Source organism: Uloborus diversus, chromosome 8 (genome assembly GCF_026930045.1).
Source record: "Uloborus diversus isolate 005 chromosome 8, Udiv.v.3.1, whole genome shotgun sequence".
Taxonomy (NCBI): Eukaryota; Metazoa; Arthropoda; class Arachnida; order Araneae; family Uloboridae; genus Uloborus; species Uloborus diversus.
Genome location: NC_072738.1, coordinates 122,043,243 through 122,115,331, shown reverse-complemented (window position 1 = coordinate 122,115,331; position 72,089 = coordinate 122,043,243). Strand labels below are relative to the sequence as shown.

The 72,089-nt window shown below is 32.1% G+C and overlaps 2 protein-coding genes across 2 annotated transcripts; one reads left to right on the top strand and one right to left on the bottom strand.

Moving 5' to 3' along the window:
- Nucleotides 1-19,852: 19,852 nt before the first annotated feature.
- LOC129228569 (growth hormone-regulated TBC protein 1-like) lies at nt 19,853-45,241 on the bottom strand. Its single transcript, XM_054863251.1, has 9 exons — nt 45,127-45,241; nt 44,596-44,747; nt 41,682-41,728; nt 41,479-41,590; nt 39,332-39,456; nt 37,736-37,896; nt 35,370-35,478; nt 23,379-23,564; nt 19,853-20,404 (listed from the first exon to the last, which is right to left on the bottom strand). The coding sequence occupies exons 1-9, from the start codon at nt 45,147-45,149 to the stop codon at nt 19,853-19,855; spliced, it is 1,467 nt and encodes a 488-aa protein (XP_054719226.1). The 5' UTR covers nt 45,150-45,241.
- A 5,532-nt stretch (nt 45,242-50,773) lies between these two features.
- Nucleotides 50,774-71,488, top strand: LOC129227708 (mitochondrial fission 1 protein-like; the record flags this gene model as incomplete). The annotated part of the gene is given in 4 exon segments (XM_054862310.1): nt 50,774-50,925; nt 51,319-51,451; nt 70,891-70,967; nt 71,383-71,488. Coding segments are annotated over 4 exon segments (361 nt in total), but the record flags the coding sequence as incomplete, so codon positions are not given.
- Between the last annotated feature and the right edge of the window lie 601 nt (nt 71,489-72,089).

The window sequence follows — 72,089 nt, the reverse complement described above, 5'->3', positions numbered from 1 at the left end:
TAACCTGGCAGCATTGTGAAAGTTACGCAGGTCTAATTCTTAATTATAGCATTGCGACGCTGTCAGGTTAGGTTTGCCCCAACTACAGTTTATAAAATTTTTGCCTTTAATGAGTAAATCAATCTTTATGAAGTAGAAATTGTAAAATATATTACAAACAAATGGCACCAGTGTAGTTTAAAAAACTTGATTTTCTTATAATATTAAAGGAAGGCAGTTCGGGTAACTTTGTTCGAATGTTTCCTGAAATTTAAGTCTTAAAAAGGCGATTCTTAAGTCCATATTTTGTAACATTAGGGCCAGTAATTTTTTGAGGGTCATTTAATAAGTCATCAATGAAGCCCTTTTATTTTCGTTCCTTTATTTATTTATTTATTTTTTGACTTCAGTTGGATGATGAATTTCTTTCGTAGTACGTTTACACAGAATGAAAAAAATATAAAATAAACATCAGAATTTCCGAGTATCCAGATTTTTTGACAGTATTTTCCTGGAATTTAATATTGGAAACTATACTTTTGAAGGAGTCACCCAGTTTAAATACTTGGGTACGCTTATTACCAGTAATAATGAGTTTAAAGTAGAAATTGGAAATCGAATTTTGATGGCAAATAGACGCTACTATGGCTTAAAGAGCCAATTAAATTCTAAGCTCCTTTCCATTAATACAAAAATAAACCTATACCCTCATAAGACCGATCATTTTATACGGTAGTGAGACATGGGCAATTAATAAAACAGAGGAAAACAGACTTCCCATTTTTGAAAGAAAGATCCTTCGGTCAATTTTTGGAGCAGTAAAAGAAAATGATGCTTGGAGAAGTTTATATAACTTTGAAGTATACCATAAATACAGACAATCCAACTTCTTAAGAGTAATTAAAGCCAACAGAATCAGATTGCTGAGGCACGTATTAAGGCGTGCAGATCTGGACCCGGTTAAAAGGCTAACTTTTTCGAAGATTGAGGGTACAAGGAGAAGGGGAAGACCAGCAACAAGGTGGCTGGATAGTGTTGAGAAGGACTTAGAAATTTTGGCAGTGGAACAGGTGGAGAAACCTGCCATTGTGTCGTACCGCCTGGAGGAAGCAGACGGAGAAAGCCTTGGCCTGCACCAGGCTGTTGTGCTGATGAAGAAGAAGATTTTCTTGGAATTATTTATTTTCTTCTGAAATTCAAAATTCGAAAATCCTTATTCTGCAGAAGTTTTCAAGTAAACCTTAAAGCCTATGTTTTTTTTTAAATTTTTTTTTTAAATCATTACCATTATTTTTTTTTCGAAGCATTAGATTAAAACACGCTCTTTACCTGTGTAGAATATGGCATATGTACACTCCTGAAAATAAAACTGAAACACTTCTATAGTTGGGGAAAACCTAACCTGGCAGCATTGTGAAAGTTACGCAGGTCTAATTCTTAATTATTGCATTACGACGCTGTCAGGCTAGGTTTGCCCCAACTACAGTTTATATATAAAACTTTTGTCTTTAATGAGTAAATCAATCTTTATGAAGTAGAAATTGTAGAACACTTGAAAGAAGGAGAACACTCAAAATCAACTACTTTCGCAGCAGAGGCATTTAAAATTTTTATAGTAATTTTATAAAGCGTTTTTTCAATGAATTAACAGATGTTCCTTTTCTCTGTAATGGAAATATAACTTAAAGAAGAATGAACAGTATATTTTCCCCCCCCCATTTAACACCATGATAGCAGCATAATTCTAAAAATTAAAGTTGTTAAAACATATTATTAAACTTATCTCAAAAAGAATGGTCTTGTCGTTGATTGAAGACAGAGCAAAAGCACGTTCACGACCACGAGTGAATCAAAACAGCGAATGACGAACGTTCTTCGTTCTTCCTCAAAAAAAGAAAAAGAAAAAATTCCCGCCGTTTCCAAATTACTTGTTTAACTAAATACGTCATAAAGCTATCTTGTTACGGGTTGGTTACTGGTGGGAAAGCGGGAAACTTTGCAAAAAGTAAAGAAAGAAAACACAGCTGTGCCATTGTGCCAATGGCTTCGATCTGGACCCCCACAGATCTGTCTGCTCCCTTAGGCTCCCTTCTAGATAAGGAAGGGCAATATAATTGTTCGTCAAGAAAAGTGACCATTCGAAGAGGTCGAGTTACATCCGGTTTAGTAAAAGGCATAATCTCACAAATGACGACTGGGATATTTTGAGGACTGATATAATGCAGCGACAAATGACGACTGGTTATCGTTTGTTTGGGGGGGGGGGGGTCTAACCCCCTCTAGACACGTCCTTGGCCAGGCCCTGATCCATAAATTTTGCCCCCCCCCCCATGCATCAAAATCTGTAGGGCCCTTCTCTAGAGGTCAGCAGTGTATATTTGTAATGTTAATAAGCCTTAGTGCTAGTTTTTTTTAAATTTTTCCTTCAATTTCATGGGCCGTTGGGCCCCCCTTACGGAGGTGCCCCCCCCCCCCGCACTGCGGGATCTGCGGGGCAGATCCGGGCCTGTCCTTGACTATTCCAATTAAAGCAAATATCTTCGTGATCAATAGTTTTTTTTTTTTTTTTTTAAACAAGATGAATATTCTTTATTCAGCCGAGTAGTAAGTGACTGAGTGAACGGAGTACTCGGCCAAAAAACTGCTTGGAACGGTAAAAATGATTCTAGCAAGACTAACTGCATTTTATCGGAAAGTACTAAATAGTTTTGTGGAGTATTTAAAAACATACTATTTTGTACTAAAATTCTGGGAAGAATGAGGAAAATCCAAACTCCTGGGGAAATCTAAACAAAGGCACCTGAAGCCTGGGGCCCCTTAAGACTCAGGGGGCCCTATCTCTATTGGGAGCAATGAGCAATTATCCCGCGCCTAAAATCCATGATTATCAATCAATTTCCATGAGTTTTGAGGATTTATCATGGAAAACCATAATTTTGAGGATGTGACACTTGGCGGCTCCGAGGCCCCCTGCTTTGCGGGAGGCCCCAGCTATCGCCTCATGCGCCTATGCGGTGATCCGCCACTGCTTCTTTTATGAGATTTTAAAAATATAAATTAAATATCTGGTTTCTTTTCAATAATCAAATTGCCATAATTAGTAAATAATCCAATGAAACTAACTAAAATTTATCCAAGTATGTTTAAAAAAAAGATTTAAAATCCGACTCGATTTCAAGCAAGATCTCCTTTTTTTTTTCCTTCTGAAGACATACTGTTTTGTTGTAAGAAAATAATGTGGAAGGGTTGACCACAAAACACTAAAACCTTCTGACCATTCTTTGAATGGAACTAACTTGCTCGGATGTTTGCAAAGAGGGTCCTTGGAGAATACAGACCTCCCAGTCGGTCTAGTTATTCCTCTCTCAGCTGGGGGCTTTTAGTTGCATGCACAAAAGTATCCTTTAGGGAAATAGGGGATTAGCCGCAAGTTTTGATCTTTTGTAATCATTTATCTTTAAAATACTTCCCACGCTTGAGCAACTGATATCTGGGCATTCAGAAGGGATTTAAAAGTCACCTGAATTACGATAAAAGTCGACCATAGTCCTGCCATCAAAGGGATGTCTCTGTGTTTATTGGTCGTTTTGAAGTGTCACAATATATCAGAAGGCACCGAAGAATACTTTTTATCCTCTTAGAATATCATTCCCACACTTAAAGCGCTTTTGTCCATTCAATTCGCTTGGTCACAGGTTGGATCGATCAGTCAATTATTTGAAGAATGTTTTGTTGAGGCCTTTTGAAAGATAGATCATCTTACATTTAATAGTAAAAGAAAAAAAAAAGATATACTGGGACAAAAGCAAAAAGAAAAATAAATGAATAAAATAATTAGTGTTATGAAAATAATTTCTTTTCGTCCAATCCTCTATTGTTTCTTATTTTCCTGTTATATACTGCGTAAATGTATGAATATTTCAGCACATATTAGCAACCTTGTATTTTATTGCACTATTTAATTCAGTGCTTAAAAACAACTAAAGCGAAGCGATGTTCGAATGCAAGCTGAACAGCAAAAACAACATTAAAACACCGATAGCAAAATGGGGAGAAAAGTGTTATTACGACGTAGCAAAAAGCAACTCCGTTTCGTTATCTACGGCATGCGCGTTAAGGGTTTTCGGGCTGGTCATGGAATGGGTTAAAGGAACATTACTGCATTTGAAAGGAAATCTGGGATTTCAATACCAAACACTTAATAGTTACCAAACTAATCACAGTTAAAATTGCCTCTTAAGGCAAAAAAGAATTAAAAAACAATTTAAAACTGCAAAAAAAATCTTACTAATTCTGACATCAAGCTTTAGAAAAGCTTCTTTCTGGCTTTAACACAGGCAAATGTGTCGATCAAATAATCGAAATCTATGTTTGATGTCACAGAATTTTTAGTGGTCAATAAGGAAAATGCCTGTAAATTATCCTGAGAAACGCAGCTTCTCAAATGATTTTTTATTCTTTTCAAAAATGAAAAGGAACGTTCACTGGAACAGCTGCTGATAGGCAAGGTAAAAAGAAGCTGCAAGGGGTGAATCCACATTCGAAAATGTATGTGTAATGTTAAGTGATCTTATCCTTTTAAAACATTCTCCAGCAGAAGGGTTACCTTTTGCAAAAATTTGAAAGTGTGTTAATTCTTCTGGAAAATGTTCATCTATGTCATCCGAGTAATTATTTTGAAATTCCAGAGCTAAGGGACAACGACTTCTTTACGCGAATTGTTTTTAACTTTATGAGGTTTTGAGCTGATTTTTAAAAAAATTTGAGCCTCCTCTCCCTTAAAGTTGAGAAAAAGTAAAATGGCGATAAAAAAAAAAAAAAAAAAAAAAAAGGAAGTAAGTAAGTGAATTTAGGCTAGGTTATTTTGGTGCCCCTAAATTTGTGGTGCCCAGGTCCGTGGACCCGCCGGACCGTGCGTTAATCAGGCCCTGCTTCTGAAAAGTGTAAATAAAGAGCTTCAAATAATTTCAACTGTTCGAGAGTCTTCAATCTTATCAAGAAAATAAAGTATGAATTGTCCAAATGGCCAGAATATTACTCTTCCGTTCTTATTTTCTGAATGTCTACACCATTTCTTTTAAACTATTTTGTACAATTTTTATACTGTAGGGCATTTAATGAAAAAAAAAAGGGGTAGGGGGAGTGATCAAAAACAAACTTCACTAAAAAGCCGATATGGAGCAGATGACGAAGTGCTGCTCTTTTCTCCTCTCTCGTTTTTCCTCTCTGTCCATTTGGGTTTATCAATAGATTTATTTCAAACAAATCTAAAGAAGTTCTTCTGCCCTTATATAGAAGTTTGGTAAGACCCCATTTGGAGTATGCTGTTCAGTTTTGGTCTCCTTATCTTAAGAAAGACATTAATGTATTAAGGGTTCAAAGGCGGGCTACAAGGCTAATAAATTTACTTCCCCACTTAGATTATGATTCCAGGCTTAGAAGGCTAAAAATGTAGTCTTGAGCAAAGAAGAGACCGAGGGGACATGATTCAGTTGTTTAAATTTATTAAAATGAAAGATGTTATGGGGCTGAAGTTTAGCACTGAAAACAGGACAAGGGGTCATTGTTTTAAGCTACTTAAATCTCAGGCTAACATTGATATTAGGAAAAATTATTATTTTAGCAGGGTAGTGTAACCTTGGAACAGCTTACCGGAAGAGGTGGTAAATGAGCAAGGGAGTAGATAGTTTTAAGAGGGCCATTGATCTTCACTGGGGATTGTAAATTGACTGGGACCAGTCTAGCTGGTCCCAGAGCCTGTTGCTGGTCGTCACTTTTGTATTTGTATTAGTTCCATGATTTGTCGAGTAAGCAGTTTTTATTTTGTTTGGTCTTGATTTGCAAAAGAATGAATAACTTTTAAAAGACTTTGTTTGTCTATTTTTTTTTTTTTTTCATATTTTTGTAGTCACAATTACCTAATATAAGACTTCAAAATACAGCTTTTTTTTCCGAAAATTTCTCGGGGGAAAACCCCCGACCCCCTGAAATTATGGATGTTCTACATCCGACTCAAAGGGACACTCTCCTGTTATCCTTACCACTACAAGGTGAATAAGAAAAATAATAAGAAATTAAAATAACAACAGTCCAAACAGTGGAATCATTAAAAATCGAAACAAAAAATCTTCTATGTTAACATTTTTATGCGTTTGGTGTGTCTATATATACTATATGTGTGTGTTAGGGCAATGTGCTAATCCGGGCCCCTCCCGAAAAAAATTTCTGGATACGGCCTTGGTAATAACCAAAGTTAATGAAGCAACAAGGCAAGGTAAATTGGTTAGAGTTATACACAAATCAAAGTCTTTGTCCGAAATTTAAAGTTCATGGGCAAAAACCCTTAACGTGCATCCATAAGAAAAGAAAACTCTATATAAGAAGGTGGTGAATTTATGGAGAGCTTTTGATGAATGTGTTCAGTTATTTAATCTCAGTAAAACCAACTGCAGTGAAGCCACATCACGCGTTTTCATCAAGCCCATTATTTTTTGTGCGAAAAATATATTCCCATCCCATACGAGTGATGCTTTGTTAAGACGCATTGGACTTCTTTAAAGCACACTTTTGGGTACCAAATAATAATAGCTAATTGAGATGCGACTTTGTAGTCCTCCAAGATTGGTGTTACGGTTCCGCTTCACCTACTGCAGATAATGGAATTTAATTAAAGAACTTATTATAATTAGAACAATATTAAAATCTGCTCCCACCTTAAGAAAAAACGAGCTGATGTGTGCATCACATGACTTCCTTTTACTCCAATTTAATGTCATTTTCTCATTATTGGCAGTTTTAATATGATTCAATACTTTACTCACTAAATATCACCAACAGTGGCCAAATTGAGACCAGATTTAAATTAAAAAAAAGAAAAAAAAACTGTCAAGTTGGCAACAAAACTTGGTGACCAAAAGACTGGCGATATATCGCCAAGTGTCCGCCAAATTATAACACCACTTGAGTTTACATCGAAATTAACAATGATTTCCCCCCAAAAAGGGGCAAAAGAGCATCCGAATGCAACTAAAATGGAAGGTGCACAACTAGACCCCTCTAGGAGTCTACGTACCAAATTTCAACTTTCTAGGACATTCCGTTCTTGAGTTATGCGACATACACACACACATACACACGTACATACAGACGTCACGAGGAAACTCGTTGTAATTAACTCGGGGATCGTCAAAATGGAAATTTCGGATGTCTATACGTTCCTAGGCACATATCCACGTGTGGTCGGGTTGAAAACAAAACTCAACATTCATTCGGGGGGTGGCAAAATGGAAATTAAGGCCGATTTTTGGTTGAAATTTTTTTCGCGAATACAATACTTCCTTTTTTTGTAAAAGGAAGTAAAAAGTTGTTGGAAATACACTTTACCAAGTTATTTAAAAAAAAAAAAAGTTGAAGAACTCTTCCCCTGGGATTCAAACTAACTTGAACTAAATTTCACAGCTTAATGTGGTATAAGTGGCTCTTAAGCATGACATAAAGCAGTTTTTTAGGTGAGAATACCCCCATGAGTCTACAAATGTTCACACTTTTGATGTCTCTAGCCCCTCAGAAGAATGTTAGTGGTTAAATTGAAAGAAAGGGAGGGCCTACCCAAAAGGTGGAAAGTGATAGGGGACTGGTCATATATGGATTCAGGGGATCATTTTACAGCAATTACGAAGTTATTAGTAAGGATGGGGGCAGAAACATTTTAAAGTTTTTTTTTTTTTTTTTTGAGAGTGTAATTTATTTTTTTATTGAGTAGTAGAAATTTCTCTTAAATGTGATCATAAAATACAGATTAAATAAGAAACAAAATTCTCAACTTCCCAGATTCAGCTGACCCATTGATTATTTATTACTTTTTACTTATTTTTTTCTGTCTCAACCCATCTCTATTTTTTTTTAAAGACAGAAATGCCTCAAAATGAAAACTCTCTCCCCTGGACACAATTTCGATTTCTTTGTCGTTAGCCATGACTTTTTCATGTTTTAAATAGTTGTGTGTATGTATGCGTTTGAAGGGGTCAAAATAATTTTATCTGATTTTGTAAATGCATAATTTAAAACAAGCACTGCTGTTGAAGAAAAAAATAATAAAGTCCAATTAAAAACTTATAACTTTTATTTATATTTCCTGCATAGATACAGGTAAACAGTAATAAGTAGTTAAAGGTATCTACGTGTGTTTAGGAAAAAATTTAACAACCAAGTAAAGAAAATAGATTTTTTTTAAATACCTTAAACACACATCTTTGGTTGCAGTTTTGATTGCACATGTTAACGATTTGGTGATATGACACATTTTTACAAGACAGAAGGAGACAACTTGTGTTTAATGAATAGAATAAGTAGTTGAGCTGCAAGGATACACAAGTATTCAATCTAAATAATTTTGGATGGCAAATGTTTTGGAAATATTTACACAAAAATGTTCAACAAAGTTAAAAATGGAATGTGGAACATGATTTCTATGTTGTAATAATGTAATGTAAATAAAGTTCAATTGATCTATTTAGACACAAAGTTATGAAAGAAATTAAATTTAAAAATGAAAATGACTGAAGTATATTTATTAATGCATTATTTTTAGACCATAAAGTTAATATTAAATTAAAATGAATAGTGTGTATAAGAGGAAAGATAACGTTAAAAAAAAATTTAAATGTTGGGTTATACAATATATTAATTTGGTTTTAAGAGAAAGAATGAAAGAAAGAAACAGAAATAAGCACAAATTAATTTTATTAATTTCCTTTTATTAATATGAGTTTAAGATGTTTTCTCATAACAATTTTCAAGAGACTGAAAAACATTATGATGTTAGACATTTAAATTATTAAAAAACTACTCTGAATTGAGTTATTAGAAAATATAAATGAAAAAAATAATAATTTTAAAGTTTCTTTTACTAGTTAAAAAGTATGAAATAATGCTGGAAACCTTAAGAATTCTTAAAAAAATTATTTCTTGAATACCCTTGTGATCTGAGCTCAAGCATTCTTAAAAATGTAAATTTTAAACATTTTTCAAGAAAAACAGCATAACACTAACAACAAGTTATATTTACAAATTTTAATTGCATAGTTTATTTGGTAGTAAAAAACACAACACATTGATACATTCAACATATGATTGAAATAATACAATGATGATTATTGACAAGATATTTACTAGAGTACAGCCAAAAAATTAAAGGACATTAACAACTACCAAGATAAATTAAATAAATATAATTCAGAAGAATTTTCATCTCCTTTTTTTTCTCACTTCATGCAAACAATAAAACTACTATCTCCAGGAACAGTTAACACAAAAATACATTTGTATCAATAGTAAATATAGGAGTAAATGACTAATGTTCCATTCGCAGAAAACAACAATAAATTAAACATAAGTTTCATTGACTTTTATGTTGACAGGAATACTGATGTACTAAAATAGTTTGCAGTAAATACCAATGATTTGTAAGGTACAATGATATGAATCACAGGAAGATTTCACGAAAAATATTTCCTACCGAACTTGATATAAACACATATACATCAAAATTGCAATGTTTTTCTAAAATAATTACATAAAAATTAAGACTTCCACAAAGCATTTATAAAATCACATGCAGATTCAAAGAAGATTATGTATTTAAAGCTACTTACAGCACAACTAATAGACGTAAAATTTAATTAAACACTAAAATCCTAAAAAAACCACTGGAAGAACTATGAAGTTTAAAAAATTTGTATTAAAACCAGTTTAAAACAAACTCGACTCATAAAATATTAATTTAAATTTTTGTAGAATAATTAATAAATATTTTTATTAAGAGCTTAACACTCACTTAAAGAATTTCCTGTAAAAGTGGTTTTATAACCTAAACATCATTTTTTCAAAACCATTAACTATGAAATGTGCTTTAAACAAAACTGAACAGCTCTAAAAGCAATTGTAAATGAATCATCAAATTTGAAAAAAATATAAAAAATATACTTCAAAAAATATTACAATTATGAAAATAGTTGACTTTTTATGAAAACGTTTTTACTTTTGTATCAACCTTTACCTAAGGATTGTTGCTAAGGATTGTTGAAGTCAACTTAGACTGCATTGCAAACTCAAAAATTGTAATTTCGTAATGGATTGAGGATGTGTAACAAAAAACTAGTCGATTCTTATTTGCCTAAATCTCAAGTTTTTTTCAGTTCAAAATTATGATCTTAGTTAAAAAGTTATTTTTAATGTCAGAATGAACGAATTTTGCGCCCTATCCTGCAACCATCATTTGGAATAACATGAACAACACTTAGCAGCTTCAGATATCCCACAGAATACTGCTGCTCTACAGACCTAAGCTGCATCAAAAGGGAGGACGTATCAAAAACTTAGGTAGGAGCAAAAACATGAAAATGTTTCTTTTCAAATAAAATACTACTAATTTTCATATTTGCAGTACTTTTTGAAAAACTCATTTCAAACCTGACAATCAACGTCAACAAATTATTCCTGCTAACTGACACATAGTGTTGCTCTGAGACAAAGTAAGATATCTAAGCGTCAGAACAACAGTAAGATATCTTACTGTTTACCCTGAAGCAACACTTATGCTGGATACTCTTATTACAGAGAAACCATAAAATCACGATTATTTTAAATGAAAAAATTGCTCTAAAAACCTATGCCCTAATTAACAGCGATAATTTTGTAACAGCACTCATTTACAATTGCAAACAGTTATAAATAAGAAATGCTTTTATTTTTTTATTTTGAAAAATATCTAATAATGAAATATGATAGCATTTAAAATTGAGCAGTTCCATTTTTAAAACATTTAACGCTGGAAAACATATTTAATCTAAAAAATACTACTGATGTGGGCAGGTAAAAGACAGTAACTGCAAGTTTTTCTTTTTGTCATCTATTGTACCTTATTTTTATTGTATACAAGCCTACTTATTGGTTTCTGCTGGAAAAAAAAGCAACAAAAACGTCCAACTCCAACATTTCCCTATTGTTAGCACATTGAATGCAAATCATGTTTCTACAAATGTCTCAAACAAATAAATAAATAAATAAAATAAAAAATATTTTCTGCAGATATTGCTCTTTACCTGCCAAGGGCAAAACAGGAATTAGTAATTCTTTTTAAAGAAACTTGGTGTGTACTGAAATGTAAATGAAGAAGCTATGTATTTTGATAAAACTATGCAGGTAATTTAAAAACATTCTTTTTCTTTCTATATTTTTAGTGCTCGTACATTTTGTGCAGAGAGTATGGGATAAAATACGATTTAACGTGATTGACAACAGCAAATTTCACAACACAACAGTGACATAAAATGCAAAACATTTTAATGGATCTTTTAGCAACCAATAAAATACAATGTCAATTAGGAAAATAAAACATATTTCTGTGAATTTTAAAAATGTTTTGCCATTTTATTACAGATCAATCTAAAACATTTATAAATTTCTAACTAAACCAAAGGATCATAAAAAATAAAATACCTAAACAAATAAAAATAAATAATAGTAATGATGATCAAAACTGCATATTTTAGAGCTTTACAGTAAAAGAATGTCATGTATGAAGATTTCATCAAAGTATAAAATTTAGTTTCTTGTTTTCTGAGTTTTTTTAATGCATATAAAAAAGTTCATAAAATATGTCTTATAAATTTCATAATTTAATTCTTAAGAATTGATATGTTAATCATGATATTAACCCATTTTATCCCAATTTAATTTTTCTTAAACTTGAGAAGAATGTTATTTTTTAAGATTGATTAAACCTTCAGTTGTCCTTTGGATAGAATAGTGGGATAAAATGGGTTAAATGTAAAGTTAAGCATTTTTTAAAATTTTAAGCCACATTACATTTTTAGTTATAAATAACATGAAAGAATTTTGATGTTTTCAAACTTATTCATAGGTTTGGTTAAAATGTAAATGTTTAAATCTCAATCTCATTAGTATAAAATATTATCACAAAAAACTTTGAAAAGTTATACAACATAATGCAAATTTTATTACAGTCCACACAAAAATAATTCAAAAGAGAATAGAGTGATTTTTAAAATACCCAAAACAAAATTAAAATTCCACTCTATTCTAACAAGTACAACAACAACAAAAAAAAAAGTAGTTTGTAGAAAAAAAAAAAAATTATTCCTAAAATGAAAAAAATTAACAAAATCAATAATCAATGGATTGTATTAATTTGGCTGTGAACTATTTTTGAAAGACTTCTGATTGCAGCATAACTCTAAAATTTATTTTTAGATGTTGATATACTGGCTCTAAAACATGTCAAAGTAAAGATTACAAGTATAATTTTAAGCTTAATCAATGAACAATGATTTCATAAAAATTACTTCTGTGATGGCAAGATTGTTTTTACTAAAAGTAAGGTCAACAGATAAATATGCACTTTTCTCTTTAAATTAAAATGCAGCAATTAAGTTACTTCTATGTAAAGTTAGTACAGTTATTTAGAGATAGTAGATTACATTTAAAAAAAAAATTCTAAAATCTTGCAAATTTTAAATGGATAAGAAGAAAATTATTTAGGTAAGTGTTAATGAGCTTTATACAGATTTTGAAATTGCTATGTTTACAATAAATGAAATGACATTGATCAAACTTATGTTATTATATATCCTACCCTTATATTAATATTTTATAGCTTATTCTTTTTCTTCACAGGGGCCTGCACAGGGGAATGGGGAGAAAGGACACCTATTGGCCCGAGCCAGAGATTTTTAAAATCAAGGTGAAGTATATGTAAGGACGTAGGGGTAAACAGTATGGAGGGTCGCCCGTAAAAGTCATTTGTGACGGGCCCCAAAATTTCTGTGAACGCCCGATTCTATGACACTACTTTGTCGAGAATTTAAATTACCAAATATCTTTGAATATCCGTTCAAAGCATATCTCTAATGCAAAAATTTTCCCCAAAAGAAATCTCAGTTTTTCAAAAATCAATCTGATATTACAAAACAATAAAAGAAACTTCTTAAAAATTAGTTTGCAAATATATTTAAAAAGTTAACATCCATTACAAATTTTGTAACTATATCAACTCATGTGCATAATTTATGAGACTTTATATATTTTAAACCCAAAAGAAACTTATCCTTTCATTACTTTACTTATAAAAATGTGGAAACCCTTATTTTGCAGCTAAAGAATCAGTTTTGTTTTTAACCAGTTTGCTTTGCAATTAAAAAACATTTACAACAGCCACACTAAACAATAATATTCTTAAAAACCATTGTAATAGGGTACTGTCTATAAAGGATGTCACTTTTTCATATTTGTTTCCCTCCCCCATTAGTCACAAAGTGCTGCATTTCACCTTACCCCCTATCCTCCCTTTGTCACATTTCACACATTACATTACATGAGCATATTGTTACAAAAACTACACAATGTCACATTTCTTGTTATCCTTGTCACAAATGGTCACAATTTCCTGAATCCCCTTTTCATAGAGTGACAACATTTGTGGACAGCCCCTATCTACGTAGCTAGTAAAGCTGCCCTCTGTTCTATCACTTTATTTATTTTGTTTTTATTTAACATCATGAATCCTTTAAATAATTCTACAAAGTTTAATGTTACATAAAAACAAAATGACTATCTTTTTCTTTTGTAGATGCAGTGCGAAATAGTTGGCCATTTTGCATGACAAAAGCATATTTCAAGACACAGTACATAACTCATATTTGGCAAACACACACAAACATTTTTGCCAAAACAAACAGACAATTCTATTCACAAACAAATGAATAACGACTAGTTAAAACATACAAAAAAGTAATTGATGATACAGATAACATTTAAAGACAATACAGAAATTATAATACACAAGAATATGGCAGTATGATTATTTTATATACATTAAATCACAAATCACATACATACAGCCTTGAAAGAAGCTATGATGACAAATAGCCTTTGGCACTATCATAACTTCTATTTGATTAGCTAATTATTGCTTTAAAGTTTATGATAATTTTATTAGAATATAGACTCCATAACTTCAGATTTCAATAGTATTTATTCTCAAATAAAACTAAAACATTCAATAAACTCTCCTGGTGTATTGTAAAAATACGAGTTCAAGGAGTAAGAAATTAATTGAAGAACTATATTGTGAATAATACATTTATAAATTAAAACTATAAAATGCTTTGGTCTTTATGTTCTAAAAAATAATTTTAAACTTACACAGTAGTGGAAAAAATATATCAAAAATTTCGTAAAAAGTTAACTCAAGTCAAGTCTGAGATGAGTTTAAGATTGTAAGCATGATTGTAAGATATGCTAGCATGCTTTGAAAAGTGTTTAATATATGCGTATAGTTTGTTGTACATTACTTTAGTTCATAAAACATGTACTTTGTACATCACAAACATCCAGAAAAGAACTTAAAGGTACATTTTATTTTAGAAGATTTTTAAATAGGTTTAAAATTTTTGGTACATTTTACATAAATATACCAATTTGTCCCATTCATAAGTTATAAAAAAGGGAATAATAACAAAAATAAATAAAATAAAATAAGCGATGATTTTGGGAAAATGTGAAACAAAACTATTTTTATAAATATATGCACTAAATAAAAAAAAAGACAGAAATGAAAATATGTTTAAATCATTTTATAGTCCTTTCCTTTTCTAGGATATGTATGATTTTTAGAAACATTTTAGAGATGCTTTTTGTGTAAAAATTTACCAAAAAACATCAATCCCGTTGATTAAGAAGAGCAGTAAAATGTCATTTAAAATATAAGTATTAAATATTTGCTATGCATCTTGCATAGCCACAGAAGTTTCAGTATTTTGTATAAATATTTGTCTTTGAATTTTTCAGTTTTCCACAGTTGTGATTCTTTGCCTCAAACGTGGGGGAAAAAATCATTTCAGAAATGCTATAACTATTCACAAATTAGCTTTTAACCATCTTAACTTTTAATCTTAACATCTTAAAACCATCATAACTTTTAATTCATCAAAACTGATGATTTTTGTCTTTTCCATGTAACGGTAGTACAACTGCTGTGCTAAGAAATTTTACTTTTCTACTGTTACATTTCTATTATTAGTAACAATGCTTCCTCTGCTACTATTGCTATAAAAGCATAAATTTTGTGTTATAGAATATGGTAAAGGGTAAGAGTCTGCACACTGACATAAAACAGTAAAAAAAGCAAACACTGTCAAAATTTTTAATGGCTATAGTGCCAAACAGGGTATAAGTTAAACAGTTACACCAAATGTTAACGGAACAATAGCAAGCATGTTTAGGAGAAAAAAAAAATATATAGCTTAATAATGAACTTTCTAACATTGTATAAAAAAATTACCAGACAGTGATTCTCCGAAATTAAATGATCAGGAGGGCAAATTTTCAAGTTACCAACTAAAATGCAAAATTTCGCCTATGATATATGTATTTATTATGAGAAGAGACTTTCAGAACCATTAAAAAAGAAAAGAAAAAAAACCCCCTAAATTTGCCAAATCATCAGATAACTTTTACAGAATGAGAAATTTTTTTGGTGGTTATAGCAACCCCTCATCATGGCACCTTTGTTGACAGATCTGATAGAATTAAGTCTACAATACTATTGGAATTAATAGACATTGAAGCTCAGCGGTACTCAACTCGAGGTCATGCAGAGCTTTTGCAAGTGGGCTAGTAAAGGCATTTAAAAAGCTACACAAGCCATGACAAAAACTTCTTTTTGTGCAAGTCCATTATAAAAAATGTACCATTTTTCTCCTTTTACTAACTTTTACAAGTAATTACTGTTTTGTAAAGCAATGAAAAAGACCATCTGCTAGATGAATTCACCAGTAATCAAAGAACTGCACATTAACTTTACTGTTTTGGGCTGCGTGAAATAACTGCCATGTTTATGTGGCCCAAAAGAAAAAGAGGTTGAGTTCCACTGTTCTGGTCAAATCATTCAATTAAGTTCAATTTTAAATTCTTTAATCTTTTTCAACAATTATGCCAAAAATCAACAATACATTTTTATATTTATTTATCTATATAGATTTTTGTATCAAAATGATAGTTCTTATGGTGTAATCTATTTTACTGCTTTTATTATTCAAGATTTAGAAGAGCAATATTGGTATTATGCCACATTAATATTAATCTTTATTCTTGTCTGAATGTACTTCACTGGCAATACAATCAATATTCATTTTTCACAAGGTCACAAATGAAGGGAATGAGAAACAAATGTGACATATGTTTGGGGGGTTAAAATTGGAACTAAGGAGAAACACGGAAAGTGCTTTAGTACAATGAAACAAACTACATACTAATTTATACAAAAACAATTACATCTGATTTAGCAGTTTGGCACATATGTGTCGGCACTGGCGTAATCTTTGCTGCCATTAAAATTTAAAGCATTAAAATAATAAGCAAAAAAAAAAAAGATTTAATTTCATGTGTAGAACAAAATTTTTATAACAATTACATGAAAGTATGAAAAACGCATAGATGCACATGGAAATAATTAAAACTTCAGGAATAGTTGTGCCTCATAACTCGTTACAACACAAGTTGATAACAAATCAGGAAACATGTTGAAGCAATTCAGGAAAAAAACTGAGCATTACCTAACAAAAACTTAAACAAATCCATCTCAACATTAACAAAGTGAAAACAAAACTTTGGAAAATGGAAGCTTTAAAAGTGAGCAATATTTTAATAGCAAAATAACTCAACAATCAATATTTATTACACGACCAGTTTCCTTACAACTAAATCCATTTTTTCATATTATTTTATTGATGCGAGTATGTAACTAGCATAAGCTTACTTTTTTTCTGAAATTCTTTGTACTATTTTAAAAACAATTTCACTAAAATAAATTTTCAATAATGTTAACAATAAGTTTTAATTTTTACTTTGCCAAAAGGAAATTTTTTGTGTAATATTTCAATACTGCCTTTTGAAAAATTTTTAGTCTCATACTAGAATAACTTTCCAAATCAGAACAAAAGAAATATAAATCATAATTTGCTTCTTAAAATTTTTAAAAATGAATTAAAAATATTACTGCTATTTATTAGTAAAATAAGAACTCAAAGTTACAACTTAAACTGCAGCAAGTTCAGAGGAATATAAAATATACTTGCTTTGTTTATAGACTAAAAGGGAAAGACTTTTTTTGAAAAAATAATATTTTTACTACTTTAACAATTCCAAATTTATTTCAAAGCTTTCATTAGAGCTTTGTTTTTTGGGACACAGGAAAAATGAGACATTTAAATGAGTGATTAACAGTTAACATTCATTCTGAAAAAAAAAAAAGGAATTATGAAAAAAAAAAAAATAAAAGGAAAAAACTAGATTTAATTTAATAAAAATAATGTTTTGTGTAGGTATTGTGTATTGTCATTACTATCAAATGTATTACAAACAAAATGTTATTATTTTAGAAATATGCATTTAATATATTTTGTGCATTCTTTTATCATTTGGAAAGCATTAATATAATGACCTCCTATAATTAACTTAGAATCAATTCAAAGAAAGTAGAAAAAAATCTAAAACAAACATTAAAAAAAACAAAACAAACAAGCCATTTGTTTTAGTTTATAAAAGGAGTCCGAAATATCACATTCAGACTGGTCGAGATCTTATAATTTATCAGTAAACAATCATCTAATTAGCTTTAATAAATACATTAATTTTAAGCATTCAGGCATTATGAAACAGTAAAATCCATTTTCTTGCTAAACTAACCAACATTTTTCACGAATAGATTTTGACTATGTCCACCACATTAAAAACTTCTGTTCCACAACCACCTTCGAACGCAGTCATGATTAGAGATGAAAATCTTGATTTTGAAAAAAATGCGCATTGTAATTTTACTCTTAAAATTTTACAATATTCTCAGTTAGTACAACTTTTAAAATCTTCCACACAAGTTAAGAGACTAGAAGACAGTTTGCTGACATATAATGAAGCTAGTGACTTCATTCATGAAAGAATGAAGTTTTTTTCATGATTTGTTGCACACAGATACATTTGTGAACACCTTGCTTGATACATGTAATTTATTACACTGGTTGTCAATTTCATTTGAAGCAATGCCTGTATTTGTACTCTTGTTTACAATCATATCACTACCATTGTTAAACGGTATAATAATTAACATTTACAGTCATTCATAGATATTAGAGGTAAACAACTAGGTTGTTAGAATTTGTTTAATGTGTAATACTTAATCTGATACTATATTATAAAAGCATATATAAATTGCTCTAATGGCTATGCTTGCAAAAATATTCAATTTATTTTGATTATATTTTTTACTGCATAAGTTTCTTTAGATATGATATACACATATTGGTTTTAATCTTTAATGCTTTTTATTGATTTTTTACATAAACCAAATCTGCAATAACATACAAACTTTTAAATTTTGTTTAGTTGAAATCACACAATATTATAGAGTAAAAATAATATTTCAATATTAATATTTTGATATGATGTATCATTTATTAAATTTTGGGCAAACTTTGGGAAAAAAAAGTCTTTGGTCTTGCAAATATAAATCACATTTGGTGCTTTAGCAGCACTGCTATTTAAATCTTCCCTCAAAACATGTCTTACATGAAAGAAAAAAAAAAGACTTTGGAACATGATATAGCTTGCACTACTAAAAAAAATCACATTTTATGAATATTTTTCTGTGTTCTTTATTTGACTTTTCACAAAATTGCAAAAATACTAAAACAGGTTTTCACGAATGTGCTTATAATAACTGATAACATTGGAATATTGCACGTCCAATGCTTCTTGAATTCACTTAATGACTAAAATCAAAATAAGCCCAATGGTAACACATAAAGTAACATTAATGCCACGAGAGCACATGGCATGTTTAGATGAAAGACTGTCATGTGCAACAAACTAAAAAAATATAATGAGGCCTAGCACTTATTTGACACTCACATTTAAGTAGAGACTATTAACAATCAACAAGAAATAATTCATGAGTCACTCTATAACAAAGCTTTGGCAGGAAATGTGAAATACAGTGGCACACACATGGGGAGGGTCCAGGGGGTCCAAACCCCTTCCATTGCTCTCGAGTTTTTTTGATCGACTATAATCCTATTTATGCAGTACATAAAATAATTCCAAGCAAAAGTAATAATAATTTTAGATTTCATCAATGAAAAAATAAAATTTATTTTCTCTTTCTTCTATTGCGAAATTACTGTATAGGACCATAAAATGTCCTATAATGATGATTTTGCTTCACTGTTTTAATTTTTAACTATGATAAAAGTAAAAACATTCATTCTTGTGCTTTCTTGTATTTTAATTAAGTATTTGTTATTAATAAATTATTTTTATTATCTAATGATAAAGTAACTATTCAAAAAAAAAATTTTTTTTTAAATGTTTTTTGGTCCCGATAATTGATAAATCAAAAGAATATGTTTGCGTGTTGGAGTATGATATGAGAATGGTGGACCTTCGATCCTGGACCTCCCCTTTGAAAAAATCCTGTGTGTACCACTGGTGAAATATATGCACAAGGACTCAGTCAAAATTACTTGCAGCTATCATAAAGATTTATATACAGTGATGTGATGGAAGGTGAAAGAGATGCTTTGCATATGTACTAAAATACATAAGTATTTTCTGGCTCAACAATAACAAACTATTCTCAAGATCAACAAACACATAAAGTGCAAAAGTTTCAAAATTCAACACTAAGAAAAAATCGTAAGGCAATCCAATTACGAGCCTAAGCTGATGTGACGCTCTAAGTCATATTGCAGGCTATGATGCTACACAGTTATTGCTATCTTGTACTAATACTATGAACCAGTTACACATGAGGTTCAGGATTATTACTTGGTGACTCAGATACTTTTTCTGAATAGTGAGCTTGTTTCCCGTTAGCCACCTGCTTCGGTGAATCGAAGCTGAGAGAAGCTATCACAGATTCCTTTAGATTCTGAACAGAATCAGATGATTGACTATCTTCATTTGTATGCTGTTCTGCTTCCTGGTTGACAATAGTAACGTTCATATCTCCATTCACATTGGGCATAGCTTTAGATGGAGAGATGTTATTACTGGTAGGCATTTGGGAAGCACCACCTTCAATGCTGATGCTATTTTCTTTGTTCTCTTCTTCTGCGGATTCTTCCTGCTTGAGTTTTTCCTGTTCTGCTAACAATGCAGCCTCTTTTTCTTCATTCTGCCTCTTTAACTCCAACGCAGCTTCTCGAGCCTGCTTTTCCTCTGCTTGCTTTTGTCGTTGTTGTTGCTGTAGTATTTTTGTGTGTTCTTGCTCTTTCTCAACAAGCTGACGACAGTACTCACGAAGTTTTAAAATATGGGCTTTTGGAAAAGAACCAGGTAATCTGAATATAGCCTGTAATTATTAGAGCACAATGGAATATTATAATAAAAAAAAAAAACACTTAATGCATATAGTTTTAAGAATGTATCCTAGCAGACAAAATCTTGTTACAAAACGAAATATTTTGAGAAAATTCAAACAGTTATGAAAACATATTGTTTCAACCTATTCACATCTCAGGCTCTTCTGAAGCTTAGGAAAAATTACCATTTCAGTGTTGTAGGATGTAGGCACTTGGAATGGCTGTAATGAGCAAGGGGGGAGGTAGCTTTAAGAGGGCGATTGATCTTCATTGGGGGATTGATAAATTGACTAGGACCAGCCTAGCTTGGCTCAGAGCTTGTTGCCGGTTGTTGCGTTTGTATTTGCAAAACAAACAAGCATAAATAAGATCATTTATTTCACTGCATTAAAGTTTCATTAAATACTAGGGAGCTACAACCCCCTGCTTACTCCGTCTGCCAGCCCCCGTAAGTAGCTAGCATTGGGTGACGATGATTTTACGGTAGCCCCTCGTTATATCGCGCCTTGATATATCGCTCCTTTCTTCTGCCTCCCAAAATATTAAAACCTAAAAAAAAACCTTGCTTTAAGCTTGAAACTGTTCATGAAAACATATGGTATTACTCAGAAAAAGTCTTTTTTTTTTATTTTGTAAATGGACAAAACGAAGATGCTCCTATTCTTCTGAATTCGCTGGAAAAGCAGCAGCAACTTTTGCCATCCAAATGTACATACATGCAGTACATTTTAGTTTAAGATATAGTTTGGAAACTACTTGACGTTTTCTTATGTATTGATATTGATACTAAGACCTTTACAATGAGTGAGAGACAGCATTCAAGTATCATGCTGGTCCAAGTAGAAGATAACATAGAACATACGACTACCTGTTAGCACAGAAAGGATTTGTGCTTGGTTGCACAAATCAGGATTTGTATCAAAGAAAGGAAGAATGCTCTGGGCGGGCAAAAGGGTTTTCTCTAAACAATCTGGTTACTTTTACTTTTCACATCCTTTCTACTGCAAATCGAAGGGATTAGAAAGTCTACTGGGAATAAGAGGGTATTGGAATGCTCACTCTTACCATGCTGTAGCTAATGAAGATCATCTTTATTCGCCATTTCATATTGATGCTAAAAATTTATTTAAATTTAAATCTTGTATAAGTTTCAATGTGATAGCAAATTTGTGAACTATATCAAAACCATTTGAAAATCATGTCAAAAAGAGTGAATGCTAATTTACTTGTATGTGTTGGATGGATAACTATTTTTAATGACCTTTGTTATATCGCACTTTTTCGTTGTCCCCCGAAAAGCGAGATATAACGAGGGGTTACTCTAATACTTTTACAAATGGAATTCCTCAGGACAACTTGGACGTTCAGCACCTTAAGGTTTAGAGGGGTGAGATAGGGGCAGAATGGCTTTCCCTGGATGTCCAGTATCTAAGGGTTTCAGCACTGACCTGCTAGACATTGACAGTTTGGAGGTGATAGGGATACAGACACAGATGAGCACAGGTTTTAATAGTATAAATAAAATTAGTTTGAAGATGGGGTGCAAAACTTTTTCTGCCAAAAACAAAAAAAATCAGAAACTAGCAAAATATTTCTAACTTTTTCGCAGCAAACCCATTTGAAACACATGATTAATAATTCATAAAAATTTAATTTCAATTCATTATTATGTATATCTCCACTTATTTTAATACTGAAAAGTCTAAAAAGCAAATGTTAATTCAATATTTAAAAAAAACACCAATTATTAAAATAAAGTGGAAAATTAGCTGATTCAAAGTAACACGGACTAAAACAACTAACTTCCAAAATAAATGAAATACTTTTAGAATGCAAAAGGATTGAAATTCCAAGCATGAAATGTAAGTCGAATTATCTGCTAAGCAAGTTTTCGATGCTGGCATGCTACCAAAACATAGGTTTTAGTTATACAAGGTAGAAATTAAGAAAAGCTCGGCACAATTGAAGCGGTTTTTCCAACATTGCATTTCTCCTTCAGACTAAACATTAACTTGTTTTCCTTTAAGTCAGTGGTGTCTAACATTTTTTTTTTTTTTTAGTCCGAGGACCACACCTCATATTGAATAAAATTAAAATTAATTTATGTCTTTACAGGTAACATGGGAAAACACAAAAAAGGCAAGGCAGTTACAAACCAAGAACTGTTAATACCATTAATACAAGCTTATTTTATTATTGATACAAAGTTTCGGTCGGTGTTTTAGAAACCAATTTCTAGCTATTTGGTTTTAAATTTGTAGCAATCATTTGTAATAACTAATGAAGATAATCTGTTCTTTTAGAAGGTTTCCAAATATATTCTAGCATTGAACAAAGGGGGCCACATGGAACACCTTTGTGGGCCACACATGGCCCATGGGCTGCAGGTTAGGCAGGAATGCTTTAGATAATTACTTTCAAATGTAAAATCTTAAGAAAAAATTTTAATTCATTTTCTCCTACAGAGTTTCCAACCACATTTTTAAAGAAAAGAGGCTTTGATCAGCAAGTTTGTTAATGCTTTGACCTAAAAATGTAACCCTTTTCAGGACTTACAAATTTTAAAGTTTTAAAAAATGAGGATCTATAACATTTTATTTTGTACCGTTTTTTAAAATTCATTAGATTAGATGAATGAACTTTTGTCCAACCTAAAACTTTTAGCAATCCACACACACATTCTTTCTACAGCGGTACATTGAATCAACCGCTTTTTGAATCAAATCATTAAAAACGGAACAAAATGCAGCTTTATTGAATTAGCTGCTTTATTAAATCAGCTACTTTACTGAATCAAAACTCTTAAGAACAAACGTGATTCATATAAGCCGCGGCCATTGCATAAGAAAACGATTTCTTAAATATGATGAAGAACAGGTAATTTCTTCAAACTACTATTTTAATTAGCTTGCTATTATTACTAATATAACACAGCACCTTTTGTGAAAGTGAAAACAAACTAACCTGCATAAAAGTATGGCATTCTGTGACAGTAGCACTTTGTGGAAGAGATTTAAAGACTTCAGTTATTTCAACGAAATTTTTGGCAGCTAATATCTTATCTCGATTTTTTATAACAAGAGTAACAGCAACACGGAGTAATATTTTGGATCCTTCATAAAACAAGCAGTCCCATATGCGTAGAACAGTCTGAAAATTATTAAAATAAGAAAATATTGAAGAAAATATATTAGAGTTTTTAAATTTTACTATAAATAAATTAAAAAAAAAAGAGCTACATATATTCTTATTAGAAGGATTTTAGACATCAAAAGTTTCAAACTCAAAATTTTGGTTAAATATGCATGCATAATACTAGGTTGTCCCAAGAATTCATAAACACTTGCTAAAAGTAGAATTTTTGGCATTTTGGAAAAAATGTAGTTTTGTAATTACTTGGCAAGTGAAATTTTAATTTTTTGCAAGTGTTTACAAACTTTTAGGACACCCTTCGTATACAGAATTCAATTTGTGTGAAAAAAGCATATGATTTCCAAATACAAGCAGGTCAAGGGATACAATTGGAGAAAAAATGTTGATATGCTAAATTAAATCATGTATTTAAAAAATGTAGGCACAAACAGATTTGGAAAAGAAATAATTTATACTATTTCTAAAAAATTTCTACTTTTGTATGATTGATTTAATTTTTTAATGATTATTAAGCATATGGATGCTTCACTTGCCAAATTGATTAACTCCATAAAACAAAAAGTCGAGAAAAGTGATGAAGAAGATAGTGTCATCTATAGGAGTGAACGGGCCCTCGTGTTACATTTTCTGCCACTACAGGATCAGAAATGTACTGAACAAAAATTTTAATATAAATTCACATGCTAAGCATTGATTAAGCACTATTAAAGCAGAAATGAGATTTTTTTTAAAAAGTAGATTTAATCGATTTGGCAACTGAGGCATTCATATAAGAGTTTTTTCTGTGCCTCGATAATTTTTTTTAGATATATCCAGACTCCAAATTAAATTACTTGCTGACCCCTGTTTTAGTAGTGCACAAAACTAAAACTCATTTTATTTACAGGCCTCTTTAAAAAAGCACTATTGGGGGAGGGATTAGACTTTTAACACACAAGTGTTCTTCTTCAGTCAAAAATTGACAGTGGATGAAACTGTGCAGAAGAAATAAGGATAACAACTTGCCACCTGGCAACTAAGCATTTAACTTTGGGAACTAAGTAAAATACTTAACTGGTCATTTTTTAAAAATCCAACTGGACACAGATACTTATTACCTGAATGATTTTTTTTTTTCAAAACAAACCATTTCTATTCTGTCGCAAATTAGTATGAGATTAAAATCAATCTTAAGTAATCATAGCATTCCGTATCTCCGACATATAAGTAAAGTCTTTATTTGTGGCAATCTCCTACTTCACCCCCTTAAGCACAAACTTGCAAGCATAAAGCAAGGCATGAATGCACCCTGGGGGGAGGAGGAGATGCAAATGAATGAAATTGCATTTAGGTCTCATATGCCTTAAGATCTTTCACTGTCAGGCTTTTCTTTCAATGTTGTGGCTTTTTGTTTTCCTAGAAAAAAGCCCTGCATACAATGGTTACTAAATTCCTCACCACTAACTCAAGACTTTAATTTTCAGTTGTATACCGTAGCATACAAATTGTGTAATAAATTGCATACACAAGCATAAGCATTAAGAGGATTTCCTTTATTAAATACTTTGAAAGCAAAAATTTCATATGTTAGGATACAGTAAAATATAAAAAAATTTTTTTAATCCTTGGTTATCACTAAAAAGTATGAAATACAACATAAATATATGAATTCTTGATTACAACATTCAAAAATTGCGGTTATTCTTAATATCTAAAGTTAGTTAAAATTAATTCTAAAGCAGTCAATAAAACTTAAATTAAAAATTTAAAAGAAGAAAAAGGTGGTGAACAGCTTTGTACGAATAGCTTTTTACTATTCCATGTATTTACATGTAAGCAGGTTTTTCTAATATACATAATCTGTATTGAATATGTACTCTTTGCCACCCCCCCCCCCCATAGAAATTTGAAAAGATAAGTCAGCTTACAGCAGGTTGCCAAGCATCAAGAAATATTAAAAACAAAATTTAGTTTATTTTTTTAAACCAGAACAATGAATGTGAAAAGAATCAAAAGCAGTCAAGCATTAACATTGTTTTAAGAACTGATTGAATGTTAAAACTATGGTGCATAACAGCTAAATTTAAAACTCTTTAAACATTTCAAATGCATAAGAACTGCTTGATTAATTCCATTACATTCATTTAATACAAAATTGATCCTTGATCCCAGTTTGCAGAGTCTTGATTTCATGCCCCCATCGTGCTGATTATTATATTTTACGCTGACCCACAGGGATCGTTATACCATAATTATTGTTCAAAATGCATGGTGGCAAGAAAGATGATCGTCGAGGTTCCACTGCAGTCGACTCCCGCTGCAACGCGATTCGACTTATGCGAAATAGCTATAATGAGAATTTTTTGAATTTATAGCTAACGCGAATTCTTTGTCCAAAACAAATTAATTTTGAAGGAAGTATCGGCTGTGTTATTGGCTACTAAATATTGATTACGTGAATATTATGACATATGTTTAGCATCACTGACAGCGAAAGTTCCCACACCAAACTAGTCTACACATCTCGCTGTTAGTGCATCAAATAACTACTCAGTATCTTTCATTTATCTTTTTTTCATTCTAAATTTTAAAGTTGATGAAATTTAATGGCATCTTAGTGCGCTGTTTTATCTAAAGTTTGTGAAGATGGGAGGAAGAACAAAGTTTCTGCCAAAAAAAGGGTTAAGGTTCTCAATATGCTTGAACAACTACTAGGACTCGACCGATGCATCAGCGCCGATGGTTCAACAATTTAGCCATCGGCATCGGCGGCCGATGCTAACTTGCGGGAAACATCGGCCCATCGGCCTTAAAAAACATTGAAAAGCCGATGGAATTGGCCGATGTTTTTGAAAAAAAAAGGACCTTGGCTGTTTTACTTTTCAATACAATGTAAAGGGAGTTATTGTTTTCATATAAAATTGTTTACTTAAATTTTAGTATGAATTTCTATTTTAATCCCCCCTGAAAGAGGTTTTAATACTGCGTTCAGGTACCAAACAAGTTAATTATTGCGTTGTTTCTCGCCGCTGGACGTACGTTTGTATCTCTCATAAGTCATAACTCAAAAATTGTAAGCTAAGGGAGGATAAATTTTCGCATGTGAGGTGTGCGTACGTTCCAGTTGTGCACTTCCCTTTTTGTTTTCAATCGGGTGTTCTGAAAAGGCTGTTTACTCATTTTTTGTGGCTATTAATTACTTATTTCAATGCAAAACTAATATAGCGTCTCAGACTGACGATCACTTGTTGATATATTGCGGAATTGGAGACCATGGAAACAAATATGAGATGGTGAAACCGATTTTGTTTCATTTTGTGAGATTCCCGTTGAACCGATGGTAATTTTTAATTTTTCGATATTTGTAATATGAATCACAGTAATGCAGTCTTTTCAGTATCGCTTCGGCAGAGCTACCAGCTTGGGGCCCGTCGAAATACATTTTGGGACCCTATTTCTCTATCACAGAAGTTTTAAAATATTTATCATAAGCATTTTTGTAACTCCTACGGTGCCACTATGGTTATGGGCCCTCTCGCACAATTGCGACATTTGCTCTATTTTAAATCCGCCACTGCACGTCAAAACAAACTCGGGTGCAAGTTTTGAAAGGGTTTTTCTGCTCAATGTTTATGATTATTTTGAACTCTATTGTTACAAGCATTTTTTGAATTTTCGAGAACACTTGCGTGCCCGTCCTCCCACTCCCTTAATTTCAGAAATTAAACTCTAGTTGTACGTCTGAGTTGTTTAAAGTAACACCATTCATAAAATTGGAGATTTTTTTTCAAACTTTATCTATTGTTTAGAAAGAATTTAGAGCATTTAAGAAATTGATTAAAGACGTTTTGAATGGTGACATAATTCGGAAATCAATGGGACTTTTGAATTTGTTTTTCGTAAGTACTGAAGTAGATTCAGAAACTCTTCCGAGGCGTTGGTGGTATAGCGGTTCTGTACTAAAAAAAATGAGGCCGAGGTTGTGGCCAAAGTGTGAGTTACTCCAAAATCAGAGGGTGACCCCCCCTCCCCTTACCCTACCTCGTCGTTTCAAGCATTTCTTAAATATTTAGCAATTTTTTATTTTGGTCAAGAAATGTCATTTTGCGTATTTCTCACCCTCGTTTCGTAATGCGCCATCTCTTTTGCATCATTAATAGCGATCGATTTTTTTTCTGTTGTAAGTAACTATTTCTATGTATTTATATAAAATCAATGAATAAGTTATTTTCCTTTTTTATAGAAAAGTTTCAAGGATTTTCTATTATGCAATTTTATAATTTCAGAAAATTATTGTTAAATTCAAAAGTTCAATTTGAACTTGTTTGTAAAGCTTCATAAAAGGTTAAACAATCAAATTGTTCAATATTATGTGTGCAAACATCAGATTAAGTAGTATATGTATTCAGTTATTAACTTGGTGTACATATTAAGTTTGTTTATTGTAGCTGCGTTTTAAGAACCTCGCTCTTTTCATGGCTATTTCTTTTTTCAGCAAAATTTATGTCACTGTTATAGCTTTATGAAAAAGGCAAACTTTTCTATTCACAAATTTTAAATAAGTACAAAAGTATTCCTATTTTGATTTAATATTGTAATTTATCTGTTACCTTTTTTGTTTTATTTGATGACTAAAAAATGTCTATGTGCAATCTTTCCACTTTAATTGCGAAATTTGTTGACAATTTCATAGTTTTATTCTTAATTTTTTTTGAATGATTAAACAACATAATTTAATGTTTTTTAACTATGTTTAATGTACCTAAATCCATACATTATTACAAGATTACTGAAATCTTAGTTATATGTTCGATTAAAAAAAAAAAAACAAATCAATTGGTTATTAAACAGTCTCTTTGTTTTTCTTCCTTTTTTTTTTTTGTTTTTTGGTTGTTGTTCTTTCTCTTTCATCATACAGCAGTCTAAAAAGGAGAAACATAACTATACCCTATACCAGTGGTTGGAAGTAGCGCGCTACAAGTAGTGACGCTACTGTAGTGGCTACATTTTTTAGTAGTTTGTAGTGTAGTGCACTACTTTTTAAAAAAAGTAGTGTAGCGAGTAGTTCGATACAAAAAATTAGTAGTTTGTAGCGATTTCAGGAAACTACTTTTAAATAAACTTCCGAAGAAAAAAAAAGAATTAAGGTTCAAACGAATTTGACTGGTGCAAGTTTTAAACAAGTGCATCAGCGCATACGAGAAATAAAGCTCTTAAAAATACGAGATAACTTCAGATATATCGTTTTGACGCCATACGTTATATCTGTTTGACGCCATTAGTTTGTTTGTCATCGTATTTTTCATATTTCGTCAATATTTATATTGAATAGAGCTTGATTTAAAAAGAAAGTATATGAATTAGAGATAACAGCCAATTTTGTAACTCCTTTGTTTTTTCTGGCTGCCGAGAATGTCCCATGGATGAACATTTTAGATTTCAAAGAGATTATTGTTCCAAGACTGTAAAAGCACTTATTTTCGCGAAAACCAAGGCATCGGTAATTTTGCGAGTTGAAAATTTCGTGAATTTTATATGAACAGACCGAAAGTTGAAAAACAAAAGTCAGGGTTCATACCCTTTAGGCAGAAAAAAATTCAAGCACTTTTCAAGTACTTTTCAAGGTAAAAAATTTTGTTTTCAAGGCAATATCATAAATTTGTACTAAAAATATTGTATGCAGATTTCATTTACTACAAACACATAGAAATAAGGTAATAATACAAAAAAGTATAGGAAAGCAAAATTGCTTTTTCTACAACGAGAGACGCTTTGATGAAAGATCTACTGCGTTGAAAGTTTTTCTGAAAATGTTTGAAAAGTTTGGTCATAAAGAGAAGCAGATACCAAGAGGTTTAATTTTGAGGTTTTTCAAAGGTTGCAGCAGTCAGAGGTTTGTATATTTTCTAGAATCAGCAAATTAATACTTAAAAAAAAACCTTTCATAAGTGCTTTTAACTTTTATGGGAAGAAACTAAAATACCCAAGTTCAATGGCATTGCTAGAGAGGAGTTTTTGAAGTCACTCCCCCCCCCCCCCCCCGGGTTTCAACATTTATTTCCAATATCTATACAGTGGTTTATTACAATATAAGGGCGGTTAGGACAAAAACACTACCCAGAAAGTTATTTCAGTTTTCACTATTAAGTTCTAAAAATATTAGGTTTGCAAATCATTTATAAGTATGCAAATCAATTATTCGTATGTATTTATTAGCTGTTCAGACAATAAGGCATTTCAACTGTCCTCGAGTAAATTTAAAAATTAGGAAGTAAGAAAAGTTTATGAAAGTCCACAGTCCAGTCTCTACACCTCAAAATATACAAAAGCAGCTTAAGCAGTGATAAATACTCTGAATGCAAACTTGAGCCTATTCAGCTTTCATTGATTAACTTGCAATAGACAATAAATGTGCAAGTTCAGATTTATAGAGCCATATTTCGAAATTGAAAAGATTCACAAGAAGTTGACATATATTATGACAAAAGTAGTTTTATTTTGGGAAAAAATGGGTTATTGTTGAAATTAGAATTTAAATTTAGAAAGGCAATAATATTCAGGTGATTTGTGAGTTCATAAAAAATTACCTGAAAGTTTCAAAGAGCAAAATGGGGCGAGGGGGGGGGGAATAATTTTTAAAACTAAGACCCCTATTACTTGAATATACATATGTACAACAACAACTTTTGCTATGCATACAATTCATAAAATAGTTTATTAAGTCAAAATATTTTGCATAGAAATACCATGCCCAGTGCCTGTTGATAACCAGCAACAGGCACTGGGCCTAGCTAGGCTTGTACTGGTCAATTTATTAGATCCAAATGAAGATGAATGACCCTCCTTAAGCTATCTACCCCTTTGCTGATTAAAGCCTCTTTCGGTAAGCTCCAAGTACCCACAACCTTAATAAAGTAGTAATTTTGAACATTTGAGGAAAAGGGGAAAATTGGAGATATAGGGAGGTAAAAGCATAAAAACGAACACTACTGGATTTCAAGTGAATAATCATAACACAACCACCCCTTTTATACACCTTATTTATTTTAGCAGACATAAAAAAATGATGTACTTATAAATAAAATTATATAAATCAACTTTATATTTAAAATACAAACTTTAAGTTAATTTGTTAGGTGCTCAACTGCTGAAATTTAAATTTTTTTAAAAAAAATCTGCTATGACCAAAAATTAGGTAAAGATAATCATTCAAAATTGCAAAAATAAATTAGCAAATAATTAAACAAGACCAAGGTAATAAATTCTTTAACTCTTTAGTTATTAAAATAAAAAATAAAATAAGCTAATCTGATGTAGCAGTGTCAAAATAACTACTAATTGCCAAAAATATAAAAATATTTACAAAATGCAAAAGGATTGAAATCTCAAGCAAGGGAAACAAATTTTCGCGGATTAAGTTTAATGTTGTCATGTTTCCCATAAAATAAACTTATATTTTACTGAAATTAAACATAAAATATGCTAATCTACGGTAGCAAATATGAAAATAACATCCAATTAGTGAATATATTTAAATATTTGCAAGATGCAAAAAGATTGAAATTTCAAACTCGAGAAGCAATTTTTCGCAAAGTCTGAGTTCGTTCGACGTGGCATGTTTCCCACGAAATAAATTTATTTGTTTTTTATTAAAATTAAACAAAAAATATACTAATCTAAGGTAGCATATGCGAAACTAACATTTGATTAGCCAAAATATTTAAATATTTGCAGGATGCAAAAAGATTGAAATTTCAAACACAAGAGCAATTTTCCGCGAAACCCGAGTAAGGTCAATGTTGTCATGGTTTCCAAATTAATTTCTTTGTTAATTAATGAAATTAAACAAAAAATAAACTAATCTAAGGTACCATATGTCAAAATATCTTTCGGTTGTAAAAAACATCAAAATATTTACAAGATGCAAAAGGATTGAAATCCCAAACACGGAAGCAATTTTTCGCGATGTTGCATACTGAACACATGTTCAGAAAATTGCATTGGTGAAATACTTTTTTAAAACTTCTAAGCACAATTCGTTGATTTTTGGGAGAATTTAAGCACTAAGAAACTTTTTCAAGGTTTTAAAACTTTTTCAAGGTTTTCAAGCACTTGAAAATGAACTTTTTTTTTCAAGCACTTTTCAAGGTTTTTCAAGGGCGTACGAACCCTGAAAGTACTTCACGAGGCTTAAATTTTCGTGATTACGACGGGAAAATTAAAATTTCGTAAAAATAATGCTTCAACTTTGTTCACCAAATAAAGAAGCTGTAAATGTTATAGAAGATGTTACTTAACTGACCTGACCGGCTTACAATAAATACGAGCATTAGAGTGCTGTATGGATGACTCAGTTGCCAAATCGATTAACTCCACTTTTTGAAAAAATCCTCATTTCTGCTTTAATAGTGCTTAATCAATGCTTAGAATGTGAATTTATATTAAACTTTTGGCTCAGTACATTTCTGATCCTGCGATGGCAGAAAATGTAACACGGGGGCCCATTCACTCCTATGGATAACACTATCTTCTTCATCACTTTTCTCGACTTTCTGTTTTATGGAGTTAATCGATTTGGCAAGTGAAACATCCACATAAAAGTATGATAACGGACATTTTTGGGAAAAAAAAGAAAAAAGAAATAATATACATTTCTTAGTAATATTCCATGTTCAGATGGGCTAATTTATCAATCTAAACCTTTTCCCGTTCACTCTTCGTACGGTGTGTGCGTTTATTAGGGTGCCCCCGAAAAATCAAAAGTTGATTTTTCAAGTCGCACACCCTCGGTATTTTCACTTGAAAGTCAAAACAATTGTAAAAAATTTTTCATATAATTTGAACAACGGCAACCAGTACTGGCTTTCTTCCGAGAGTTAAAACCAGACCTGTGTACCAGACCAAATATATATATTTTTTCGAAGTTCGAAACTTCACGTTGATAAAACGTTGGCTCTATAGCCCCACATGTACCAGAAACATATTTATCCAAATTTAAAAAAAACTTTTAGGTATAATACACACTTGGCCTAAAATTTATAATTTTATTTACATTTTTTTATACATATTTTAAAAAAGCAAGGTAAATTTAACGAAATTATCAAGATAAAAAATATGAGCAGTAAAGTAGATAGCGTTAAATAGAAATTTTTGCCCTCCTGCAATATTTAAATCTCCTACATTACTCAAAGATATGTATTTTTTTAAGGTTAAGTTAAATTTTCATTTTTTTTTTTTAATATTATTATTCATTTACAAATGTTGATCTGAAAATGTGTTCGCTAATAATTTTTGAACTTGATATTTTGTTTCAATTAATATGTAGATAAATAGAAATAAAAAATCAGTTTTATGAAGAAAATTATAAATTTTATGCCAAGTGTGGGATATCTAAATGTTTTTTTAATTTGAATAATTGATTTTATGGTGCATGTGGAGTGTGGAATATAGGGGCAACGTTTTATCAACAAAAATTTCGAGCTTCTAAAAAAAGATTTTTTTTTCAATTTGTCCTGGCATACTCGTACCTACAAGTGCTAGCTTAACCTCTCAGACACAGTTCGGCACGGGCTGCCTTTGTTCAAATTGCATGAAACTTTTTTTCTTTTACAATTGTTTTAACATAAGAAGAAAAATATAAGAGGGTATGCCTCTAGAAAAATCGACTTTCATTTTTTGTGGGGCACCCTAGTCTGTATGCTTTTTATTTACTTATTTTCTTAAAAAGTAGCGAAGTAGCGGCTACATTTCAAAAGTAGTTTGTAGTTGCTACATTAAAAAAAAAGTAGTTGTAGTTGTAGTTAACTACATTTGTTACGAAGTAGTTGTAGTTCGCTACAAAATAAATGTAGTTTTTCCAACCACTGCCCTATAGATTGTACGTAGTACGATCCAAAAGTTCGTGAACAAGCTGCATAAACCCTTACCCAGAATAGTTCACATTACCGAAGCACATCCACTTTCAAAAGGTCACCTTGAGGGACTATATACTTCTGCCAGTATTCATATAACTTTTGGAAACACTCCTGGAAGCCATTTTTCACTACCTTCTATGATGCAGCTTTATCTTCTCCTGACGGAAGAAAGCGGCATCCATGCAAATGTTTTTTTTTTTGCTGGGAACAGGTAAAAGTCGCACGGAGCTAAGTCCAACGAAACGTTTTGTTATTTGTTTGTCATATCAGAATATTGACCAATCGAACCGTGCATCCTCAATATAAAAGTCGCCTTCTTCCCCACGATGAAGTTAAAGCAGCAGCGCAAGAGGCCATACAGGTGGTTACGAAAAATGTCTTTCAGAAGTGCTTCTAAAAGCTATACGAACGTTGGCAGAAGTGCATAGTCGTTTAAGGTGACTATTTTGTAGATAGATGTGCTTCTTTAAAGGGAACTATTCAGGGTAAGGTTTTATACAACTTGTCCTCGAACTTTTAAATCATACTACCTACGTATGAGTTTTCAACTTACTATTTCATAACGTTTTTCAGTGACACAAATTTACGCGCATGAAGACATTACAAGAGAATTTGCGATAATTAACTGAGGAGCGTTCAAAATGGATAGTTCGGTTATTTATATGTTCTTAGGTACATATATATGTACAGATGTGCCGAAAAAAACTTGTGAAGTATAAATTGGGTGATCGTAAAATAGAAATTTAGGTCGAAATCTGATTTTTTTTTGTGATTACAATTTCTTATTCGTAGAAAGGAAGTAAAGTGAAATGAATCAATGATCCTTTAAATCCCTGACAATTTTATCAATTTATTTCTTTTTGATTTTTTTTTTTTTTTTTTTTGCCATCGGCCCACGGCATCGGCCATCGGCCATTTGGAGGAAAACAATCGGCCATCGGCCATCTTTGAACATTCGGCCAACAATCGGCATCGGCCAAAAAATGCCATCGGTCGAGCCCTAACAACTACACTACATCAACGATAGCACGACACAAATATGAGTGAATCTACCATGCATACAATTAAAAAGTCGAAACAAAAAGATATCCATAAAAGTTCAGAACTTAAGTTCAATATTGAAGCTTGCAGTGAAATGTCTAAGCAAAGTAAATATCATGAAAATGGAAATTGCTCTTCTATTGTGGTTTAAAAATAATAGGAAGATGGACTGTTGTCATAAATGGAAACATTTTAAAGAAAAGGCAAAGCAACCGTATTTAAAATGTAATAGATAATAATCTGATCATGGAGCATAAATCATCATCATCTTCATTTTTTACTTATAAATATTATTACTAATCCACTGTACACTACTGTTGTAGTGCAGCATTTTATTACTACACACTGTGGGTATCATGTTGTTTTATTTTAGCTTTTGATCATTCATTTTGTGCACCTTAAAGTATTTCATGTTGAATAAAAGTTTTTATTTTTTATTTTTTAAATACAGTAAAAGTTTTATTCTTTAAGCAAGAAACTGTAATTTACAGTTGAGGAATGCTTTAAAGCATTTTGAGGGGTGTTTATAAGTGTTTAAAAGAATTTTGTATGCTTCTAAAAAAATTATACCTGAATTTTTCCAAAACGCGAAATTTCAACTTAGGTGAGGAATCTTGGAACGCATCCCTCGCGTAAGTTGGGACTCGACTGTATAACAAAATTGCAAAAAAATTGTTAACAAAAAGCCAAAAACTAGTTAGCTGTGATGTAATTTTCATAAGAAAGAGACATTGTTTCAACTTGGATGTAAAAATAAAAGGTTTTAGATTTTGAGTAATTTTAGAATTCTTGGTAATGAAGTATGACTTTATGGCATAATGCCTCTAATCTTGCATTGCATTTAAAAAGGACTAAAAATAAAACTTACTTCAATTGGTAAAACTTCAGCAAATAAACAAATAAACCATTTGCTGACATACATAGACCAAGACACTCCAGTCTGTACCATTCTTTCATGAACTTGCGGAACTTTTTCTCTAGAAAAGGTTAGGATATGTATTTTTCTGTGATATACAAGCAAACACTAGAAAAATAAATATAATAAATGAATCCTAATGTGAGACATTATTTTGAGGACAGATACCAAGTCAAAAGATATTTTCAAAACTAGAAATAATTTACATTAAAAAACTATTACATAGAAATATTTAATTTTAATGTCAAAGGAACGATCCAAGATAAAGACAGCAGATAGGTTTACATACATACGATTCAAAATTGTAAATTAATATAATGCAGCTTAAAATAGGAAATAACAGCGTCAACTAGCACAAATTGCAGATACGTGTTTTGAAGATACAAGGAAATTTTTAGTTTGAACAAAATTTCAATATTGTGCCAGTTATAATCAGCTCTTTACTTAAATTCTATTTTCTATGGGAGGGAAAACAGGATTTTCATTTTATTTTAATCTCAGCACATATAAACAGGGTTGGTATAAAAACCGGTTTTTTTAAAAGAAAAATTTTTTTTTTGGTTTAAACCAGGTTTATTTGGTTTTTAATACTATTTGTAAGAAAAGCAATTTTATTTTAGAAAAATCTGAAAGATTTTATCAATTAATTGTTAAGGAATGTTTAACATTCATTTTTGTACCTAATTTCCTTGTAATTAATTAACTCATTGATGGTTTTGAACGTCTTATCATGCTCAAGTGAGCATGTTTCAAAAGCATTTTACTTATTTTTTTGATGCTAAATGTTTCTTGTCAAACGGTCAGAGGCGCAGGGCGGTAGCTAGGCATTGATAGAAAGTAGGGAACCTGATTTGCATGGCAAGTTACTGCAAAAAAAAATTTTAATGGGGAAGAATTTCACACATCTTACTCATGACCCAGGACTGTCAGAGATTTTAATAATTAAGAGTAAACTCTTGCTCATACTTTAGAGATTTCAAAAGGAGAATATTGTTTGAAAATCTTTAACTATTATAAAAAATACAATACGTAAATGGGTCTTGGAAAAATAATCAAAGAAATAATTTACTGTGATAGTTCAGATATTATTAATTAGAAAAAACCAAGAATAAATTCTTGCAAATTAGTTTCCTCATAATCATAGCTATCTACTATAAATAAAAAAGTTAGAGGTAAAACTAGAATCATGCATTCTTAAACATGGAAAGTATTTTGTAGTATCTGCTAATGAATCATAAGTCTGATGTACATTATACAACTTTAAAAGTCGAAAGATCAACGCATGTTTCGTAAACAAAGAAAATAACATATTTTACAGTTATCACTTGTACAATAACAATAAATATTTTTTGGAAAATGCAGCTCCTCTTGCTGAGTGAAAAATAAAGTGCTTAAAGCTTACAGAGTCAAAACTGTTCATAAATCAATTGCTTACCTAAGCAATGTGATTAAGTTCAGTTTTTATAAATATTTTTTTTTCTCTATTGTAACTAAATAAATAAACAAATAAATAAATGAAGTAAATATATTATAATTCTAGGATTGGTTACATAGTGCAAGGGGGAAAAATTTGAGAGAGGGTCACCCTAAAAAATTTATAAAAAATGTTTGTTGCATGTTTTCCTAAAGAGTCTACCCTCACTGTTTTTTTTAAGTTGCCTTCATTCATACTGGAAATAAACCTAAGATAAATCAACCAATGCAAAAACACGGAGCAGTTAATTGAAATGATGTCTGAGTAAGATATAATTAAGAAAGAGCATTCAAACTTAATTTTAATTATAGGGACAACCAGAATTTTAGAACCAATAAAACACTGGATTTTGAAAAAGTTTCTCATTTAACTAAAAAATGAATAGGAACATTAAATCTTTTAATTCAAAAATATATTGGGTCATAGGTTAGGTAACCAAGTAGATAGGGCTTTGCACTCGAGATGAGACAATATGGGGCCGGAACCTGTCATCACCGAACTCCCGCAAAGTATATGAAGAAAAACTGCTCGTTAAATTCATGGGTATGAAATAACTTTGGTTGTTTGCATGTAGTAACCCTGGTCCTTGACACAGTCCCACCCAATCAGAACTGCCTAAAGTACAGAAGTGGTGATGGAAGATGCTGCCACCTATTGGTCAAGGCTTAAATTAGACTACTGCATTAACTCACTCTCTTTTGCTTTAATTTTTGGGCATGACATGAAAAGGGTTTGGGTCTCCTAAGAGGCGGTAGTAAAAACATGACAAAAAAAAAAATCTATTTTAAAAGAAACTTATAGAATAAAAAATAATACTTCGTAAATATTTCAAATTTGTACTAACTTAATCAACTCTTCAAGCACCCCAATATCAGTTAAAAGCCCAGTCATTTCTTTGGTATAGTAATCCGGTAAAATCTTTTCTTTAAGACTTTGCAGTAGCCAGAAAGTCATGTCTTCACTATCAGTAACCAGTAACATGATTCCAGCAATGAAATTCAGTCCCTAAGATAGAAGACATGCAACTATTATATGTACTAACAATTTCTTTTTCAATTGAACTACATTAAAGAATACAAAATACTTATAAATAACTTAAAATTTTGACAACTTTCAAAGTTGCTAAAATTTAAATAGAATAATGGAAAAAATTATGAGCTACTAGAAGATTTAGTATTCAATTTTATGTGTTTGAACTAGTGATGAGCCGGATCATTAAAAATGTAGATCCGCAGATGCAGATACAGAGCTCTTTTTTTTTTGAACCTGTTTCAACGACCCAAGTTTAAAATTTGTCATGAAAGGTATTCCCGTCAGGATACAGACACTATTTCATAAAAAAATTTTATCTATGGCAAAAGCATAATCAAGAATTTGATCTCTTCTTAAAATAAGTCACTGCTAAAATTGAGGAAGAGTTGGGAGTAACAGGACAGCTGAAATAAAGTACTAATGCTGAAATAAAGTATGAAAAAGTATTTCTAGCTTGCTTGATAGATGTAGGAGAAATATTAAGCTGCTACTGGACAGGCTAGAATTTTTTTTTTTTTTTTTTGCGTTTAATTTCGGCATGTATGCAGCCCTTGGCCATTCCTAGCGACTTGCCACTATCGACTAATTAACACAGCTCTGGGAACACTTATACAAACAGTAAACAGAGAGTTTAGTTTCTCTGGCCTCTCTTGGGGAATGCAAAAATACCAAAATGAAGAAGAATATAAACCCCAATTCAATAACAAAAAATATTGAACGAAAAAAAAAAAAACTGTCCCAGAACGCCAACCTAATATTAAGATGAATCTCCTGGGTCAGAACACACATTGTTAACAAATAGAAGCTGACAGCAGATAGAAATTTTGAAATCTTTGAGTTTTTTCTTCTTATGTTTCAACAATGAAATCACTACCAATTGTGTGTATAAAAGTTTAGAATTGGATTTAAGATTTACTTAACAAGATAACTCATACTGTATATAACTTGGGAGCTCCAAACAAATTAAACACAGAAAAATCCATTCTTTTGATTAGTGCCAATATTTTTAACGTACCGGTAAATTTTCACTTATTAACTTCTTCTTTTGGCTGGGGTTACAAATTGACTTCAGAAATGATGTCTTTAATGTAAATAAGAAATGAAACTACATTAAAATGGAATTTAAAATCGTGTTTTACTTACCTGTATTTAGAATTCAAATATGTGTTGAAATTTAAGAATATTAAAGCTCCGTTAACAACTTAAGGAATACCTACAGATCTTTGTTTTCCCTCGGGTAACCGGCACATCACTAGTTTGAACCCTTAAAACTTTCATTTGGTTGCAAGAAATATCGTATTTTACAAAAACTACTTAAAAACAAAGTTGCGCAAAGAAGTTACGCAAAGGATAATTTTTACTCTGCCATAGTGATTTCCACTTCAAGGAAATATTAAAATTTTCACACCTGACAATACCCAATAGTAGGATTTTGATGAGCAAAAGCCAGCAACACATTTTTTAATGGCTGTTGTTTTGAATCACTTGAAGAGCATTTAAAATAAATATTATCAGGAAATGTTCGTGGGATATCTGCAAAAATGAAACACAGCAATATTAGTCTACTTAATGTTCGAAACAAAACTTTTACATCACACAAACAATCAATAATTACATTTAAAAATGAAGTATATGAAGCAGATATAAAAAAAAAAAGGTTCTCAGCTTCATAACATTTTTTTTTCTAAACTGGGTTTTATTTTATGCTCCTATAAAATGCATAAAACACTTTTTCAACAACAATAATTGCTAATTCAAAATTAGAGCACAAAGTACTGAGCAAATTAACTTTAGCCTTCACAAGAAAATTTGAATTAAATTTGAAATGACACTAATATAATTTTGCATACATACTAAATGAAATCATTAATGTACACATCATGTTTTCAGTAATTCATAAAATATAATTTGATAATGTAGTTTATAAAAACTGAAGTCTTTTTTTGTGTTTCAAATATGTAATGAAAACATTTTTAGTAGAGGAAGGTGGGGCACCTTGGGACATGGCCCACCTTGGGACACCATAAATTTCAGCTTTAATTTTATAAATAGAAATTAGTTCTCTTAGAACATCATCGATGGCAGCAGAATCTACTCTTCAGTGTACTTTGGAATTCCTCACATGAACAGTTAAAGACTGTTCTAATTTTCTTTGTTTTGAGAGGTTTGGAGTTGCATTGATAAATGGTTTCATTATTAAAATTTTTAAGTAGGAAATGAAATAATTTCAATCAGAGCATGTGGGAATTAAAATAATGCCCTTCTATAATAATGTTATGGTTTAAAACTGTATTGTGCTGCTAAGTCTAACTTTTAAAAAGTTGATATATAAAAATAATCTAAGTGGGGCAGGTTGGGACACTGTCCCAAGCTGCTTCACCTGTTTACAGTACAGAAAAAGCCTATTTCACTGTACCAAATAAATCTGATGAGTTTAAATAAACTAAAATTGAGAAAATGACTACTGTTATACAGAATTTTTTTTTTCTTGGTAAAGTTTAAAAACATTAAATAACAGAAAGGGTGAGATTTAGAAAAGAAAATAGGAAGTTAATTGCTGTTGATGCATCTGCGCTTGAAACAGCAGCAGTATCTTTTTAGTAATAAGATTTCAATTATTTAAGATGACAATTATAAGGATTATTGCTGGTGTTCCAAGGTGCCCCACCTAGTGAGGCAGGTTGGGACATTGTAATGACTTATTAATTTTTTGTATAAAAATTTAATTTGATGAAATACAGAGGACCCTGGTTTTACGCCGGTTTCTTTTGCACAATTTCAATTATACACGGTTTAAGATTTGACACCTTTATTTTATTTTACGCGGATGAGTTTTGGTTTTACGCGGATGCGGAAATGCAAACAGATAAAAATGTCCCCTCTTTCAAAATCCAAACTCCTAAAGATTGCAGATTACACATAATGGATTGCATTTTGGCATGCTAATAATCGAGCTTGGGCCACTGGAGACATTTCATGCGATTGGTTCCAGAACTCTTTCCAGAAGTAAAGTTATGCCATTACAAGACAATAGAAATGATGTTTCTGATTTGTTAGTGAAGAAAGATTCGATCATGGAAATGATGAGAGTGATCATGGATGCGTGAATGCTCTGCAAAGAACTACAGAGAAAAATTCTTAATGACTGCCAAAAGACCAGCTTCTTTTTATAAACATAACACGAAATTAATTTATATTTTCTTTATGCATGTTGTACATAGAAATCGATATAAGTACACATTAAACGTATTATACGTACAATTAGTCATCACTAAATGAAAAATTTTTTTAATCTACAGAACCTAACTCCTATTTTAACACTAATATTAGGTCTCCATTCATGCAGCATTTCCACGGAACACGTAAAACGAGGGTCTACTGTAATGGAGTAAAATAAATTTTCATTGAAGCAAAAATGTCTAAATTGCGTGTGCAGCTAAGTTAGGTGAAAATTAGTTTGAAAATCAAATTTCTAAAAATTATTATCTAAAAAGTGTTAAAAGGTGCCTGACCTTCCCCTACTCTATTAAAATCTACAATGATTCAACACAATACCTAAATTTATTGTTTCAATAAAATCTTGTCTCATGGGAGTCTTTAAAAGTGTTGAATACAGATTTGGGTCTTGCTCTTTCATTTCCTTAGCACCACTAATGATTGACCATATCTGAATTTAAAAAAGGAGAGTAGAATGACACATAAGATACATCAAGATTATATTTGCACATTGATTAGTAATTAACACATTAAAGTCTCACCACAGCTCTTTGACCACCAGGAATACCTTTCCTTACATATCTTTTCACTAAAAAGAATAAACATTACTATATAAATTTTTTGTTATGTAATATGTTTTTAAAAACAGATAACTATATTTTTACAAATTCAACTTAAAAAAAATCCACAAGGGCTCGACTAGTGAAGGAGCAATTTATGAGTATAAATGTTTGTAGATTTTAACAATGGCAGTATTGGAATCTGTGTTTAATCTGAATTTTAAGCTTTTGTCTTTTCTAACAACATGTGGACCCTGTTTAAATTCATTATTTAAGCATTTTGATATCGTGGTTCCAAAAATCTAAAAACCACCAATAATGGGGGTCTGGAGGGATTTTTTTTTTAAATTGAAGTTTAAAAAATGCAATGATAGGCCATTTTGGTAAAGTTCAGGGAAAGGAGGGGTTCGGAACTCTCTTGCATTAAATTTTTCAAACTGAAAGTCCCAAAATCACAATATTGGGCAATCTTCGAAAATATTAGAGAAAAAAAAGGGGGGGGGGGGGGGGGGCAGGCTCTTCCCGAAATTAAAGCTTTGAAGATTTTGAAATTGAAGCTTTAAAAACGAAATTGTACTCCATCTTTCATAACATTGACAACCTTTTTGAATGCATTTGAAGGGATGGAGTTCAAGAACTCTCCTTTGGCAATATTTCAAAATTGAAGATCCAAAAACGCAACTTTAGACGATGTTGGATGATGTTAGGGATAAAAGCATTTCTGGCTCCCCGACATTAGCTTTTTGCGGATCGTAAACATTTTTATTGCAGCAATAAAATTGCTTGGGACATAAGATTTTACCTTTTGCAACATAGATCAGTTCTGATCGGAATGTCTACCCAAGACAGAGTGAACAAACCAAAAAGAAGGAAGGGTATATGCGATTATGGTAATTGTCAACATTCCCCCATACAGCTTTCATTTGTAAAAGAATTCTTTTATAAGGTAGCAGGTGGTAAAATTAGCAATAAAAAACAGCTTCAGGGAAGTAGATATATCTTTTTAATGAAGAATATTATCTGATATTCATTAATTTAAAAAAAAAAAAGGAGAACCGACTCCTTACCCAAGGGAGGGTCCCCGAATCATATCCCTCAAAAGGCACTCAAATACAGCCTAAAGAAGTGTTTTAAATATCAAAAAATTTTCAGGAGAGAACTCCCAAACCCCTTTCTCTAAGTTCACCATAAACGTCCTTAATTTTTGTTTTCAAGGCTTCAGTTTCTAAATTTTTTTCAAAGAACACAGTACCCCCTTTACCTACATACATGACTTATGACCGCCTAAAAGTTTTAATACTTTAATTTCAGAAACTTTTGACAGAAGCTTCCGACTCCCTTCCCACTTAAGTCATACAATGATAGCCCCCCAAAAAAACGAGTTCTTAAAACTTCAGAAACAAAATTTTTTCGGCTGTGCAGCAGAATACTCCCTTCTCCTTGTGTGAAGCAGGCACACTAAAGGCAGTGTAAGTTTGTTTAAGATTTATTTTTTACTAAAAGAGCAACTCCCCTTTCCACATCGCCAAAGACAACCCTTCTTTTCTTTTATTAGTTTAAAATGACAGTCATCGAATTTCTTTCCGTTCCGACCTCCGTCTTGGAAATTTTGTCCAAGACAGAAATCCATCCTGAGACGGAGGGTCTAGCACCCATGGGCCAGGGTAATTAGAAAAGACACAAGCAGATAAATTTAAGCATTTTATTTCTTACACGTTAATATTTATAATTCACTAAACCAACAATAAATACAGTAAAATCCCTCTAATGCGGTCACTTTTTTTGTCCGCAATAGAGAGGTGTCTGCAGGACAGGGGTTTAATAATGTTATTTGCATTGCAACTGGGGAATTAAAAATTGTCCGTATAAAGGACAGTTCACTTATTGGCCATCCGTCCCACATTTTTTGATGTGACGGAATGCCGACGAAAAGAGTAGCATTCACATACGGTCGCCGCACATCAATCACGTGGCTGAACTCACACACCAGAGAAAAGAGCACGCTGCTTGGCGGGAACCAATGAAATGCTGTCCTACTTTTGACGGCCGTCAGATATCAAGATTCTTCTGATCAAAACCGGTCCTGTCCAAGATGGCTTGCTGTCATGGCAACCAGCAAAGAAAACCTGTTTTGGGAGGAAAAAAAACGTGATGGAGGGAATGGATGCCCGATATATGAACAGGCCCTAAGAGGGATGTCCGTCTTTGAGGGGTATCCATTAGGAGGGGTTTTACTGTACTTTGAATGAGGAATAAAAATGTTAACATTAGTTTTACATGCACTCAGTGGCATATGCAACTGCGGGGGGAGGGGGGGAGGGCAACTTTGAATCAGGGAACGTCCTCTTTCCCAATTCTTGTCATTTTTTATTTATGCCCAAAAGGCAATTTTTTTTTCAAATGCTAATAATTTTGCAAATATCTGAAGCTGAAGGCACACTAACAAAAACACAACAGGAGCAGTAAAAGGAAACAAACAGACTTTTGGAAACTGTTACACTATTCAGCTCTCGAGCAACTAGTCTCATTAAAACATATAGGAAATTCTAGTATGCTAAAATGAACAACACAAGGATTTTGTCTGAAACAAGCACCATTACAGCAGGAAATAAATAAAAACTTTTATTTTGTTTTGTTCTAAGAAGAATTTTTACTTATAGAAGACTGCAATATGACAGCTGTAAGCAATTTCATTTATAATGTTGTGACAAAATTAATACAAAAAGAATTATTAATGTTACAAGTACAATACAGTTCAGAATGTCTTGTTTGTAATTTCAATTCAGTTTTATTCCATAACCATATAGCAAGAACATTAAAAATTTATATTTTTTTCTAAAGTACACTAAATAATATACAATAATTTTCAAGACAGAATAGACTATTTAAAACTAACCTTTATTGCTTTTACGAAATCCTTCCTTGGAATTTAGTAATCTGTCCCATTTTTTAGCCCTCCGACTTAATACTGTTACGTATTTCGACATGAACTCATCGTACTGTTCATGGTTGAAGTCTTTTGGCCATTCAAATCCATACGTATCAACACTAAAATAAACATTTTTAATGGATCAAAGTACTGCACTGAAACGAGATTAAAACAATATATTACATATATCTACTAAGAGCTAAAATAAATAAATAAATAACGTAAAAAGCAAACAAGAATCATCATATACTATTGTAATATAATATTATCTAATTGAATTCAATCGATCTAGTATTAAATCAAATACAAATTATGCATTCTGGAATATTTTTTTAATCACACAAAATTTCGATATTCATGCTGTGAAATAAAACAGCAAAAGCCGGCTTTGATATTACAAGAATATAAGGAAAGTGGGCGGCAGTGTAGGCAAGCAAAATTTTGTAAAAAGTATTTAGCGAATCTGAAAAGAATAGAGGACTTTTATGGACAACATACTTAGGTCGTGGAGGCTGGCTCATTATAGCCTTCAAAAATAGGAAGTATTATTGACAAATAAAGTCTGTACAGGACATCTAAATCAATTAAATTTTTAATATTGATAACATCAAACAGATCAATCCATATTGCTCGAGTTGTAAGCTGCCATGACGAAATCTATAAATCTTACAAATAAAGTTTGGTTATTTATTACTTCGCCCTTTTAAAAATAAAGCTAATCACGAATTTAAAAAATAAATATCATATTAAGAGATGGTAACAATTAGAGAAGTAATTCTTTTCAAAATTATGCATTGATAATGATTTCTAAGAAACTTAACAATACATAAAATGGCAATTCATTTGAAATGACTCATCTTGCGCAATTCCCATGTTGAATTCGAAAAAGGGACGCGTGGTGTGTAGACGTGAGGTGTAATCAAAGGGTTATTGTTAGTCTTTATTGTAACTGTTCAGGTCTTTTTTTCACTTGTTTTTTTCAGTCTGTACAAGTTGTACATATTCTATTTCTTTATCCTGTTTAACCTCCAGATGAGGTTCTTCAACTCTTCTGGATGGGGCCTAGCAAACGGAAAAATGAGGAGACTTTAAGCAATGTAAAAGATAAAAACCCAAAGAAAAATGAAAATGTTTGGGAAAGTAGTATCTCAATTAAAGACAAACTTGTCCAAGCATTCCAAAATGGAGCCAAAGAAATCAAAATTGTTATCTCTGGAGTAGATAGTCAGATTGCGTCGATAAAAACAAGAAAATTCCACGAGGAAATTGAAAAGTTAACCGAAAAAGAAGACTCGGTACAGGTTACCAGAAGCCAAAATTTAGTTATTGGAACAAAAAGTCTAAAGACAGCAAACAAGCTTATCCAACTTAAAAAATTTAATGATACAGAGGTAAGTGCACGTATAATTGAAGAACCTATCACTTCAAAATACGTCATAAAAGGAGTGAGTGTAGATATTCCGCTGGAATATTTAGCCAAAAAATTAGAGGAAGAAATTAAAGTGATTCAACTAATTCGTTTCACCAAACGCGGATCAGCAGAACCGACTACGACCGTTCTCTTGAAAGAATTAGGAAAATCAGATAGAGAATATATATATTTTGGACGCATCAGATACAGACTAGAAGTGTACAAAGAGCAGCCAAAAATCTGCTATAATTGCCAGCGTTACGGACACATCAAAAGATATTGTAAAAGTGAAACCCGTTGCCCCAAATGTGGGAAAAACCATGAAGATTGTGAAACCGTGCCTAAATGCATACATTGTGGAGGGGAACACATTAGCTCTAGCAAAAGCTGTCCCCACTATCAAGATTTAGCCAGAAAGATCACTAATCCTACCACAGAAACGAAGAAAACGTGGGCAAAGGTAGCCGCAAGCGAGACACCGGGCCCCAGCGATATTCACCCACAGTCGTTACCGACTGCTGAAACATTCAAAATCCAACAACTGGAAGCAATAGTAACAGAGAAAAATAAAGAAATTGAACAGCTGACCGAAACACTGAAAAAGGTGCTAGGGGAACTGAATTTGCTAAAAGAACAGTTCAACAGCAACTGGTTTAAGAACGTTGAAGTCGAACTAAGCCAAATAAAGACTAAGGTAGCCATCATAGAGGGCAACTCGTATGGTTTCCCTATTAGCCCGTTGCCTATTGTTGAAAACCCTGACTTTTCCAATACGGAGCCTCCTCCTGATATTGTCATTGACGATGAATACTAACCTTCCTTCTCCTGTTGTTCCCGGTGTGGTTTTTTTACTCTCCTGGAATATACGTGGCCTGCGGGCAAACTTAGATTATCTGAAATTTTTTATTGCGTGGTCTACCCCTCTGGTTATATGCGTACAAGAGACGTGGCTCCCTACAGGTAAGCTTCCTACTTTACCTAATTTTGTTTGTTACGGGATTGAGAAATCATTTCCACACAAGGGAGGTGGATTATGTACCTACGTTCGTAAGGATATTTCTTCTCATATTACGCATAAGTTATCTTCCACGGGACTTGAATTATTAGCTGTTTCTGTTACTTATAAGAAAGTTACTTATACAATCATTAACTGCTATAGAGCACCAGGACCCATTAACGACACTATTATTAATGCTCTTAAAAACCTTGAAGCAAATAAGGTTATCTTTACTGGTGATTTTAATGCTCGTTGTAAAGTATTTGGGGACAGAACCACTACACCTTGCGGAACAAAAGTCGCAAATTGGATAAAAGAATCGAACCTGATAGTTATAAATGATAAGACACCAACCAGAATGAACAGAGGGAAGGAAGATGGTATTTTAGATCTAACCGCAGTGAGTAAGGATGTGGTAATGGGATTCAATTGGGTAAGACTTGATGAAAGAGGACAGAGTGACCATTTCCCAAGTATTATCAGAAAAAACTCCCCAGTTAGAACAAAAATAATATCTAAAACTTACACCGATTGGGAAAAAACCTCTAAAACACTACAACAAAAATTCAAAGAAGTTCCTAACTATACAGATATTAATCAACAAACGAATGAATTAATCGATACAATGAAAGCAGCCGAACTAGCTGAATCAACAACAATCAAATACCGCGACAAAAACCCAGCCTTAAGGTGGTTCAATAGAGAATGTGCCAAAAAGAAAGCAATAAGGAATGAATCGTTGAAAAATTTAAAAAAACATCCTAATACAGAAGAGTGGATTAAACTAAAAAAAGCAACAGCGATTTTCAAACTGGCTGTTAAAAGGGCAAAAAAATCCTTTTGGGAGAAACAGAATTTTAATGTTAAAAATTCAAAAGAAGTCTTTAGCTCACTCAAAAAAATAAAGCAAGTACTGTTAAATGAGGAAGAAGATTGCAATCTAGTTTTAGAAAAAAATGGGAGTTACGTAACTGAGAAGGAGAAACAAGCAAACCTCTTTGTTGAATACTTTGCCGATAAAAGCAAGGACAACCCTCCCCCCACTTTTCAAGTTATAGATACTGGAGACAATTTATCATCTGAAATCTCCCTAGATGAACTCAATAAAGCAATAAATTGCATGAAAAACAAAAGCCCTGGTTCGGACGGGATTACAGTTAAAGCAATAAAATTTCTACCAGACAATGGCATACAACTTTTAAGAGGAATATTTAACAGAAGTTTAGAATCTGGAGATATCCCTGACACGTGGAAATCAGCTAAGCTTATCCCAATAAAAAAAGGCTCTAAAAACGCTAAACTAGTAGAGAATTATAGGCCCATAGCTCTTACCCAAGCCATAGCTAAGGTTATGGAAAAAATTATTCTTAATCGAATTAACCCATGGCTTTTAAAATATAATATTTTACCTCAGTACATCTACGGTTTCACCCCGGATAGAGGAACCAATGATTATTTATATGACTTAATTAAATATATTGAAATAAGTAGAAGGAAAAAGAAATTTATCTATGCAGTTAGTATTGATTTAAAAGGTGCTTATGACCATGTAAATATTACAACACTAATAAATAAATTAATAAACCTAAAATTGGACAGAAAACTAGCGAGTTGGATCAAGGAGTTTTTAACTGGGAGAGAAATCAAAGTTCAGTGGAGAGGTGTGATTTCAAAAGCTATGAAGGTTAACAGAGGACTACCACAAGGCTCCATATTGTCACCTTTATTGTTTAACCTATATCTTTCTGACTTAGGGAAATGTGTCACAAATGCTAAAATCTTCACTTATGCGGATGACGTCATCTTTTTTATCTGCAACGACGACATGGAAGCAGCGGAAAACTCGTTGAACAAATGCCTAGGACAGCTACAAGCATGGACTGAAGACAATGATATGACAATATCTAATCAAAAATCATGTCTAATAGATTTCTCACCAAAAAAAGAGAAAAATAGCAAACATTTCTTCATCAACAACGAAATAATTTCTTGGAGTGCAAATCACAAAATACTGGGAATTATATGGCAAAACAACCTAAAGTGGAAAAAACATAGTGAATATCTAGAATATAAAACAGGAAAAACATTAAACGCTTTGAAGTGGCTTAGTAATCGGAAAACGGGATTAAATAATAAATGCTTAATCAATATAATCAAACAAGTCTTGGTCCCCCAACTTGATTATGGGAATATTATCCGGACGAGAGACACTAAACAGAATTTCAAAAAAGCAGATACGATTTTAAACATGGCAATCCGAACAGCATTAGGCATTAATAGCTTCGCTCCTAATGATTTCATCAGATTCCAAACAAAAATAGATACGACTCAACGCAGAATCCATTGGAAATCAATTCAATTTCTATGCAAACAACTCTTCAAGAAAAATAAGAACTACAGATGTACCATCAGAAACTGGAAACAGGATAAAGAAAATGAAATCGAAAAATCTATCCGAACCCGTTATGAGCAAATAGTAGAAATGAGCCGACTAAAAGACAATCCAATTCTGAAAGAAAATCTATCTGAGAGTTTCAACAGCAAAAAGTTTAAAATTATTACTGAAGAAGAAGGGTTCCAAGTTTCTAAAGTAAATACTGCCATTGTATCATATTTTCAAATTTTTAAAGAGAGCAAGAAAAATTTCCAAATCTGGGCAACGGATGGGTCGAAGAGAAAAAACGTTGCAATTGGACTATACAATAGTTCCTCTAAAGCCGAAAGAAAACTCAAAGTTCTCCCAATTAGCTCTGTGTTCGCCGCTGAAATGACGGCAATTTGGTATACAGCAAAATTTTTACTAAACAAAAGTCAACCAGCAATAATTTTATCAGATAGTCTTAGCGCACTCAAGGCATTGAACAATCCTAAACACAAAGAAGATCCCTTAATTACCTCAACTCGTCTTCATTTACAACATTTTGGAAAGATCAACAGCATTGAGTTATACTGGGTTCCTGCTCATGTAGGAATACACGACAATGAGATGGCAGACGCACTAGCTAAAAGTGCTGAGAATAGCACGTCAACTCCCATTATTCCTATATGTTCTTTTAAAGACATAAGGAATTATATAAAATCGGAAATTGAAAAGGAACAAAATATAATATGGCAGAACTCCAAATACCACAACAAATTTAAATTCAGAATTCTTCCCATTGATAAACAAATACCTTGGCTGCCTAATAGACATTCCGAAACAACAATAAATCGGATTATCTCCAATTCGCTGATGACGAAGGATAAGCTGTACAAAATGAAGAGAGCGGATAATCCAAACTGTGACCTATGTAACACCGAAGAAAACTTTGTTCACCTCCTTTTCAACTGCCCTAAGCACAAATTGCAACGAGATTCCATTACCCCTTTCCTAAATATCTGTGCAAATCCAACACACGAGTATTGCAACTATGTTTTACTTCAAAACCCTCATTATGGGCGGCGGCTCGTGGCGTTTGCCACTCTTGTTTCGTTTTGATTTCTTTTCGTTTCACTTGTTTTCTGCCTGAGTTTCGTTCTTCTTCGTGTGATGTCTTTTCTTTCCTTTTTATTTTTATGTTATATGTGTTTCCATTGTATTTGTCCATCCAACATGACAACCTATTTAATATGTAAAGTATGACATTCGTCTCACAATATCTGGACCCAATATGCGTATTGGAGAGTAGGGACTCTGGCATCCAGGCTCTCATCTAAGTATTGCGCCTAGGCGTCAGAAGAAGAAGAAGAAGAATTCCCATGTAATCATCTCTCTTGTTTTGATTGTGTGTGTCTTGAAACAGGTCTTAAATAAGTTCTTGAAAATTTAAATTTATAGCAGATTTTCGTGTTTTATCAGCTAGAAATGGAAAATATCTTGGAGGATTATATATCCTCTGAAGATTTAAGAGTAATGTTCAATTCTTGTACATTTATTTCTACTTGTTTTGGATTTTTTTTGCGGAATTAATCGTTTCCTCTTTCGCACGTCAATATTCTCTTATTATGATAAGTATTCTTTAGAACTTTAGTTTGATAGTTCCACACTTTACAATATTTTATACTATGCAATGAATGTACTATTCAGTAGGTGCATTTGGTATTTTGTAATGGTTTTACGCTGTTCTTTGCTGTTAGTGTTCACTATAATAATTTTGTCAGAAGTTTTTACTAACTATTCCTTGTCTTGATTCATCTAATATTCTGAAATAGTGTACTTTCACTATGCACATACTGGGGAGTTCTGGGGTTTAACTGTTTCTTAATTGCAGAAGTGATATTTCTTTATCATTGTCATTTTTAGAAATTTGAAGCGGTGTATCATGAGCATTTACAAAACGGCACTGTATCTCCACGGGAGCAGTTTGACTATGCTTGGTGTCTAATCAGAAGTAAATATGCGGCTGATATTCGAAGAGGTGTTGTGTTATTGGAAGGTAATGTTTACTTTACTTGATAATGGAAAGTGTATTTTTATAATTTATTTCATGTTATTCATTAGTACTTGCTGTACATTACACTACCCTGCACAATTTTCAGTACCTACTACTATGCGTGGTTTAACCGTTTTGATAGTCCCTGAAGGCAACTGTTTTTTTTTTTTTTAATTTAAACCAGAAGCTGAGTTATCCCCTTTCCAACACCCCCAGAGGAATTGATTTAGAAAGGGAACTTGGAGGACTTTATGACCACTACATATTTAATGTATCCTAAATATCATTAATCAACAAGAAAGATCTTTGACCAGCTGCCATTAAACCCTAGATTGTTCGGTTACGAGCGCAGCACCTTACCAATCAGGCCAGAATGGTTCACCTCCTCCCCCGCCCCGAAAGTTTCTCACCAAGTTTTCAAATTTACTAAATTTTTTTTGAGTAAGTGTTTTGAAACTTTTTTTAATGCTGTGATTTTTAATGTATATTTTATAAATGCATCAATAAATGTTCAAAGTAGGACCGTAACAGAATCACAAGTTACTAAAAAAGTTAAGCAGATATTGCAGTAATAATATCGTACGTTATTTGCTATAACTTATAATCCTTTTATGATTTCACTCTAAAATTTTCTGTTCATTAAAGTACAATAAAAGTCTTTTTTTTTTCCCCCAAAAAATTTGAAAGCAAACTTAACTATTTAAAAAATAAACATTTTTACTTTTTTTTTTGAAGGTTATTCAGGTTATCAAATTAACGTCCTTGATATTGTCTTTAAAATGAGCTATTATATAATTCAGTTGTTCTCATTAAACTTCTGTACATTTTAAGGCACTGCTGTCAAGAAAACAAAAGTTCTTTTAAATAAATTTCAAAAATTAATCTCATCTATAATAAATGATAAATTTTTGAAAACATAAAAACATACAAGTGAATTTAAAACCTCAAAGAGTAGGATTTTCAAAGTTTGAGATGGCCAGATTGAGTGCCTATTTGACATGGAATTACCCATTTGTATGAGCGTGAAAAAAAGGCATTTTGTCTGTTACTGACTCTTTTGTCTGATTAGTAATGATTCAGCAGGGTGGCGACAGATCAGGGAGATCAGGGAAAAGTCAGGGAACTTTATTAATGAGGGAAAAGTCAGGGAAATATCAGGGAATTTTGAAAAAATAACAAAAAATCAGGGAAAATTGATTTTTTGAAGAATTTTTTTTTTTTTTTTTTTTTCTTTACAAAGTTAAGTACTCTTAATTCCCTACACATTTTCCGCCAATTATCTGTTCAAAAAAAAGTAAAATTAATGATTTTACTTTTAATGATTTTGATTTTACTTTTACTTAAAGGTGCGATTATACTGCCGCATATTTGTGCATCTTTTTTCCTCAACGTCAAAGTATTGAATCTTACGTATTAACCACAGGATGAACTTCCTAAGATTGCTTTTGTGTCTGTTAGGTTGTTTATTTTACATAGCTTGAAATTTCCTTTTACGCTTTCAATGCTACGTAAAATAAACAACCATACAGGCAAAGAGGAAGCCTTCAATTATGCCTTAGCTCGTTTGCCTTTATTCCATTGTCTCGAAGTAATTAGTTTACTGTAATCACGATTTCAAAAAGAAATCTTTGGTTTTTGAATTAATACTGATAAAAGCTTGAAAGTTATTACTCATTCGCGTTTTTAATTTAATTGCTAAAATTGAACTTTCAATTAAAAAACCTTTGTTTTTGCCGTTATACTATTTGTTGTCACCGCAGATTATAAAGGTTTTCTTTTCTTCAGATTTTAGTGATTCTTTAACTTTATAACCAAGTTGTATTCTTCTTTTATATATTTTGAAATTAACTAATTGCTTTTTTTTTTCATTTTTTCCCCCTTGCATTTCAAAGTTGTTTGTTACAAAAGCAATCGAAGATTTTTTCTCGTTACATACTGAAATCATTTGAAATAGAGTTAACTTGTGTACTTAAGTAAATATCTTAATTTTTTTTATTGTTAAAATGCTGTATTCATTCTTTAAAAACCTATGTTCTTGATTAGAGAAAAGCTCCCTATGAATGTTTGTCAAATGGTTTCATCTGTTTTGCATAAATATGTCAATTAGTTATATAAGAATAACTGCATTACTTCTATTCTTTCACTATGACTTGTTATTCTTGCAACAATTACTATACTGTTTGAAAACTTAGGTCAAAATAATTTCAATTACTTTTTAGTTCTATCATAAATACATATGTTTTTAAAAGTAATTTTAATAGTTTCTTAAAATTCTTATACTAATTGGTTTCTGGATGTAAAGTTTTTTTTTTTAATTTTCTATAATCTTTCCATTGTATAAAAATTTAATATACTGTTTTGTAGGTTATTCCCCCCCCCCCCAAAAAAAATAGTCTTGTTTTTTTTAACCATTTTATTAAAAAAAGTATCTTTTTAAAACATATCTTTAATTCAACAACTTTACATAACTTAGAACGTTTAAAATACTGCATTTTATACAAACATACAATGGATTTCAAGTAAAGCAAAGAAAGAAAACCATTATCATTGGTAACGTAAATCAGGGAAATTTGGTGAACTTAATCAGGGAAAAGTCAGGGAACTTTTTTTCACAGTTCCTGACGCCACCCTGTTCAGACTGTAAACATTGATAATGGCCTGTGAATTCAAAAAAGTTAGTGATCACTTTTCCACTGTTGGTGGCCACCTCGAATCATGTTTCAATACTAATTTCTACATCTCACATCACATCATTTTGCAATGTAGTATTGCATTATGTACATGCAGTGGCCTAGCAACAGCAACATTAAGAGCAGTCAAATTTTGCGAGGCCTCTCTCTTCCCCCATTTGAGATAAATTCCAGATGAAGTTGTTCTTATATTCTGTGCAGGGCCGGCTCTAGCAGTTTCGCCCCAGACTAAAATGCAAAATGCCGATTCCTTCCCACATTTAAAGTATTCAAAAATATATTGTCCATTAAATACCAGCCAATAAATCTTGTTAATTAAAAAAAAATTTACAAAATAAAGCCATGTATTTATTAAGGCTGTAATTCAAAGTGTACAAAGGGGGGGGGGGTGCGACATCAAAACAGATACCACAATAACATTCTTAGAAATAACCTCAATAAAGAAGTTATCATTTTAAAAAATATTAATAATAAATCAGGATGAACTTTTTATTTTTAGGTCACATACGCTTCAGTGGCGCAATCAGGAAATATCTAAGGAGGGCGCACTTAAAATTTTCCGTAGCTGATACACGAAGGTCTGGCGGTCCTTTCCCAGAGAAATTTTTGAAATTCTAGTCTGAAGAACTCAGTTTCAGACGGTCTATGGTGACGTTATGGGAAGGACAATTTTGGGTGGCCGTCTGAGGACATTTTTAGAAACGGAACTCTTAAAATGTGATTATAGGCGATATTTGTTGATGTCAGACTAAGCAATGGGACTTAGAGGCTGTCTCTGATTGACTTTTTACAAAAATAGAGGGAAATCGACCAAACTTTCCCCCAATTTTTAAAAATTGGATTTCCAAAACGAAGTTACCGACAGACTTTGATTGATATTACTGGAAGCGGATCTCTAGGGTTTCTCCCGAAAAAAACTTTCGAAATAGAAGTCCTAAAAAACGAAGTTTTTAAGCAATATTTTGTGTTACTAGGCGGCCGCTTACCATTAGACCCGCCACTGCTTGCTATAATGTTAGAAATACAGTAGGGACAATTTACAATGAAATGAAACATAATTATGTTTTACTAGCTTATTACCCGGCGTTGCCCGGGTGCTTTTCAATGCAACATATCTTTTGGATAATCAAATGAATGAATTCTATCTGAATGAACATAAAAAATTACATTCACACAGGTTTCTAGGTTCAAATCTTCAAAATACTTTAAATACCACAGAAAATTAAGCATTTGCCGAAAAAGTAACATCAACTTAAAGCAAAAAAGTATGAGGAATATTGTTTGGGCTCTGTAGTGTCCACTGGTACATAGTCTGAGGTTAAATCAGACGGGCAGTACATAAATTATCTTAATGCAAAGACAAATGATTGTCTTTCGCACATCTTGTGGGAAAATCTTTTACGTGATGCTTCGAAAGAAAAGCGTTGTGCTGTCTTTGTAGGCTTTGTTTCCCCCAATACGTCAAAAAATACAACAGTTCTTTTCACATACATTTTATTCGGAAATAAATCATTAAATGTTTCCTTAGAAAGAGTCGTGAACTTGAAAAAAAAAAGTCAATCCCTATTATCAGGCACGAATATGTACAAAATAGTCTTCTTGGACACAGTTACAATATTTTCAGATTAATTTAAAATCATCCTCAATGTCCAAAATTAAGAATTCAGTCTGTGTTGTTAAAAGACGATAACACTCCCTTTTGCGGATTTTTTGGCGATGTTTTTCGAATGAAGCGACCAAGTGATAGGTTATTTGTATGTTTTCAGGCAAGCACATTTCGCAGAAAAAGTTTGTTTACTATAAAAAAACTTTACAAAATGTGTATGCTCGCTCTTTCCATGGTGATTTAGTGCCATGCATTAGAGTAAAATTGGATAAGTGTAACTTGCCTAAAAAGACGCACGTCAGCTACGTTTGATTTTCTTATATTGACGTCAAATTTCTATTTTCGTAGGTAAAAATGATAGTTAGATAGTAATATTAATGTCTTGTAACGATTTCAAATTTGTCAAGATTTAAGTTCTTGTTCAAATTTTTAAAACCTAATACTTGCCGTAAATGTTATACATGATATCTCACACTGATGCCGGTAGAGAGAGCACGTGTTTAAGTTTTGTTGCTTTAGACAGAGTATTTCTTAGAGAACATCAAAGTTTTAATTTATTGAGAGACAGTGGTCGTGAGAGGTGGGAATGGGTCCAATGACTACATTACAGTTATTATTTTAAATATTTAAAACAATAAAAATAGAAGTAAGTGGACGTGAACTTATTGAACGAACTATTTAAAAACCGTTAATTAAACTGCGTTATAGAGAAAGAAGTAGGCGTACGCTTTTTGGTCAATATCCGTGTTAGATTTTTTTAAAAATATTATTTGCAGTCCAAGAAATGAAAAAGAAACGTCTTGTTTGTTCTTACAACTGCCTAATAGACAAATCTTTTGTTTATATTTTACAGAATCTTGTTGCATATTTTGTTCCCCTTATCCACAGCTTAAAAGTAAACGAAATGTATTTTCCGTTTTGAAATGTAGTCTAAAAATTTAAAACTTAAATGATTCAAATTTTTCTGATCCATAAATTTAACTCAAAACTTTCTCCTAAATATTGTTCTTAGTCCCCCTCCCAGCAGTAAAAAAAATTACATTTGTGAGTGAAGCCAACCGAGCAAGTAACATAAAATAATTACATCTCAAATGCATCTACAGCACTTAATCGACTGCTCTTATGACTTGTTGTTCATGATAGAAAACAAAGTCTCACTGAAGATTACAATCTCTTGAAGTTTAAAAAAGGTTCCATTGTGGTTACACGTGAGGATGCAAAGAGTTTCACCTTATCCCTATACTGTTAAAGAGAATTTAAGCTATTACAGTGATAATTTTCCATTCATATCTCACAGCACTTCTTCAAAGACGGTTGAAATGCTTAGAGGTAGCTACAAACTTCCAATATTTTTCGATTGTTTACAATAGCAGTTATCGAACTGAGCTTTGTTATTGCGAATGTAGCTTTGTTCAGTTTATTTAACGATGAAGAAAAAACTTCATATTGTGGAGCAATATTTCATCATGCCTTTTTCAATAGTAATCTCTGTCAAAAGTTGCATCATACCAGCTAACAGATTTAAAAATTATTGCTAGTCGGCGAAGATGCTTCATCAGGTGTATTATTACTCGAGCGTTAAGGTAATATAAAATTTCAAATGAAGAAATTTGTTTACATAAAAAAACGTAGCATTTTTTTGCAGTTTAATACAGTTTAAATTTAAATTAATAATTATTTGCATTTTTTCCAAACTTAAAACTCCAATCCTCCCAAACTGTATGAATTCCGCCGAATTATATTTCCGCGTGGTTTTGCGGATAAAAAAGGTGCACAACCTTTAGTTTTAGCACATATTGGCAATTCTAGTATGGTAGTTTATGTGCATGTAAGAAACGTTATGACCATCCCCCCTCCCCCTTGAAAAACTAATTCCAGATCTATTACGCACAAATATGATTATTTTGCAATTTATTTGAGAAATTAGTATTTTTTACCCCTGTTCTTTGTTAGCCTGCAGCGATTAAACTTAGTTGAACCGCATTATGTGAAGATCCGACGTAAATCATAGAATAGTATAAAGAACATATGCATATTGATTTTAAGGACCATCCAACATTAAATTGTTGAAGCTTGTACATAGATAATGAATGAATTATTGATACCGAACTAATTTTGGTATTTTCTGGGCTGTTCATGTGGGAAATACTGATCCATAATTTCACTCTACCATTGCTGCTATGGAAATACCAAAGCAAGTAGAACCGTCGGAGACCGCAATGCATTCCTGCTTTGCAGGATGCTATTAAAAAAACAATAACCAGCAGCATTTCTTTTCCGTTCAGCTTTCTTGCCAAACATGCTTTGCGCTTGTCGCTGATCGACTTTACGGCCACTGTTAACCGTTTAACCGCCGAACTATTGACGGATGATCAAATTTGAGTAATTTTTTGAAATTATATCTATTTATGTCTAGTAAATACAGAAATAAAATAAAATTTCCAGAAAAAAAATTTTTACTATGTTTTTCAGTGTGTTCCATTTTTGGAACATTGGCGCTTTGCATGAAGTTTTTTTTTTCAGAGAATTTTTTTAAACTAAGAGGTTTTGAATGCGGTTTTTATCTTAGCATACTTTATAAATTAATATTTTAAACTAATAAATTAATATTTTAAAAATAATATTTTAAATTGCATTTATGCACATATCAGAATTCAGGAAATCCAATACAGAAATATCTAATGCCCATGATATGAAAGGAAGAATTGCATTCCTTCATTGTATCTCTTGATAAGATGAGGTTGTGGCACATCTATCTTGCATTTCTGCGCATTTGAGTAACATTTTACAGATGCAAGTGGCTCATGTGTATAAAAATTAGATGCTAATGTAACCACTGCATTATCATTCCAGCTGCACAGGTACACTGATCCATCAGATCAATAATCAAAATTTCCTCGATCTTCTTTAGAAAAAGCTTTTTTAGATTTCAGTGGACAATGGCCAGTTCGGTTTACACGAATTGTTCCTGTTGCTCGTACACCTTTTTTGATAGCTGAGAAATTAAGTCATATGATGTAAAAAAGTTATCAAAGTATACTTCATGCTTAGACGTGTCAGTCAAAACTGATAATAGATCATTTACAACTCTGGATCCTAATTGCACATCAGGGGATCCTTCTTTTTTGCCTGAATAAATCTCCATCGAATATGGGTATCCACTTGAAAAGCACAACATCCAAATTTTGAAGCCGAATCTTATTGGTTTTCATCTAATAAACATTTTACATGAATGCCGACCGTAGTAGGGAACCATAGATTCATCTATGCTCAATTTTTCATGAAATACACCAAATTGTTGAAGGTTTTTACACAATTCTTCGTAAATAGGGTATACTTTTCTTGGTTTGTCATTTTGTTTTAATTCATGGTTGTCCATCAAATGAAAGTTGTTTTTTATTTTTCGAAAACGATTTTGAGGCATAACTGTTGGTACAATTAGTAGGGCTCGACCGATGGCATTTTTTGGCCGATGGGCCGATGCCGATTGTTGGCCGATTGTTCAAAGGTGGCCGATGGCCGATTGTTTTCCTCCAAATGGCCGATTGCCGATGGCCGATGCTGTTGGCCGATGGCAAAAAAAAAAAAAAAAAATCTAACAGAAAAAAAAATGATAATATTATCAGGGATTTAAAGAATCATTGATTCATTTCACTTTACTTCCTTTCAACGAATAAGGAATTGTAATCCCCCCTCCCCCCCAAAAAAAATCAGATTTCGACCTAAATTTTTATTTTACGATCATCCAATTTAAACTTCACAAGTTTTTTCGGCGCACATGTATATGCATATGTACCTAAGAACAAATAGATGACCGAAATATCCATTTTGAACGTCTCCTTAGTAAATTATCGCAAATTCTCTTGTGATGTCTTCATGCGCGTCAACTTACGTCACTCAAAAACATTATGAAATAGTAAGTTTAAAACTCATACGTACGTAGTATGATCTAAAAGTTTGAGGGCAAGTTGTATAAAAATTTACCGTGAATAGTTCACATTACCGAAGTATGTACATCTATCTACAAAATAGTCACTTTGAACGACTATGCACTTCTGCCAACGTTCGTATAGCTTTTAGAAGGACTCCTAGAAGACATTTATCGCAACGTCCTGTAAGGCCTCTTGCGCTGCTGCTTTAACTTCATCGTGGGGAAGAAGGCGACTTTCATGTTGAGGATGCACGGTTTGATTGGTCAATACTCTGATAAGACAAACAAATAACATAACGTTTCGTCGGACTTAGCTCCGTGTGACTTTTACTTGTTCCCAGGCAAAAAAAAAAAAACCATTTGCATGGACGCCGCTTTCTTCCGTGAGGAGAAGATAAAGCTGCATCACAGAAGTTAGCGAAAAATGGCTTCCAGGAGTGTTTCCAAAAGTTATACGAACACTGGCAGAAGTACATAGTCCCTCAAGATGACCTTTTGAAGGTGGATGTGCTTCGGTAATGTGAACTATTCTGGGTAAGGTTTTATACAGCTTGTCCCCCGAACTTTTGGATCGTACTACGTACAATATGTATAGGGTGTAGTTATCCTTCTCCTTTTTTGACTGCTGTATGATGGAAGACAAAGAACAACAGCCAAAGAAAAAAAGGAAGAAAAACGAAGAGACTGTTTAATAAACAATAGATTTTTTTAATTGAACATATAATTAAGATTTCAGTAATATTGTAATAATGATATTACTGAAATCTGAATGTTATGTTAGATTTAGGTAAACTAAACATAAAGTCAAAACAAACAACGTAAGTAGAAGCACAAATTTGTAAATTACAGCAGACACGTGTTTCGGCGTTACAGGGAACGCCTTTTTCAATGCAAAAAATAATGAGCTTATGGATGAAAAGACATCCGACAAAAGTCAAGAGCAGATAAGCATGGAGCTTAAAAGATAAAAACAGCGGATTCTTTCATATTTTGAGGAACAGTTCTAACTTAGTTAACGATCTTAGTTCAGTTCCATATTTTTCTAACATTTGGCTCCCATATCTTTAATACTCCCCTTTTTTCCCACTCATTTTTATCTATCTTCCTTTGTTTATTTTTACCTTTTTGACACCCCCCCCCCCCTAATTTTCTTCTATTTATCTTTATTTTTCCTTTTTTCGAATATTTTTTGTTTCTGTTTATTTTATTTCTTGGTTTTCCATTCTGCTTTTCCTTTCTTGCAGTTCACGGTTACTGTCAATTTCTTTTCTTTTTGTTTAAGCTTCGGCTTAATCCTTGTCCAATTGAATTCTTTCTTTCTGGGTTCGTACCTAAGAGAAAGCTCCTGGCCCTTGCTTGCATTCCTATTGGTTCCTGATCGGTTTATAACTTTGTCATTGGTTGTTTGGCTAATCCGCTGTTTTTATCTTTTAAGCTGCATGCTTATCTGCTCTTGACTTTTGTCGGATGTCTTTTCATCCATAAGCTCATTATTTTTTGCATTGAAAAAGGCGTTCCCTGTAACGCCGAAACACGTGTCTGCTGTAATTTACAAATTTGTGCTTCTACTTACGTTGTTTGTTTTGACTTTACTATTCAGCACAAAGGTATTTATTTATCTTATTAAACTAAACATAGTTAAAAAATATTAAATTATGTTGTTTAATCATTCAAAAAAAAAAAAAAATTAAGAATAAAACTATGAAACCGTCAACAAATTACGCAATTAAAGTGTAAAGATTGCACGTAGACATTTTTTAGTCATCAAATTAAACAAAAAAAAGGTAACAGATAAAGTACAATATAAATCATAATAGGAATATTTTTATACTTATTTAAAATTTATGAGTAGAAAAGTTTGCATTTTTCATAAAATGTATAACAGTGACATAAATTTTGCGGAAAAAAGAAATAGCCATGAAAACAGCGAGATTCTTAAAACGCAGCTACAATAAACTCAATATTTACACCACCAAGTTAATAACTGAATACATATACTACTTTATCTGATGTTTGCACACGTAATATTGAACAATTTGATTGTTTAATCTTTTATGAAGCACTACACACAAATTCAAATTAAGTTTTTCAATTTAACAATACTTTTCTGAAATTTAAAAATTGCATAATAGAAAATCCTTGAAACTTTTCTATAACATATTATTAAACATATGATGAAAACGAAAATAACTTATTCATTGATTTTAAATAAATACATAAAAATCGTTACTTATAACAGGAAAAAAAATCAATCGCTATTAATGATGCAAAAAAGATGGCGCATTACAAAATATAGGTGAAACAAGTATGAGAAATACACAAAATGACATTTCTTGACCAAACTAAAGAATCGCTAAATATTTAAGAAATGCTTGAAACGACGACGGTGGGTTGGGGGGGGGGGGTCACCCTCTGATTTTGGAATAACTCACAACGTTAAACTTCGGCCCCAACTTCGGCTTAATTTTTTTAGTACAGAACCGCTACCACCAACGCCTCGGAAGAGTTTCTGAATCTACTTCAGCATTTCCGAAGAAAAATTCAAACTCTTTGTTTTCCGAATTATGTCACAATTCAAAACGTCTTTAATCAATTTCTAATTAATGCTCTAAACTCTTCCTAAACAATAGATAACACTTGAAAAAAAATCTTTAATTTTATGAATGGTGTTGGTTTTAAACAACTCAGAAGTACAACTTTAGTTTAATTTCAGAAATTGAGGGAGTGGGAGGAGGGGCACGCAAGTGTTCTCGGAAATACAAAAATTAGTCGTAAAAAATAGAGTTCAAAATAATCATAAACATTCAGCAGAAAAACCCTTTTAAAACTTGCACACGAGTTTGTTTTGACGTGCAGCGGCGGATTTAAAATATAGCATAAGTTGCAATTGCGCGAGAGGCCCCATAACCATAGAGGCACCGCAGGAGTTACAAATAAATGCTTATGGTAAATGTTTACAACTTCTGTGATAATGAAATAGGGCCCCAAAATGTATTTAGATGGGCCCCAAACTTGTAGCTACGCCGAAGCGATACAGAAAAGTCTGCATTACTGTGGTTCATATTACAAATATAGAAATATTAAAAATTATCGTCGGTTCAACGGGAATCTAACAAAATGAAACAAAACCGGTTTCGCCATCTCATATTTGTTTCCATGGTCTCCATTTCTGCAATACATCACAAAATGATCGTCAGTCTGAGACGCTATGTTAGTTTTGCATTGAAATAAGTAATTAATAGCCACAAAAAATCAGTTAATAGGCTTTTTAGAACACCCGATCGAAAACAAAAAGGAAAGTGCACAACTGTAGCGTGCGCACATCCAACATGCGAAAAAGTTTTGCGTTCCACAGCTTACTATTTTTGAATTATGACTTATGAGAGATACATACGTACATCCAGCCGCAAGAAACAGCGCAATAATTAACTTGTTTGGTACCTGAATGCAGTATTAAAATCTCTTTCAGGGGTGACTAAAATAGAAATTCATACTGAAATTTAAGTAAACAATTTTGCATGAAAACAGTAACTCCTTTTACTTTGTGTTAAAAAGTTAAACAAAGATCCTTTTTTTTTTCAAAAACATCGGCCAATTCCATCGGCTTTTCGATGTTTTTAAGGCCGATGGGCCGATGTTTCCTGCAAGTTAGCATCGGCCGCCGATGCCGATGGCTAAATTGTTGAACCATCGGCGCCGATGCATCGGTCGAGTCCTAACAATTAGCACAGATGTATCTTCTGCACTGCTCCAATACATATCTTCAGAATGTACAGAATGGTACCCACTCAATAGCAGCAAACCAAAAAATTGTAGGATTTCATCTCTGTCAACATTTATTCTTCCTCAGTGATATTTCCTGGTTCATCAGAGGGTAATTGGCATATATCTACATCTGGCAAATCCGAATCTGACAATGTCTCTAAATAAGCCACAGCTTGTTCTACAGTAAGAAATCTTGTAGACACTTTTTAACATTTATGAACAGTTGGTATACTTCAAACAGAATTTCGTTTCGCTCGAAAACAAAGCAAGCAAATTATTGAACTGCATTTAAAATATGAAGAATAAAATGCTCACTAATATTATTTTTTATTATCACGTAACAATGTAGCTTTCCGAGCAGGTGTGGATTCGTCGCCATATAGTCCGTCAAACCGAAGACTGTTATTATTTTCTTTGCTAACGAAACGTCATATCCTTTCAAAATATAAACTTACTTGGTTTTGCCAACATCTACATCAGAGTACATTCAAAATTAGAAGAAAAAAAAGAAACATATTACAAAAAATGAAATTTCCCCTTTGAAGTCGAACGATTTACTTCTTGGAAATTTGACTCCCTAAAACGCCAATGTTCCAAAATTGGAACATGCTATTTTGAGGGGGTACACCTTTTGAAAATATCATTGTATATTTCTATAAGCATTTTAAAATCATACATTGAAGTATTTTTCACAACTGTAATAAATATCATCACGTTTTCTGAAAAAGCCAATTTTTCGTAAATTTTATAAGAATAAGTTGCAAAAAGCTAAAAAAACACTCATCTATGAAAAATCGCAATAAATAATTTAAAACATTTAAACAATCAAGCAGGAAATCAAAAAATACTTTGAAATAAGACTAAACTGTGTTTAAAAAAACTTGTTTATTTTAACGTTATTTCTTGGGAAAATTTTCACTTAAATATGATGTTCCATTTTTGGAACATTGGCGGGTAAACGGTTAAGTATACCTTTTGTGTTGATTGCATTTAAATATCTCCTGGTGGTTATATGTTGCTGAACATTTTCATTTGCTTTGAACCAAGGTTCACGAACTTTACAATTACAGTTAATCTTTGAAGAGACTTCATTTAGGGCATTTTTTACAGGCTTTTCATTCAGACCAAACTCATAAAAATATGAAAATTCGTTACATCGAAAACAGCCTTTTTGTGATTAAAAATATAAATTTTAACCTCTTTGGATCTTTTTTTAAATTCCAAAAACCAGACTATATGAAGTCCTCAGCAATAATTTACCTCTGCGCCGAATTTGGAAGAAATCCGACTAAAACTGTGGATTTGTATAAGGACACACACACAAACATACATCCATTTTTATATACTATATAGATGCATGTAAGGAAAGCCTTGACCACATCCCTCCCCTTTGAAAGATAAATTCCGAATGCGCTATTATGCATTACTATGATTATTTTGCAATTTATTTGCTTTATTGGTACCCCTGTTCTTTGACCGCCTGGAGCGACTTCTAATAAACCGAATTAAGTTATCGGTTATAGTTGAACCGAATTACTTAAAGATTTGACGTAAATCGAGGAATAGTATAAAGAAAATTTATATGTTGCAAATTGGTTTCATAAAGATTATAGAACATTAAATTAAATTTCTGTTGCAAGGATGGAATAGATGTGGTTTTAATAGAAGTGGTCTAATGCTGAAACATTCGAAGATTGTACGTCAATATTGAATGCAATATTACTACCTTACTCATGTTCGTAGCATTCAAATCAAGTAGCACCAATGGACCCCTGGGGCTTCGTAGGTCGCAGTTTAAGAAACGATGTACAACATCATTTCTTATATCTACGGCTTTCTCGCCAAACATGCTTTAACTCTCTCGCTAAATAGCATTGACGGCAATCGTTCAGGATACATTTTATGTTGATTGCATTTAAAATAGCTCCTGGTGGTTAGATGTTGATAACCGTTTTCATTTGCTTTGAACCAAGGTTCACAAATTTAACGATTAAAGTTAATCTTTGAAAAAACTTCATCCAGGGCAATTTTTTCACTGGCTTTTCATTTAGACTAAATTTATAACTATACAAAAATTCGTTCGTGCAGAAAAGAGTAATTTTATGACTCAAAATATGAAATTAGACCTCTTTGGGTCGTTTTAAAATTCCAAAAACCCGCCTATATGAATTCCTGAGCAACAATTTTCCTTTGTGCCAAATTTGGAAGAAATCCAACGAAAACTGGATTTGTATAAGGAACATACACACATACCCACAAACATACATCCATTTTTATATATATATATAGATATGGATACAATGAGGGATCAGCCAAACATGTTTGAGCAAACAGCTCTAAATCTTCTGCACAATCTAGTTTAGTTTTTTCGGTACAGATGTGATATACCTCCCCCCCCCCCCATTTGGTGACATCCGATTTTTACACAAAATTGAAATACTTTTCTCGCCAATGAGGCAATAACTTTTTAAGCATGGCATCCCTGGCTAAACTAACCTGTGTTTAGCAAACCTAGAGAATCTGTTCAAACTTGTTTAATTGTTAGCAGTCCACATTTTAGATTCTTGTTTTTTCTTGCAGTATACCTTATAGGAAAGCTTATTTTGTGTTGGTTCAGATTCAGTAGTTGTGTTTTGATGAATAAATATTAGAAAATGCCAGTTTGTTTAAACTTGACCGTTAATTAAGAGTAAAATTCAACTTGGGGTGTGTCTCGATAAGGCGTATTATTTCATATGTTGTGTTTCAGACTGAGTGTGAGGATTTATACAACAAAAACATAGGTTTTTATTTTGGAATTAAAAAAAAAAAAAAAACAAAAAAAAAACTCTCACTTCCAAAATTCTTTGTTTTTACAAAATCTTGAGGGTTTCTTGTAATTTTCAACTTTATATTTACTGCATGTAAATTTATTTTACAAAAAAAGTACAGTTATTTCATTCTAAAAGTCAATTCTTATCAATGCCAAGAACTATTCAAGCGTATTCTGTAAACATGCCTCCTTTAGGTACTGAATTTCTGAAAAAAAGTTGACTCTACGATTTTATAAAAATATGAAGGTGTTATTTTATGTAAAACTAGCCGCCTTCGGCGACCAGCTGGTCCACCTTTTTACACCATTCGCCTTTTTGCGCCAGGGTTGCCGCCTTCAGCGGCTGCTTAGACAATTTAGCGACGGTATTAATCAATGTTTTTCTTTATGTTTCAATATTATCATTCGCCTTTTTACGCCAATGTTGTACGCCTTCGGCAGCTACTTAAATAAATTTCGTGACGCTATCAATCAATCTATATCTATCTATATCATTAGTAGTTTGAATAAAATATTTTCTAGACCTATCTCCAGTTCCGTCGTTTGGAATACTTTTAAAGGAGGGGAGGGGAGACACAAACGGCGTACTCTTCATGCAAATTTTGTCGAAAAATAACAAAAAGCACACTCACTTTTATGTGAAAGCGCTGTTTTTTTCAAAGTCATGGTGTGGGGGGGGGGGGGCTTTGACATCCCGTTGAAGTTTTTTAAATGACGGGCATGTCTCTTTCTTGCTGTCCATCTACTATATCAACCTCTATATTTGTCTATCTATACGATCTATGCATATCTACCTCTGACAGTAACAATCTTTTTTTATTTATATAAGTATTAATTCGAAGAAAAAAAATAAAACTTTTTTGTCCACTCAATCTCTATCTCTGTATCTACCTAACCTAACCGCCAATCCGTAACAAAAACACAGATCATGCAAAAAATCGCGGGCTTTATTTATTTAATCAAAATAGCCCGCAAAAAAAAAAGGCTCTATGTTCCCCGTAGTGCGACAAAAAGTAACGCTTGCAAAAAAAAAAAAAAGGTGAAGAGAATGCAAACGATTTCAGTTGGATCACGTGATGAGGTAAGTTCAGAACTCAGCCGGCAAGCAAACAGCTCGCGTTGCGTTCAGCATTAAAAAAATTGTAAAAAAAAAACTATTGCGTATTTTTAAAAACTTTTTTCTTCTGAAGGGGGCAGAATGTTTTTATTATTACCAACTAAAATTTTAGAATTGAGGGTTCAATACTTTTCGCAGGATGGGTTTCGAAAAAAAACTAATCCCAGAAAAAAATGCAAATTAAAGGTTTTTTCAAAAATCTATAAAAAATTCAAAAATTGCTCTATCTTCAAAATTTTTTCATTTATCATACTTAAAATTAAATTTCCTACACTATAGTACAAAAAATATTCGTCTGACGTGGTTGGTTCGGGGTCTGTGAGGTTAAAAGTGCTAAAAATCACATAAAACATTAAATAACTTTTTTTCTAATTAAAATATCAAAAATCGAAGCCCGAGGTGCACATCTTCAACAAAAACTGCACCTGTATACCAAATTTCATCTTTCTAGGCCTTACCGTTTTCCCGGGATGCGCGCCACACACACACACACACAAACATCTTATTTTATTATATGTATAGATATAGTAGATATTTTTAGTAGGTATTTTGAAAGCATTTTTGGATGGCAAATTAATGTATGTATTTTTGTATTGTTTATGTTTGGGATGTTCTATCGAGACATTTTTACTTTTCATACATCCTAATTTGAATAACTAACCTTTTTTTTTTTTTGGCTGAAATAGTTACATTTTATGGATGTTTTCTGCTTTAGACATCGCATATTGAATCGCTTTGCTCTTTTTTAGTAGAGTATGAGAATTGTTTTTGTTCGACAAAATGCATGTTGGAAAATAGCTTTTATTTCTATTGGTACATATTTCTTTGGTGAGCTTTGATTGTAATTTGGTAATTTAAGCATTTTAAATACCTACTAGTAATTTTCCTTTGTGTACAAAAACTTTCTAGTTTCTGGTATTTTTGAAGCAAATATTCGTGATGTTTTTTGCTGTTGTTTTATGTTGTTTTTATATATATTGTCTTCTGAAGTGCTTTGATCATGTTTTTTTATCTGAATTTTTCCTGTTGGCGCTAAAAAAGCATCGTTAAGAACGATGTATGACATATGTTGTTATACATAGTTTTCTTGGCGACGCTTTCTTGGCTCGAACAAGAAAAAGTCGCCAAGAGTGGGGTTTATGACATTAGTTCCTTTTTTTTCTTCTCTTCCCACACAAAAATCTTTCTTTTCACATGACAATTTGATCGGCACCCCCGGAAGCCAGTTGGTGTCAATTTGACCCATTAGTTACCAGTTAGCTCTTGGGGCATTCCACAGTATTTTTGACATTATGTAGAGTCCGTAACGTGACCTTTTTTTGCCATAACTTTTTAATTTACTGTTTGATTTGCAAATTATTTTAATTTGAGCTGGTGTGTTGGTAGGAAAAGATCAAAATAAAATAATATGCTAATCAAACAGTAAATTAAAAAGTTATGGCAAAAAAGGTCATGTTAAGGACTCTACATAAATGTCAAAAATACCGTGGAATGCCCCTCTTATCTTTCACTCTTCAGAACTTTGAAAACTGCATTTTTAGAGAAGGCAGAAAAAGATTTATTGCCGACCAGTTTTCGGTTTCAAAATAGTTTCTGGAGGAGGGGAGAGGAGTTTCTTTCTCGTGGTTGCTTTTTGACCACAGCTGCAAGGTACAAAAGCAAAGATAGGCAATTGATGAAGCCGAGTTCGCCTTAAGCTCAGAAAAAAAGAAACAGATCATAGAAAAGTTCGAAGCAAGGCCCTTCGGTTTTTCTTTTTCTTTCTTTCTTCTTTTTTTTCGATGAGAAAAATGTGTTTTATCCATCTTTTTTAATTGATTCGGGACGGAAAAAATAAAAAATTTGCTTGGAACAAATTTTAATCTGAGAAAAATTTGGAACGAACTGGAGATGAAAGGCCCTAGGAAGCGCGAGGCCGTGGACTGTCGCTCCCTTCACCCATGCTTTGCTACGCCTCTGTGTACATGTTTATATATCTTAAACTTCTTCATTCAATCTTAATTGCAAATCTTTTCTAAAAAATTGAATTTGTATTTAAAATAGGATTTTAAAACAAGTATTCAAGATATAGACAACTAAAACTGAAAGCTTATGTCTGAAGTTAAATGAAGATAATTTTGTTCGCTTGATTTATTGTATATTTTGTTATATTTTTCTGGAATTGTCGGTCGCCAACTTTGGCGACTGCCTTAATATTTTTAAATGGCCAAAAAAAATTTTTTTGTAGTTACTATTAGTCTCCACCTTTCTGAATAGCTTAAGGCCAAACAAAAATCTGGTCAAAGCTCAAGGTGACCTCACCTGACCTTTATTTTAAAAAATACAGAACTATAGTTCAGTGTATGAAGTAGTGGCCTGAAATGTAGTGGGAATGAGGCCTGTAAAGTTTTAAATAAATCCCCCCCCCACCAAAATACTTAAACCAAGGGCGCCCATATAGGGGGACGAGTGGGGGATCGAGCCCCCCCTCCCTTTGAAATTAGAACTTCCATGCTTTTAGTACTTTTTCTTTGCAAAAATGTAAAAACATTTCTTCTCCAGCCATTAATGAATAAGTTATGAAAAATGTCAAATTTTAATGACTCTAATCTGTCCTGAAATCAGTTTCCACAGGGATACTATCCAGATAAACCACGGGGAAAATATTTGAGCCCCCCCCCCCTTGCAACTTTGCATATGGGCGCCCATGACTTAAACGTTGTATACCTATATATGTGTCAATATAAATGTATAACAAAAATTATTTTCACCGAAAAATTTCTTGCTGTGACGCTGGCATGAAGTGGACCTAGATAGTTCAAAATGTGCCAGAAAAAGTAACATAAGAAATAATGAACATAAAACGCTTTTTTGCAAAAATTAAAACGGTTTTTGAAGTGTACTTTTTTAACGACAGATCTAAAAAGACTTTGTTTTTGTCGGTTTCCTCCATTTAATTCTTTAGTTGAATGCTTTTGCTACAGCTACACTATGCCTGTTAAAGTACATTCTTGAGAAAAGTAGTCAGGGCAGAAAACAAAAGTTTTATTTTTTTAATCATAATTATTAGTATTTAAATCAATGATGTTTCCATCAATTTTTCTGAGGGTATGCTGTAATCCATTACAGTATACCCTCAGAATTCTGTATCAGATCATATACGTACTATATCATTATATGAAAATTTTTGAAGCTGAGGGATGCTGTATGTCTAAAAAATGTTTAAGAGTATATAGTGCATATGTAGTATACTCTATGAGAACACCACTGATTTAAATTATTTTATTTTCTCCACTGTCTCTCATGAAAACAAAATATACCTGGAGTTAAATCAGAAAGTAATTGATTAATACAATGCTGCTTTTGTACTTATTCTTTCAAAATTTGAAATCATAATCAGCAGAAAGTTAAACTTTATCTCACTCTCAAAACACTTTTATTATTGAATTAAGATTTTCATTGTTATGCCAGTATATACTTTTACTATTAAGTATAAATTAGACTGTTTACTTTTGATGGATATGAAAACTATCCCTTTCTAGATCTATTTCATAATGGTGATGCAGCTGCAAAACGAGATTACTTATACTACTTAGCAGTTGGACACACAAAGTTAAAAGTAAGTAAATCTAAGGACAAATTGGAAATGAACTTTTTATATGTGCTCAACACATAAAATTATTGCAATGGTGAATTGTTTTATTGAACTCATAAAAACATTACATCTTAACTCTGCTGCATTTTTTTTATTAATAACATAAAATTTTTAAATTAATGACTTTTTAAGTATAATGATTGTGTATGGATCATAATCTTACAAATGTACAAAAAAAAATGTTAATTATAATGGCAATTTGTATCAACTTGTGTATCAGTTTACCCTAGAATCAAAATATTCAGAAAAAAAGTAATAAAATGTGTTAGTTGTTATATATAATTAAAATCTTTTTTTTTCTTTCAAAAGTAACTGCTTCTTTGTATTGAGATGAATATAATTTATCTTATGATATATTTTATAAAAATTTAATTTCTAGGACTATAACCAGGCTTTGAAATTAATATCAAAATTCTTAAGCATTGAACCTACGAACAGACAAGCCCAAGAGCTGCAGAAATTTGTTAAAGAGAAAATGAAAAAAGGTATTCCATGATTAAGCTTGTTTTATTGAATCTGGAACTTTAAATTTTTCTAAATATATAATTTTCCTTGTAAGGGCAGTTCTCAAAAGGTGGGAGCAAACACAGATCACAACTTTGAAGCTTCAACACCAAATAACTTTCATTTTAATTGACTCAAAAATTTTTGAGTTAAATAATAATGCTGTACAGAGACAAGAATTGACATAAATTATGGAAAAAATGCTCTTCAAATACCCTTAAAAAAATATTTTCTTTGCTAAAAGGCACAATTTTGGACTTTCAAAACGTTAACTGAGCAAATGTACCATCAAAAAAAAAAAAAAAAAAAATATTTTTAATTATTTCCAAAGGTTTAAAAACAAAATTAAGGGTATGAATCTCAAACTGAATATTTTTTTTGATAATATTTTCTACAAATTAAAAAATTAAAGACAGATTATTTATTTTGTAAAAAAATTTAGATAAAAAGGAAGTTGAAAGTTTCATGTATGTCCAAAAGTTACGATCTTGACAATGCTATTATTTGAGTACTAAATATATGATTTATATGTTTTAAAGGTATTTTTCGATCTTCAAAATCAATTGTTAATCATTTTAAAGT

Excerpts from the sequence above, each read along its gene's own strand:
- LOC129228569 (XM_054863251.1), bottom strand. The coding sequence starts at position 45,149 with ATGAGCCAGCCTCCACGACCTAA. Across the intron at positions 44,748-45,126 it reads AGCCAGCCTCCACGACCTAA|TGTTGATACGTATGGATTTG; the intron begins GTATGTTGTCCA and ends TGTTTATTTTAG. Across the intron at positions 39,457-41,478 it reads TATTGAAACAATAAATTTAG|ATATCCCACGAACATTTCCT; the intron begins GTATTGTGTTGA and ends TCATTTTTGCAG.